The sequence below is a fragment of the Schistocerca cancellata genome, chromosome 1 (genome assembly GCF_023864275.1).
Source record: "Schistocerca cancellata isolate TAMUIC-IGC-003103 chromosome 1, iqSchCanc2.1, whole genome shotgun sequence".
NCBI lineage: Eukaryota > Metazoa > Arthropoda > Insecta > Orthoptera > Acrididae > Schistocerca > Schistocerca cancellata.
Window position 1 is genome coordinate 638,077,980 of NC_064626.1, and position 72,089 is coordinate 638,150,068.

Below are 72,089 nucleotides of genomic sequence, written 5' to 3' on the forward strand. Positions count from 1 at the left end.
TAGAAATGTGTAGAACTAGCTTATGAGAGTGGCTGGAATGCAATTCGTAGTATTTCTCCCGATTAATATAATATGAAAACCGGACTATCCACGTACGTAGAAGAATGCTAACTAAGTGATAATACAATGATAAAGAATGCTGACTGTACGCCATTGGACTATTGGCAATGCACACATTGAATCAAAACGAAACTACAGAATATTTGTCTCAGTTATACCCGAACTGAGAACGTAAATCATTCAGGATGCTCAAAAATACTCAAATGTAACAACAGCTGACAAGATATCATGAAAGTTACTCAAATATGAAAAGGTCGAAAAAATCAGCCAAACCAGTTGCACACCGAAAATTTATTTAGGTTTCGATATTTATAAAAATAACTTCTTCAGGAGGAGTGGGCCTTGTTCTGCTAGAGATACTTTTATAAATATCGAAATCATCGTCAGAAGGAGTGGTCCGTATTCTGAAGAAGATATTCTTATAAATCTCGAAGTCTAGGTCAAGAGCTAAATAAACTTTTGGTTTGCAACTGGTTGGCTAATTTTTTCGACCTCTTCATATTTATGCAACTGCTGAATCACAGCCATGTTTCAGATTTTTACTGAAATATTTTACTGGTTAGTGACATGCATTACAATTGGTTAGGGGCCATGAATATGTTGTGCTTTGTATTATTCACTTTTACTGGTTAATTCAAAAGTTATAAAGACGAAGTCAGACAGTTGAATTAGTTAGTGAAACATTTACTGATAATGTAACACATAAATTTTCATTTGTTGCTTGTAACCATTATTTTAAAATAGATCGAGTTTAATCTGTGAGTACTAAATTAACTACTCCATTTTTAATATGGGGAAAATCTTATAATACACACGATTTATATTCGTCTTCCATAGAATGAGATTTTCACTCTGCAGCGCAGTGTACGCTGATATGAAACTTTCTGGCAGAATAAAATTGTGTGCCGGACCGAGACTCGAACTCGGAACCTTTGCCATTCGCAGGCAAGTGCTCTACCATCCGAGCTACCCAAGGAGGACTCACGCCCCGCCCTCACAGATTTCTGTGAAGGAGAGCTTCTGTGAAGTTTGGAAGGTAGGAGACGAGGTAATGGCAGAAGTAAAGCTGTGAGGTCGGGGCGTGAGTCGTGCTTGGGTATCTCAGATGGTAGAGTACTTGCCCGCGAAAGGCAAACGTCCCGAGTTCGAGTCTCTGTCTGTCACAAAGTTATAATCTGCCATGAAGTTTCATATCTTTCGTAGACTTAACTGACTCCCAGCTAAACGTTCATTCTAAGGTATTCAAATGACTACAAGAAATTACTGTGCCGCAATTACTGATAGCTAGTTATAGTGTGATTATTGTTATAAAATTTTCAAGGACAATGATCAGCCAAAAGCAAAATGTCTTAATGAGTTTCACTTTGTGTTCATTTTGGTAAAGTATAAGCGTACAGATCTAAATTGGCAGAAGTATTAATCTGCGTTTCCTGCCGTGTTCATTGTCAACATAGAATTACACTGCTGATGACACAACACAGTAACAGCCTTCCACAATGAGATCAATATTATCCAAACCGTCAACCACTATTTTCAGACCACATCGAAACTAGTTATCAGAACAAACAAGGAGCGATCTCTCTGCTATATACTCCATAACCACAGGTACACGTTAATCCTGGACCGATATGTCTGGCCGTCACGACAGCCAGTAGCACAGTTTCTTTAACAGCGAAGTGCTCCAGCGAGTTTCGTTCTCTCGCGTACGCCTGTTTTTATGACGGTTTCTTTGGAGTAAACTTTTTATTTCTATTCAGTTACAAATTTTGCCCTTGTGGAACTCTGTTTTGTAGAATATACACACAACTGTTTCAAAATATATAGATAATGTACCTTACATGAAGCGTTCTCAGTTCACAATACAGATAAATTTGTACTGAATTATGAAGCAAAGGCAAAAAGTTTGCACCTTAGTTTGATGTGGATAACAACTGAGACGTTAATGAAAATCTTGTTTTACATGTTAGCACGTTTTTTTACATTTTGTCCGTGAATTGCGTTCGAATGTAATTGCTAGAAGTCATAGGCGGGACAGTTTGTTACAGGCTAACACAATAAAGCTTTCATTAAGCCGAATATTGAACGTTCCATCGTGTGTTCTGTTAATTGCGTATCCACTGTGGTGCGCTTTGATGTGGATGTGTATTTATCACAGTTGATGGACGTAGTTATCACTGAACCGGAGACTTCGAACTGATGTGACCACAATAAACGAGAGCTGCCGAAGTCGTGGGAAGTAAATACGCCACATAACACACAAAATTTTATTTGATAATACTATTGGGCAGCAATTGCATGAATACTAAATAAGTGGTCACCATTACTTAACAGTAGACGCTATAAATTTTATACAACAAACAATGTTTGTTAACTAAACATGTTTACAAATTTCAGCACCACAATACCGATTAAATTAAATTAAATTTTACATTTAAGGGATTGCATACAACGTAACGTTCCATCACGATCGTTTTGTGAACGCATTTGGTTCGTGTTACTTTTTTATAGTCATCGCTCGCCCGATTTCTTTGACGTTGGTCGATTCTTCAGTCTCGCTCTAATGTATTACTTCTGAGTAAGTGCTATTATTAATTGGAGGTATGAATTAAACAACGCCTTCAGTCACAACTTTTTCATGTTTTATTAATTACACGACGCATTTCGGATCCTGTGGGTCCATCATTAGGTGTACTTAATCTTAATACATCCAGAGCTGTTGTACCACTTTCCTCACTTGTAAGTCAACGTTTCACACCAGACCACTAATACACTTTGTCGTCATGTAGCAAATTTTATGCGAATTCCTAAGCATTTTTTATATTTTAAGGCCTGTTTTCTTGTGAATCGATGTAAGCTTTTACACTAATAACACCCTGGACTCCGTGTTTCATGATCAGCAATTTGTACCAAATTTTTCTGTAGACGATTTCTATGTACCATACGTTTCTCCTGTTGAAAACAGTAGATTTTGGATGTTGCATTTTCCGCTGCATACTGATTGTCAGACATGAGATCTACTGTTATTTTACTTCCATATGTGTATTTTCAATTTATCTCGTTATCCTAACTCATACAAGCAGAAGCACGCTAGCTTCTGCGTCCCCTAGTGAAATACACTGCTCGGAAAAAAAGGAAACAAAGGAAGACGTGTAACTTTCTTTGAAACCTCGCAATAGTTTCCCACTGCGACGCTAATTTTGTAATTGGGCTCAAAGGTGCCTAAAATCTTTTTTTTGCAAAAGTGCAAGAGCGTGGCTCCCTGTGCTTCAGATAACACAATGTTGACAGATACTAAGTAAGGCCGCAGCTCATAACATCATGTGAGGTGTAACGTGAGTTTATGACGTCAGTTTGAGATCAAATTTCACCACAATTCTGCTAAACACCACCATGTATCATGAATGTGTCACACTATGGGAAGTGGTCAACTCCACCCACCCCCCTCACTTACCAAAACGTCCCCTTAGAAAAATTTATGAATGATTGTGCTGGTAAACCCCTTTCGTCATTTGATTTTAAAATAGCTGAGCAAAACTGAACGTGCTGAGACATTTCTCTCTTGACTTATTCTGATCATCAATAAACTGACACACAATATTTTTAGCGCAACGTGATCTGACTTTCAAAAATCCCTACAAAAGAATGGCCCTGACTAACAATAACCTATACCTTTCATGAATCACTTACCGAACAAAAATCTTCATTACTCGAACTACTGCTATACAGCAAGCGCCACTACTACCAGCTAAATAAAAGATTCTAACTACTGAAGGAACTAACTACTGATAGGCATAGTTAGCAAATGAAAGATTTTGATAAAGAACAAACAATGTATCTACCTTATTAGTGTTCAAAAGTCATTCAGTTCATGACGCCCAGTCTTACAAATTTACTGTCTCTGATAGACACACGTCCAGATCGTCCGCTCTCAAAACTCCGCCATCTCTCTCCCCACATCCATCACTGCTAGCGGCTCACCTCCAACTGCGCAACGCTACGCGCTGTTAACAGCCAACTGCCCAACACTACAATAGCGAATTCCAACAATACTAACCAGCCACAGACCGCACACAGCACAGTCAGTGATTTTCGTAAAGAGCGCTACGTGACGTTACCAACATAAAAACCTAAACAACCTACTTACAAAATTTCATTTATTCTTTTGACCTCTGACACACCGCCGCTCAGAATCGACAGGATAAGCATTCAGGAATTGGCATGAGGGGAATCAGTTAAACCTCCCATTCACTTGGGGCGTTGATTCAAACATATTTTGCAGTTGAAGTCGACAGCTCGCCGTCCTATGAATAATAGGACAATGTTCGACACTGCTATGAACCCTCCCCTCCCCCCCCTCCCTCTTGGACGATTCAACTCTGCTCTGAAGATACCCACTGAATGTGACCTGACTCTTCTAGAGTATAATGCGACCGCAATCTTTGCTCTAGTATACAATTTGAAGCCATGGGAAACCTTTCAAACCTTTCGACGAAATTTGAACATGATCCGAAGCAACAAGGAGTTATGTGCTCTTTCAGCCTTTTTATTTCGCTGCCTCCTGTGGCGCAACAAGAAGCTGTACATGAACAGAACGACGAAGGGTTCTCTAAGCCCCTCCTTCACCACCACCCCCCACTCCTCCCTTCACCACCCAAGGTCAGTGGCAGTCTTGGTGCTACCCGTACACATTTGTTGAGCACGTTAAAATTTACCTCCCAGGGACTTCGACACTCATTCAGCGAATTGCAGCGTTGCGGCTGCTCTAGCGCCTGAGGACAGTCTGCCGCACCTAAAGGGCAGAGAAGGTCGTCTTGTCACTCAGTGCACCGCGGACTGTCGTTTTCGACCGTAAAATGTGTGGAAATCAACACCCCAAGGGAAGGAGTGGTGCTAGTGATGTACTTTATCCGGCCTCCTGACAGCTTTTTGCGAGGAATCTTAGCGACGTAGTGTCTTAGTGACGGCGTTTCCTAGCAACAGTGTGTCTGAAATGTACTAAAATAAGGCGTAAAATGTGTAAAACAGGGATTCAGACGACCTTTCGATCATGTGGCATATCTACGATGGTGTAGCCCTGAATAGCGGGAAAATTTGGTGCCAATGTGATATCATTAACCAACCTTATAGGTCATATGAACGTCTAAGCTGTGGTTTTTCCGTTTTCGCATGTGTTGACACCACTGTCTTAAGCGCGCCGAGCCCGAGAATGAGGGTACCGGGAGCCACGCTCTTGCAGTATTACAGAGGAATGTTTTGGGTACCTTCGAGTCAAGTTTAGAACTTACGCGCTGCAGTGGAAGACTTGGAAATTGTCGATAATACTCGCAACCTTGGTCCACGGTCAACGAAAATCAGCAACAGATTCTTCGATTTCTTCTAGTTCAGTGCAACGCCCGATATACGCTACATATCACTTAGCTTGTTTCAATGACACGAGCACTGTACTTACTTTAGTAACGTACACGGCTAAAAAAACTCTACCTTACAAATTCCAACGAAGCCGTGCTAAATCCCCTGATAAAGTTGTGAAGTGAAAACGTTCGCGTGTTCCACACTATGCTTGAACGTGGGAAAATTATCCCTTTACCCCCACCCCTCACCCCTCTCCTCCTCACCCAATGGTTCCTTACTCTTGCAAGAAGCTATTTAAGAGATTATATCCGAGGTCCCGTACAGTTCGGAACAATTTTGCCGTTGATCTACTGGCTAGTCTCAACAATACGACACTCTTCTGCGCCAGAACTCTCAGACGACTGACTACTATTTCTACTATTTGTATAAAAGAGATAAGTTCGTCCATAGTTCCCACGTTCATTCTCTGTTAAAACCGCATCGGACTGTGAGTGATTCCTCAACAAAATTTAGAGAAAGCAAAGGTGAGTACTATCCGCTAGATATCCATTGGCTCCACACATGTGCCTCTAAGTGGCTAACCGCTACCTAAAACTGCCCCAGAGCAAGCATCAACGGTTCAGATGCGTATTCGTTCTTGTAAACACTGGGTTTTAGGAAGCAACGCCACTGTGAAACACGGCGATACGTGTATCTGCTTGGAGAGCCTTTTTTAATTGGCGGATCTAAGATGTAATAGAATACTGTAGATATGATTAAAATAGGTCTGTGCAGCGACATTACTTTTCGACTATCGTCTCTAAATCGTCGAGTTCATCCATGCTGTTAGGCGTATATCATAGTAAATACTGTATTTACCAAATCATTCGTTCCCAGGATTTATTGTCTACTTGTACAGCATTATCATTTTGTGCTTGCAAATTTTTCACGTTCATAAACTAATTTGGATATTGGTAGTAGACATGACTTGGATAAAAATTAGTGGCAGCATTGCTGTAAAATGAAGAATTCGCGTCATTATGGCGAGCACGATGTCTGCAAATGATAGCAGGTCAGTTGAAGTAGTGCAGTGAGCAGCGAGGGCTGTGTTTGAGCCAGTTGCTGTGTGTACTTTCTGAAAGTCTGGGAGGCTACTTCAAGCGTCCTAGCGCTGAGGCCAGACTGGTGCAATTTCTTGCGACATCACCTTCGTCCCTCATTTAGATGAAAGTGATGCCACTGCATCTCATCATCCTTCATGATAATGCAAGGTGCAACACGGCGAACCCCGTGCAGGAGATCATGCATACAAGGGGGTGGAACATACTGTAACATCCACAGTATTCAACGATATTAGTCTGTACGACTATGACCTGTTGGCCCAACAGAACCTCTTCGGTGCACGCTGTACAACACAAGAGAAGACATCATCCGTGCTATATGGTCGTTCTTGAGAGACATCGAGAGAGATGGACGTGCTGACGCTGTACGACGCCTTCCATGTGTGTGAGGGAAGGTAATCGAGAGAGCATGTAATACAGTGAACGTCTGTCAATAAAGACTGGTACGAATTATAATAGTATTTCCATTACTTTTTATGAGACCCACGGACTTAATGAAAAAATAGGCTAACAAAGAAAATGAACCGTTGAAAACAGTGACTACTAGGGTATAAAGGAAGCTTATTTTAAAATGAAAATGGAAAAATGTCGAATTTTAGTCACACGGTAACACATTAGACACCCTGCGCGGAATCCGTGGTCACACAGAAGTGACCACCTTTGTACATAGGTATGATGATCCTGAATGTAAATGTAAAGTCACACACTCTATGGAGAAGAGCTGTTCTATAATCAGGTTACCTCTTACACATCTGTCATATACAATAGCACCCAAAAAAATAAAAGAAATCATGTGCCATGTTAGTGATGATGTTTAGGTACTTCCCTATCACCCCATTTTTCACAACAAAGAGTATATCTTAGAAAAATAAGCTTTACGCTTCGGCAGAAACATAGGCTTGGGCCTGTAAAACGGCAGAGTAAGAATGCTACAAATTTGTAGGCAGATCTCTCACCCCCACCCCCAAACGCAACCCCACCCTAAGGAGGTGTGGATTGCTTGGAGGGGGAAGTGGCTGTTTGCCAAGCTGGAAACCCGAGTCGGCGGCTAATGTCTTGCAAGGTGGCTGGCCGCCCAGTGGGGGTGCTGGCCCGGAAGGCGCGCAGCCTGTTTGCCGGGCGGTGGCTGGCGGAGGCGGAGGCGGAGGCGGAAGGTTTTGGGGCAGGGGATTGGGGCGGAAGGAGGGCCGACACCCTGATGGATGCTGCCGCACCGCAAACACTGTGCTCCCTGCCACGCCCCCTGGCCGCCAAATGACTCTCTCGCTTCAGATATCCAGGTAGCGTTATAGCGTGATCGCGGTTACAGTCTCAAAATTAATCTAACAATAAAATAAGCGGTACAGACATGAATTTTAAGTAAAATTTAAGAAGGAATGAAAAACCATAATCAGGGTTTCCAGGGGACTCGTGATGCAAGCTGCGTGTCTCACCACTGAGTTTACTCAAAGTGGATCAAGTGGAATAGCTCACTGTCAAACAGAAGCACATGCTGGTAGGGTTATTCCAAAAGGACGTCTTTTCTAAGTAATTTAAACTGTAGCATTAGTGTCATTTGTTCTCACGTTTTTGTTAGGTCATTTTCTTGTTGTTTGTCTGTTTAGTACAAATTTTGCAACTTATGAGCTAGGGATTTAGTATGTAAACATATCTCAGAACGGGATGACAAGGTAATATAACAAACTTTCTTGTCTATCTGTTTGGTACGGTTGAAGCTTGGCGTGAAAAAGGTTGGTTACGCCTGACATCTAGGCTGCTGTACACTAATAGCATAGTGTGCAGTTTGTATCAGAATGTGTTTCAGGGAGTACATGTGCGGTTGGGTATATCTGAGCAGTGAGAGGGGAAGGAGAATGAATGTGAGAGGTACGAGGGTAAGGTGGTCGGAGACAGGGAGAAACAGATATGCACACAGAAATGGGAGGAGGAAATGGACATAGAGAGGGAGCAGAAAATGGATATAGAGAGTGGGAGGATGTATTTCCTAGCAGATACGCAATGCACAGCAGAACTGAATAATACTATGGTTACTTTGAGAGATCCCCACATACGGGATTACAGAAAACTGCCACCTTCAGTAAACAAATTGAGGAAATCCGCAAATTCTTGTCGACGATCGGCGATAAGGGTGTTAGAAGCAGTTAACGATACGAGAGAAAGAGAACGATAGCTTGTAGACAAAAGGGTTTCTAAACGCGTTATGCAAGTTGCTTACCGCGGAACTGCAGTAGAACTGATAGCCTGGCACTAAAAGTTTTAAACTGATTGCATCCGACAGAAAGGTTAGGGCTCGTTAACGCTGTTGGTGATTAAATTGGAAAACATACACAGCAACTGGTGAAAAACTTGTGAGACGTCTGAAAAACTGTATTAAAAGTGAAATAACACCTACATTACAAAATAAAAATAATTACTCGGGCAATGCGACATTGCATCTTCCCACTTGTAGGTTTTAGCTATGCGATAGCTGACAGATTAAAAGTAGGATTTCTGGGAATATCCATATCCTTTCACCAGTTTTGACGCTTTCTTACTTCTGATTATTCTCCCATCTAAAATAATTTGTATTCCAAAAGATGAAGAATTTACAGTAATTGTAGATAGCTATTCCACAGTCATCTCGAAATCACATTTCAAGAGTGTCACATATTCACTAGAGAATCGTTGGCCAAAGTGTACTTTTACAAAACTGGAAATAAGTTACAAATAAAAGTGTACATTTCATCTAATAAGTCTCTCTCTGTCTCTGCCAACAATGGAACATATCAATTGTGCGTCGTAAATAGCGAAATCTTATTTGTTGTGGGTATGCAATGATTAAATTATTAGAGGGTGGAAAGCTTAGTACAGGGAGTTGCGAGTTCTGGCAGTAACAGTGGCCCTAAGCTGGCTGCACGTCGAGTTGAGCTGGGCTTGGATGACACAAGTAGATTGTCTCATGCTGCGTCCGCTCTGAGTCAGAGTTCATCAGTTGTATTGTGTGGTAAGCAGTGCTGTGCCAATATCTCTGCCATCGATAGCCGTATGCTTTCAGTGGGTGAGAGTTCTGACCAGGGCAACAGACGTACAGCTTTCGTATTGAGGTTCTACCTGACCACAACGTTATTGCTGGTCTCTCGTGGCCGTTATTGGAAACACGTGATGACATCACAGTAAACAAGTAAGGTGGTAACTAGAGAAAACTCTTCGCATTGTGAATGACTTCAAGACAGTTATGCAAATACTATCGAGAGATTTATGATATTGGCGTGAAATATCACTATAGCACGATAATCCGACCGAAAGAGCCCTCACTCCCAAGTGCAAGAATATTGTGTCGACTAGTTTGCCAGTCCCAACTGGCAACATCGATCTTGCGTTGCGTTGCTGAAAAATAGCGTCACGGAGACCTCGAAAGAAGGGGACATGGAAAAAAGGGGACACCTCATATACGTAGTTTAAGCTCTAAATTGTCGGCTATGCGAAGCAAAGGTGATCGTACAGTGTACACAGTGCCTTTCTATACCAACACTTAGTTTATGGTTAAATACTCCATTAAAAAAATGCAGTGGAGGAACATTCGTTCTCGTCGGAGCAACCAAACACAAATCTGTCGATATAGTAATAATAGCAATTTACCAAACACTAAAACCGTGTGGGCTTAAAATTTGGACTCCACTAATAATTGTTTGGATATTTAAGATAGTTCTCATTCATTGTTCAGTCTCAGTTGCACACTTTTCTAATTAACTTATATGTTTCGATCACTCTGGACCATCTTGAGATCAAAGAAACTGCATCCGTAAACAGTCTTATGTACGCACAGCAGCATATATATCAGAATAGACCGATATGTTCCCTGAATGGACAAGATGGTTTCCTGATGCAATTACTTAGATCTGAAGATGATCCTGAGTGATCGAAACATGTGATCGAATTAAAAAAATGTTTGCAACTGACAGGCAACAACAACTGAGAATTGTCTCAAATATATAGTCGAATACAGTTGCTGAATTCTGCAAAGACGTTTATGCCGACTGCAGTAGCAATAATTGTTTGTTTTAGGACTGACATACATAGAAGCCCTTATTCTGGTTTTTAAAGAGTATTTGACCCCCTTTTGTTTCAGGATATGTCTAGTTTTTGTAGAATAAATTACCAAGTAATGAAATATCTCAATTACAGAACTTGAGTTTCTTGAAAAAAAAATAAAAGATTGACACCTACTGTATATGAATATTCTCTTATTTTTGTGGCTTTTAAGTCATTTTGTAAAATGAAATAGTTGTGAAATTTGTACTTTTGCAAAAGTTGCCACTCCCGCGTCTTTAAATAAGCTCTGTGTACAATTCATTTGTTGTCGAACATTTACAGACGATAGTCAATGTGTAATTTAATATTTCACCTGCCATTCTGCTGAAGTGTGAACGTCAACCAATATATTATTGTTCTCTAAAATATCTAGTTATTTTCCTATTTTGAAATTAATTCTAAATAGCTGTGTCTGATGTTAATTTATTGCGATCGATTTCAAAACTCTGATGGCTACACTATCAGGCGCATATCTACTACGACTATCAAACTGCTGCGCACTGACAAAGGGTAAACCACACCTCCACCGACACAATTTCGGGCTTTTTCAGAGATACCTTCCGAGTATCTTGGTATAAGGTCCCGTGGTCTCCAATGGCCCGTTTCAGAGCAGTTGAATTAAATTCTTCATTTGTGTGGCCATGTTTAATTTCATTCCCTCATTAACCTTTGTATCTCTATTGTACTGAAAATACCTGCATAACGCTGCAAGGCCGACGTTATGCTCCGTGTGTATTGTTTGGAAACAGTTGTTCCATACACTCTTGGTAATTGTCATGTGGAGAGGGCTTCCCGTCGAGTAGACAGGTCACCTAGTGCATGTCTTTTTAGCTCAAGTCATTTCCGTAACTTGCGTGTCGATGAGGATGATATGATGATGAAGACAACACAGCACTCAGTCCCCAAGCGGAAAAAATCTACCACCCAGCCGGCAATCTAACCAGTACACCCCGCATAGTATTCTGCCGCACTCACCACATTTTTTCCTTTTTCTGTTATTGCCTTCTTTTCGTTATTTTTCATTGTAAAACGTAAACTTTGATGGCCTGAATTGTCACGATTAATAAAATATTCGGGGCTCTTATGCAGTGGTATAAGGAATGTCACTTCAAAACCCCAGGTTTCGTCCCCATCTGCGGAGGACATTTCCAAGTGGGATCTTAGCTTTTTTGAATGTCCGATTCACAACCTGGCTCGCTACTGACTACAGCAAAATTCCGCTTCCGCGAGCTTCCGCGCAGTGGCGAGACGTCACAAGTCGAATACGCGAACGCAACTGGCCGTTTTCAACTGCCGTTTTCCGCCGTTACTACCATCCCATCCATGGTTGAAGACTGTACACACCTTCTTCAGCATCGGAATCCTAATTTCATTCAGTTTCACGACCTCCTCCCTATTAAAATTCCTGGGGCGTCTCACAATCTCTATGACCTCTCTGTATAGCTTTTCGAGGCTGTCATTACTTGAGTCCGATCAAAATGAAAGTGGCGGTCTTCTGGCTGCAAAGTATGTTCCGCAACAGCTGATCTGTCAATCTCCCCTCTCCTGCAATTGACTTTCTGACAGTTCTTTCTGCAATACTCACGTACACCTCCCCACAACTACACGCAATCCTATAAATTACAGCTTTTTCCAGCTCTTGGAGAGAATCATTGACCGAATTTAGATGATTTTTATCTTCCGCGTGGATGCGTAAATTAGCGCGATGTTCCGCTTTCTCATGATTTTTCCTATGCTGTCAGTCACATCCTTTATGAATGGCAGAAAACTTTCGATTTCACTTGCGCTAGAGCTTGATTATGTTTTCCTCGATGTGGTCTTAAGGCTCTTTTCATCTTAGCGAACGAATAAGCACTCTTGAGAAATGCAGTAGTGAGATGTTTCAGTTCTGCGTCAAGCATGTCTGGTTCACAGATTTTCCTAGCTCTATCCGCTAACATTTTTGTGACACCTTGACTTGTTGCGGGTGGTGGTGGTGGTTAGAATTTTCTTAGTACACTAGTAGTCAAGAAATATGATGGTAGCTTGGGCCACACAGTTTACCGAAAACCCACTCACAAAGACCGATACCTACACCGGGATTCGTGCCGCCACCACCACCTGCGACAAAAGCAACGAGTCATAAAAGCGTTAGTGGATAGAGCGAGAAAAATCTGTGAACCAGAGCTGGTTGACAGAGAATTAAAACCTCTCACCATTGCATTGGTCAAGAATGGTTATTCTTTCGCTGAGGAGAAAAGAGCATGGAAAACATAGTGATGCTCAAGCGCCGGTGAAATCTAAAGATTTCCTGCCATTCATTAAGGACGTGACTGACCGCCTAGGAAAAATCTTGAGGAAGCGTGACATTGCAGTAACTTACACATCCACGCAGAAGATACAAGATCATCTAAAATAGGTCAATGATGCTCGCCAACCGCTGCAAAAAGCTGTAATTTATAGGATTCCGTGTAGTTGTGGGGAGATATACGTGGGTAATACAAAAAGGAACTGTCAAAAGGCGATGAAATATTTGAACAATAGTAACATCTCTATCCTGTCGAGTAGATGCAGTGCAGTAACATAGTTTGCTGTATATTGAAATACAATTTATGTGTTCCCGGCAGAGGTTCGATTCTCCCTCGGGCATGAGTTTGTGTGTTTGTCTTTAGGATAATTTAGGTTAAGCAGTGTGTAAGCTTAGGGACTGATGACCTTAGCAGTTACGTCCATTAAGATTTCACACAAATTTTTTTTGAAAAATTTATTGCAGTGACTGATGGAACGATCGCCCTCAAAGAAGCCTCCTCGGCTCAGTTTCAATGTAAGGGATGGCTATATGACCTTGCCCCTCCTCTTGTGTGCACCCTTCCTTCCTTCCCTCCCTCCCTCCCCCCGTCCCCCCCCCCCCCCGAATTTCCGCATTTAGATTCTCCAACCGTCAACGCCGAGTGTTATCCCATGATCCCATATCAAAATATGCAACCTTTTCTAAATATTTCCGCATTGTGTAACTCTAGCAGTATGTGGGTACCAGCCCAGTATTCAGACGGGCTGATGTGGGGAAATGTCTGAAAAACCCCTTCCAGACTGGCAGACACACTGGCCCTCGTCAATCCGACCCGGGACTGATGCGCCTCGCCGAATCCCAGAAGCGGCGTGTTAACGCACACGGCTATCCGAGTGGGTCATTTGAACATGTATATGTTTCTGGAAATACGTTTATAGGACTTTTCTGTTCTAATTTCTGCTGTGATATGCGACATTCCTCTTTATACATCATTTATTAGCCCATTCGGCAACAAGGAGTTTATGTTTGAAAACACTAAAGTTCTAAGTTGTATATATGCAGACTGAAACGATGAACTAAAATTTACCAAGGGCAGGATTCGAAACAATGTTTCCTGCTCACTTGGCAGATGCGCTAACCACTACGCCACTGCGGCACAGTAGCTCTGCACAGCTGTGAGGACTACCCTAGGACGCCACCCTCCCGACTCCAAACTCCCATTCACGCTTCGGCCCACTTTATATTCCCCCCTCAGGTCGAACAACAGTGCAGACGCTCTCCAATTGTGTTGGAATAGCACTTCATCGTCGAACAAAACCGGGAATCCTCCATAAAACCTAAGCATAGAAGCTTTAATCAAATAAAACTATAGTTTCGTTTGATTACTTCAAAGTACTCGTTTGCGCTTGCACGAGAAACGCCATAAAGCTACAGTAGAACTTGTTCTATTCCTTGTGCGAATTACATAGCAAAGGGAACACAAGGATAGCTGATGTTGTATAAAACAATCAAAGAAAGTGTACCGAAGTAATTATTTGCGGGCCCCACCGACCCAGGCGAGACAAACAGGAGCACGGCAGCACGATTAAATTGTCGCGGTTCGTTTGAGGGTTCTATCTGGCCGGCGGGCGCGGCTTTCCCCGTGAGATGAATAAGCTGCGGTGCGGAAGCGATAGTCATTTGATTAGCGTTTACCTTTGTTTTCCTTCTGTGGGGAGGGGAGGAGGTGGGGGGGACTGCGCAAACGCAGTTACTCCCGGGGCAGCAGTTGTCGCAGGAAAGAAACCTTCCTTAATTGGGCACTAACTTGTTAATTACTCGGCCAGCGTTCGCGTCTAATAAGAGAGCGACGCGAAAGACGTTAATGTTATTACAGCTGCCTCCAATTACTGCCAGAAGTGTAAACATCACGACTTTTGTCGTCTCCCGTCTGGCCGCAGAGTTTTTCCCGACAGCACAGAAGAGAGCGAAATGGAACAGACGCCTCTCGAGCGGCGATAACGTAATTAAAGCGGCTTCCGCTTTTTTCACTATCCGGAAGTGTCACCTTCAGTTATGGGGCGTGTAATTAAAATGTTTGTAATAATGCGTTTCGAATGCGAAAATAGTAACGAGTATAACAGCTTTCGTGAGAGTGTGACCCGTACTGCGATTTTTAAAAGCGTTTACGGATGCTATAGGCACAGTTAATTGGAGTAATTGCATGTCTCCATTTGACGAAAGTCGTACTCTTCTCTCTCATATGTCTTTCATGAGTTGACTAAGCCAGATGTAAATTTCTCAAGATAATATCTCAACGTATTCTGGCCTTTTCAAGGACTACGAGCAACGATGCTTACAGATATTTGCATAATGTAACGCCTTCACGGTTGGGCGAAGTGTGCCCTTGTTAGAGGTCACAAACGAGTTCTGCATACTCGCTTTAGACTCGCCAGCGAGTCCTGCGACGTAATCTCTGAACTCATCGTGTCCGTCTACCTGCCCCCTTGTCACTTGCCTCTGTTGTCGGGTGCAAGTGGACTAGACACACTCAGAAAGAAGATCCAGTACAAGAGCTCGCAAGTGGCATTTGCTCTGCATGTGCAACCCTTTTCAAAGAAATTTCCGCCATTGAAATGTAAATTGCTATTCATTTATTTCACACAATCATGAATTCGGCTTTATAGCCTTTCTCAAGAGCAAGCTGGAATGACACAAAATGTCCGACCTGCCTAAATGTCAGAAGTAAGGTACATATCATTATAATGATTTATTAATTAGCAGTGGATATTATTCTGTGACATGATGATCTCTCCATTGGAAAAAAAAATTACGTAATAGTCCCCCATCCGGGTCCCAAGGAGGGGGACTCCCAAGGGGGAGGGACCAGGAGAAAAATATTGAATAACCGACGAAAGGATAACGTTCTACTAGTCGGGGCGTGGAATGTTAGAAGCTTGAACGTGATAGGAAAACTAGACAATCTGAATAGGCAATGCAAAGGCTCAATCTAGATACAGTAAGACTCAGTGAAGTAAAAAGGAAAGAAAACAAGAATATCTGGTCAGATGAGTATAGGGTGATATGAACACCAGCAGAAAATAGTATAACGGAAGTAGGATTCGATAAGAATAGGACTGTAGGGTGGAGAGTGTGTTACTGTGAACAGTTCAGTGAAAGGGTTGTTGTTATCAGAATCGACAGCAAACCATTACCGTCAACCATAGTCTAAGCATACACGCCGACGCCGCAAGCTGAAGATGAAGAGATAGAGAAAGTGTATGACGATAGCGAAAGGGTCATACACTACGTAAAGTAGGATTAAAATCTACTAGTCATGGGGAATTGGAATGCAGATGTACCGGAAAGACTAGAGTAAAAGGTTACAGGAGAATATGTGCTTGAGACAAGGAATGAGATAGGAGAAAGTATAATTGGCTTTTGTAATATTTTTCAGCTACTAATACCGATTACTCTGTTCAAGAATCACAAGAGAATTAGGTCCACTTGGAAAAGACCGGGTGATACGAGAAGATTTCAGTTAGATTACTTCATATTCAGGCAGAGATTACGAAATCAGATACCGCATTTTAAGGCTTACCAAGAAGTAGATATAGACTCAGATCACAATTTAATAGTGATGAAAAGTAGGTTGAAGTTTAAGAGATTAGTAAGGAAGAATCAATATGCCAACAAGTGGGATACGGAAGTATTAACGAATGGCGATACACGCTTGAATTTCCCTAAGGCTTTACATATAGCAATAAGGAGTAGCTCAGTACGCAGTACAGTTGAAGAGGAGTGGACATCTTTAAAAATGTCAATCACAGAACTGGGGAAGAAAAACATAGCTGCAAAGAAGGTAACTGCGAATAAACCATGGGTAACAGAAGAAACACTTCAGTTAACCCATGGAGAGAAAGAAGTACAAAAATGTTGAATAAAATTCAGTAATACAGAAAGAGAAGTCGCTCAGGACTGAAATAAATACCAAGTGCAGGGAAGCTAGGACGAAATAGCTGCATGAAAAATGTGAAGAAATCGGAAAAGAAATGATTGTCGCATCAGTTCAGATGGACCGGAGGAGCCAGTTGATTCCATGTAAACATACTCCACACCATTATGGAGCAACCACCAACTTGCACAGTGCCTCGGGTCCATAGATTCGTGGGGTCCGCGCCACACCCGAAGCCTACCTTCAGCTCTTACCAACTGAAATCGGGACTCAGCGGGCCAAACCGCAGTTTTCCAGTGATCTAGGGTATAATCGATATTGTCCGAGCCTAGGACAGTCGCTGCGGGCGATTAAGTGCTGTTTAGATCACTGCATCCGCGTGGCGAATCCACGTGAACAGCGCTCGTATACATCACTCACCATGCACGCACAATCGGAAACACGTGGCTAGTAGTTCACTTTGTGTCACGCGGCGCTGTCACTGAGTGACGGTAAACAGTGTCAAGGCCTCGCCATGTGGGTAAGGAAACAGACTACCTATACAATTCCACACAACGTAGCAGCACTAATGGCTCGAAAAGCGTTCAAATGCATTTAGAATTGTAATTAGTCAATGATTTTCCATGTTTTCTATGGAGAAGCTGTGCGCTGTATGCTGGAGATTCACCAAGTGCTACCACAGTATCATGGAAATGAAAGAGATAACGGAATATTGAATATTATTAAAGGTCATTACTTCAATAATGGGTCGCTCTATCTATGTGAAATAATAGCTGATCAATTAAAGCTTGCTTTCAGTCAGCTACTAAAATGGCACTGACATCTAGACATATTTTGATAAGAAGTAATTAAAAATATTTACGTTGAGAGCTTGACAACAAACCATAATTAACTAAAAAATTTCAAACTAGCTTCCCATTGGCTTTCATGAATAAATCAAGCAAGTGAACTAAGAGGGCGCGTTACATTTGATAGTATTCGAATAAGTAGGTCATTCAAACAAATTTATTCGCCAATAAATTAATTACAGGATGACTTTTTCAACAGTGTACAAACTCTAGGGATTGATCATTGAGACGATACAAAACAAAAATTCTCGAATGACCTTATGCCCGGAAATGCATGGTTTCCATGCTAGAGATTATTTACTCAATCATACATTGTGACAGTGTGTGCAGAAAATGGTTTCCATGTGCCTCAACGCATGCGTGTACGCGCCGTAGCAAGTTCTGTCTCACACGTTCGTTTCGGTGAGGCTGCGTCCCAACAGTGTCAAAGGCAGCATGAACACGCTGCTCCAGTGCCTCCACATCCGGAATGGACTCTGAAAACACGATACTTTTGAGGTGGCCTCGTATCAATAAATCACACGGGTTGACATCCCGTGAATGAGCAGTCAATGCAGCTGGTCCCCTTCGTCCGATCCACCGACCAGGGAAGACACGATTGAGATACGTCCTTCTTCCAGCGTGGGAGGCAAAGTCAGCCGCAAGAAACACTGATACTTCCGGCCTGTTAGGTGATGCGGCAGGAAGACTGGTCCCAAAATACGGTGAACAATTATCCTGCCCCACACATTACGGCTGCACCTTTGCTGATGATTCGCTGTCACCATACCACGGGGATTCTGCATACTATCCCACACATGACAGTTACGAAAGTGGAAGATACCACTCCGCGAATAGGGGCCTCATCTGTGGATACGATGGAAGAGACAAATCCCGAAATCGTGGTTGTCTGGTGATGAAATCGATGACAAAACTGCTCCAGATATGGAAAGTCTGTCGCTAATAAGCCCATAAGCCCTGCACACGCTGTAATTGGTAAGGGTAGTAACAATTGTCATGCAGAATGTTCCACATGGTCGTCTGACTTACCCCATACTGGCGGGCCAACCTGCTACAGACACGGTGATCGCCTTCCACCATGTTAATCACATTTGCGTCCAAGTCTGGTATTCGAACACTTCGGTTACGTATTTCGTGATTTGCTGCTTCCTGAAACGACGCCGTTCCAGACAAACGGCGAAACACTGAAACACTGATTCAAACACTGAATTCTGTGGTTGTTGCCGACGAGGATAGATCTCCTGACACAATCTTGCTGACCGCCGCCCGTTGCCAGTTGCCTTCGCGAAAGTAGACATCATCTTGGCAAGCTCTCGACTCGAACATGGAACCATTGTGTACATCGCTGTATGACGTCCACTACAAGGTGAGTCAGCCAGAGAGGTGAATGAGACACAACATTACCAATTACTATGGCTGGAGAGGGCATGACTTATGAACAATATGAACAGTACCATCCAGTGGGAGGAAACCAAGCATGCTGTAACTGTGGCTGCAAGGTACAGCGCTTATTAGACCGCAGTCCCTTTAATAATGTTTGATTGAATAAATTATCTCTAGCATGGAAACCATACATTTTCGGACGTAAGTTCATTAGACCTTTTTTGTTCCATATCGTCTCATCGATCAGTCCCTAGAGTTCGTACACCGGTGGAAAAATCACCCTGTGTAAATTAAACAACGAATAATAAATAATTTCACTTTAACTTATTTGTTTACTTCCTGTAAAAAATTAGTATTAATTGTTCCCTTAGATCAGTCCAGTTTTTGTTTTATAAATAAATTATTAATGGTTTGTCCAGAAAAGTGTGTTTGTGGCTCAATGGCTTAAGTTCTAGACTACAAAACTTAGACTTACGGTGCAGTCCTTGGTTGATCCTACGATTTCCTCTGTTATTATCGCTTCTTTCATCTATAAGAATGGCATTAATAGAAAGTTATGATGCACCGTATTTCGGCGTGTGTGGTGAAATGCAGGTCCCCGTCTGGTTGGCTGTATCTGTTCAGAGGTGGGAGGAAGTCGAGAGCCTGCTACCATGCCTAGCAAAGCGCTGCACTGCTGAAACCATCCTTCAAGCTGACAAGTGCTTTACTTGACTTACAGTGTAACAAACGAAACATCAAAGTGCTTATAGGCGGACGGTCTAAGCAGTTTGGACTATAGCGCACTAGGCAGTAGCAATGTTATGTAGCTAATTTAGTCAGAGAGCTGACGGTCAGTTGGGACCGATCAGCCCGAGTGAGATGGACGTGGATTAAGTTATACCTTTTTTCTCACAACAAACGTACTTTACTATACTTATAAAAATTATTTTTCTGTCGTTTTACTTGCTTTATGGGCTGATGATGATATACTCACTTACATAGATGATGGAGCATGCGGAAAACATATTGACTTGTCTATTTTTAAGAATCAGCTTTGCATTAAAATCTCGTTAGTAAAAACTTACAAATATCAGGGAAAATCCCCATACCAAACAAGGCAGTTCCGATGGTGGGCATCATTGTCGGAGACGAAAGATTCGGTATATCTGTAAATTTAATATGTCATTATGATGGAAGGAGTTTAAAAAAGAAATAATTGAACCCTTAATAACCGGCTGTCTCGTACTAGGCGGTTAACAGTACACACTGTGGCAAATAAATGGAGAACGGAGAATATTTCATCATCCAATAGATTTTAGAAATGAATTTGCTACTACCGAAATGAATGTATGCTGTGTTTTACAAAATAACCTGCCAGAAGGAGATGACTATAAATTTGGGGACATATTGTACGTCCCTCCAGAACTGGAAATTGTCCTAAGTATTACAAGCCGTTGAATGCCATCACGAAATTTGTTTCAGGTTGGAAGGAAGGTCTGGCTACGTCGACGATTGCATGGACACTGAACGCAGCTACGTAAGGTCTCTACGAGACAACCTGCTGACAATTGGCAGAGCGGAGCTAACTGGTTGTCGCAGCAACCCAGTATGTGGGCTGCAATGCACGTTATTTTTATTGGCTGCCAAAGACAAACCGCCTACTGTGTTACACCCTTACTTAACTAACAACTCGACTTCTTTCATCTGTCTCTGCACCTGCCAATACTTCTCCCTTCCAATTGCTAACATGGCGCAAGAACTCTACGTAAGAAGCCAAGGACGAGAATGCAGCTGACAAAAATTCTCAATCTTCAACAACCTTCTTGGATTGATAACACTATCGGGTATGCCTCTCTCCTGTACTTGTAGTGCCATAAAATGAGTGATCCAAGTAGTAACTCAGTGGTTCCTAACGATTAACATCACCAGAATTTTATACTAAAGTCTCCTAAGACTTTTATGGAATGCTGCTCGACGTTCAGTCATCTAAAGTGCTTTAGAATAAACTGTGAGTGAAAATACCGAATAGTTTTTTCACCTGACATTCGTCTATGCAACTGTGTAGAACTTTGATATTCAAAAATTTCGGAAGCGACACTATATTTGAGTATACAAACGAGTTCACAATACTGCAGTTTACTTGCAACTTGGGCATCGTGAAAATGTCAAGACACGATTGTAAGAGGGTTTTTCAGATTTCTGTTCCAACTGCAATTATTGCAGCAAAGTCTTACCCATGATGTAAAAACAAGTAGTCGACCTTTTTAGCTGATCATGACCAAAGGAGGCTTACAACAAACTTCAAACATATAATAGCCAAAGAAAATGTCAAAGAAATCAGGTCACGAGTCTCGCATGACATTATGCTCCAAAAAGATTTTATTAGGAATGCGATTTGAGAAGTGAAATTAAAGTGGAAGCACAACGGACTCTTTGCCAAAAACTACAGCGGAAATTATGATTTCAGAATTTTTGCTGAAGGTGGTTATGATCTGAAAGTCAAACACCGAAGTCATGATTAAAGGCGAATTCAAGAATGTGTTGCATGTGTAGATTGGTAAATCTCCGTAAATCAAAGAAGCGTCTGATGAGGTGTATGAAAAAATAACTTCTTCTGAAAACTGATTTAAAAGAAGCAAATTTCATTCCTGTTGCTTGAGGCTTTCCCGATGGACATGTTGTATATATGGTTCTCGGACGAGACAAAGGACCCATTGTGGCTAATCTTTTCACGGAAGACTTCGAGGAGAGAGCACTCCAGTCGTCGGATTTGAAACCTACGTATTTTTGGCGATATGTGGACGACACTTTTGTTATCTGGCCTCAGGGCACTGCATTGCTAAATGTATTTCTTGGGCATCTTAACTCGCTTCATCCCAACATCAAGTTCACTATGGAGACGGAGAAAAACGGCGAACTTCCATTCCTGGACGAGTTGGTAGAGAGAAAAGAAGATGGCACATTAGGTCACGCAGTGTACTGTAAACCAACTCACGCGGACTTATACTTACAGGCCACAAGCTGTCACCATCCTTCGCAACGAAGTGGCATACTTAGGACGTTGTTTCACAGAGCATGAGCCATATTAGACTCAGCCAGCTTATTCAAAGACCTACTCCATCTGCGTACCACTTTCCAACAAAATGGATACTCCGAACGGGAGATTCGCCGTGCCTTACACCCGAAGCGGGTTTCCAAACATGATGAACTGGAAGAAGGCGAAGAACAAAGGGGAATGGTCATCTTGCCATACATCGGCGGTGTCTCTTCAAAAGTAGGAAGATTATTGAAGAGGCATAAAGTTAAAAGTGTGTTTCGTCTGCCGGCAAACTTCAGAGCTCTCTTTGGTTCATCTCAAGACAGCCTTGGCCTAAGAAGTCCCGGTGTTTAAGATATTCCTTGTAGTTGCGGCATGTCGGACATCGGTCAAACTCATCGCACTGTAGAAGAGAGATGTACTGAACACCGACGCTACACTCGTCTGGAGCAACCAGAGAAGTCTGCAGTGGACAAGCATTGTCTCAGTACAGGTCATTCTATGAATTATCAACACACCAAAATTCTCGCATCGACGAGTTCGTACTGGGACAGTGTTACTAAGGAAGCTGTGGAAATACGTAGCTCAACGAATCTTGTAAACAGAGACATGGGCTTTCAGCTCAGAACAGCTTGGAATCCAGCAGTGGCCTTATTGAAGTCGCATCGAACAGAGAGGAGTACTATTGGTCATACGACGGATGACGATTCGCCAGCAACATAAATATTCTGTTGACAATGGGAGGATAGTCACGCGCCTACACAGTCGCGCATTTTTGCTTGCTGGGGCGGCCTATGGTAACGCAGAGCAACAGCAGCTGCTTCCTCGCATATGCAGAAGTCTTTGGTTCTTCATCCTGTAGGTGGCGTTGCTGTCCTTCCAGTTATCGGTTGATATCGTCGCTATTGGCCACCGAATTTGGTGCCTCCACCCATGCGCACTTCCTGCCTGAAGCTGGCATAAATAAGGGGCTCAGGTCCTGCCTTAGCATTCGAGGGTTGGATTCCCTCACTTCCTGATCGACAACTCACACTGGGCTACACTCAAGGTGTATCTTCAACGTGGAAGAGCCAAAACTGTGACTGTCGCGTTGTCGCCCATCTGCACGCCGTCACTTCTGCTAGCCATCCAATCCTCACCACCACCGCCGACTCCGCTTCCTGGAACTCGCCGCCACCTCCGCCTGACAGTGCTCGCCACCGCCACCACCGCCGCCTCCCGATGCTCGCCGCCGCCTTCCAGTGATCGCCGCCTTCGCATCCTACTGGTGCCCACCAATGCCGGCGCCGCCTACCAGTGCTAACCGCCACCACCGCCTGCCGGAGCTCGCCGCCGCCGCCGCCGCCGCCGCCGCCACCGCCGCCTCCTGGTGTCGCCGCCACCGCCGCCTTACAGTGCTGCCTGCGGGGGCTCGCCGCCACCACCGCCTCCTGGTATTCGCCAACGCCACCGCCACCCAGTGCTCACTGCTGAGGCCACCTGCCGGTGCTCATGGCCGACGCCGCCTGCTGGTGCTCCCCACCGCCGCTGCAGCTTGCTGATGCTCACCGCCGCTGCCGCCGCCTGCCGTTGCTCGCCGCCACTGCCGCCTCACGATGCTTGCCGCCGCCGCCGCCTGCCAGTGCTCGCCACCTCCGCCGCCACCTGCCAGTGCTGCCTGCCGCGGCCGCTAGCAGAAGCTCACGGCCGCCGCCACCTGCCGGTAATCGCCAACGCTGCCGCCGACACCTCCCGGTGCTCTCCATCACCACCGACGCCTTCTGGTGTTCGCCGCCGCCGCCGCCGCCGCCTCCCGGTGCTCGCCGTCGCCGCCGCCTGCCGGTGCTCACCGCCTCCGCCGCCTGCTGGTGCGCGCCGCCACTGCCGCCTCCCCGTGCTCACAGCCGACGCCGCCTGCCTATGCTCGCAACCCCCACCGCCACCTACCGGTGGTCGCCGCCACCCCCGCCTCAAGGTGATCGGCACCGCCGCCGCTGAATGCAAGTGCTTGCCGCCGCAGCCACCGCCTGCCGGCGCTCGCCGCCACCGCCGCCTCTTGGTGCTCACTGACGCCGCCGCCACCCCGTGCTCGCCGCCGCCGCCACCTGCCGGTTCTCGCTGCCGCATCTGCTTGCAGGGCTCACGGCCGCCGCCGCCTGCCACTGTCGCCACCGCCAATCGTCGGTGCTCGCCGCCACGGCCGACTGCCGGTGCTCGTCGCCACCACTGCCTGCTGGTGCTCGCCGCCACCATGTCTCTCGGTGCTCCCTGCTACTGCTGCCGCCACCAACGTCTCCCGGTGTTCGCCGCTGCCCAGTGGTCGTCGCAGCCCTCTGTTTTTGTTTCTTTTGTACTTCGGTGACTCCTGTCGCCCATGTGTACTGCCTGCAATGATGGGCACGCCCGCTACCAACATCATCTACACCTCCCCTTCACCTGCCCCCACTGTAACATCATGGAGTGCTTCCTCTGGGAGTAACCCATCTCTTCCACTTCCCCTATTCACGGTCTCCTCCCATTCTATCTCCTCCTCATCGATGTATCCCCACCTGTATGTCACTCCTTGCCCTGCTGCTGCTCCTGCTCCTGCCCCTGCCCACCTCCCATTCCTGTCGCACACCAAGATGACTTTCTGCCCTCCCCATCCTTCCCCCTGCATCTTCCCCTGCTTCCCTGCCTGAGTTACCACCCACCACACCACAGTCGCCACCACAGAACAGCCCACCCTCTCACCCAGTGCTACTGCCTCACAGGAGGGATCTGCCTCCCACCACCTCCCCATCCATCCAGACCCTCATCCCTCCTTCCAGGCAACACCCGCCAAAACTTTTTCCAAATGGCTCAGTGGTGACCTCTCCTCTACTCCATCAACCAAAAAGCCACTGCCAGCCCCACTACCCTCTGACCCCGCCATGGATACCACCCCACCTCCCTCCTCTACAGCCCCCTCCGTGAATACCTTTGTCCTAGCCAACACCAATCCAGAATTCCTAGATACCCACACCCTCACCCTTGGAATCTGAAAGTATGTCCCCAGTGCACCAACCACCCAACTAATCCCTCACAAAGACACTGTTCTGATCTAGTCCCCCTCTCCCTCTTTCCATACTGATCTCCTCTGGCACCTTAACCAACTTTGGGCGCCATACCTTACATCCTTCTCTCCTCGTCAGCCCAAACCACTTATCGTCCGCCGACCCTCACCACCTTTATCACAAAAGTAATCCCTGTGGTCACGGAGGCTGAGGCGTTGGCAGAACTGAAGGCTCACACTGAACTGGAAATCCGCTCGGCCTGCCATATTTACAACTTCTCTGTCCAGACTTTCCTCATGCATATATTTATGGACTCACACTGACTGGGCTACACTCAAGGTGTATCTCTAACGTGGAAGAGCCCAGACTGTGACTGTCGTGTTGTCGCCCATCTGCACGCCGTCACTTCTGCTCACCATCTGATCCTCGCCACCGCCGGGGGCTCCGATTGCTGGTGCTCGCTGCCACCGCCGCCTGACTGTGCTCGCCTTTGCCACCACCGCCACCTCCCGATGCCCGCCGCCGCCTACTGGTGCTCACCGCCACCGCCGCCTTCAGGTGCTCGCCGCCGCCGCCGCCTCCCGCTACTCGCTGCCGCGATGCCCAGTTCTCGCCGCTACCGCCGTCTGCCGGTGCTCACCCTCTACGCCGCCTGCTGGTGTGCGCCGCCACCGCTGCCTCCCTGTGTTCACCGCCGCAGCTGCCTGCCGGTGCTCAGTACCACCGCCTCCTGTCGGTGCTCGCCGCCTTCGCCGCCGTCGCCTCCTAGTGCATGCCGCTGCCGCCGCCTTCCAGAGTTCACTGCCGCCGCTGCCTACCGGGGCTCGCCGCCACTGCTGCCCCTCCGTGCTCGCCGCCGCCGCTGCCACCCAGTGCTCACTGCTGATGCCACCTGCCGGAGTTCACGGCCGAAGCCGCCTGTCGGTGCTCCCCACTCCGCCGCAGCTTGCTGATGCTAGCCACCAACGCCCCTGCCTGCTCGTGCTCGCCATCGCCGCCGACTGCCGGTGATCACCAACGCTGCGCCCGCCGCCGCCGCTGCCGCCCGCTGGTGTTCGATGCAGAAGCCGCCTCCCGTTGCAAGCCACTGCCGCCACTGCCTCCCGGTGCACCCGCACACCACAGTCGCCACCACAGAACAGCCTACCCTCTCACCCAGTGCTACTGCCTCACAGGAGGGATCTACCTCCCACCACCTCCCCATCCATCGAGACCCTCATCCCTCCGTCCAGGCAACACCCGCCAAAACGTCTTCCAAACGGCTCAGTGGCGACCTCTCTTCTACTCCATCATCCTAAAAGGCACTGAATGCCCCACTGCCCTCTGACCCCGCCATGGATACCACCCCACCTCCCTCCTCTCCAGCCCACTCCCTGTATACCTTTGTCCTAGCCAACCCCGATCCGAAATTCCTGGATACCCACATCCTCACCCTTGGAATCTAGAAGTACATCCCCAGGAAACCAACCACCCAACTTCTCCCTCACAGAGTCTCTGTTCTGATCTAGTCACCCTCTCCCTCTTTCCATACTGAACTTCTCTGGCACCTTACGCACCTTTGGGCCCCATGCCTTACATACTTCTCTCCTCGTCAGCCCAAACCCCTTGTCGTCCACTGACCCTCACCACCGTTATCACAAAAGTAAGCCCTGTGGTCACAGAGGCTGAGATTTTGGCGGAACTGAAGGCCCACACCAAACTGAAAATCCGCTCGGCCTGCCGTATTTACAACTTCTCTGGCCTTACTTTCCTCATGCATATATTTATGGACTCACACTGACTGGGCTACACTAAAGGTGTATCTTCAACGTGGAAGAACCCAGCCTGTGACTGTCGTGTTGTCGCCCATCGGCACGCCGTCACTTCTGCTCGCCATCCGATCCTCGCCACTGCCGCTGGCTCCACTTACTTGTGCTCGCCGCCACCGCCGCCTGCCAGTGCTCGCCACTGCCACCACCGCCGCCTCCCGATGCTCGCCGCCGGCTTCCAGGGCTCCCCGCTGTTGCAGCCTACTGGTGCTCACCGTTGCCAGCGCCGCCTACTAGTGCTCACCGCCGCGGCCGCCTTCAGGTGCACGCCGCCACCACCGCCTTCCAGTGCTCACTGCCACGGCTGCCTGCCGGTGCTCACGGCTGCGGCCGCATGCAGGTGGTCATGGCTTCCGCCGCCTCCCGGTGATCGCCACCACCGCCGTCGCTGCCTACCAGTGTTCGCCACCGCCGCCGATGCCTCCCGGATCTCGCCGCCCCACCGCCTTCCGGTTCTCTCCACCGCCGCCCCTGCCGGTGCTCACCGCCACTGCCGCCGCCACCGCCGCCTCCTGGTGTCGCCGCCGCCGCCGCTGCACGGTGCTCGATGCAGTCGCCACCTGCCGGTGCTCACCGCCGCCGCCGCCGCCGCCTCCTGGTGTCTCCACAGCCGCTGCCTTCCAGTGCTCACCGCCACCGCTGCCTGCTGGGGCTCGCCACCACCGCTGCCTCCCGGTACTCGCCGCTACCACCGACTCCCGTTGCTCACTGCTGAGGCTACCTGCCGGTGCTCATGGCCGACGCCGCCTGCCGGTGCTCCCCTCCGCCGCCGCAGCTTGCTGATTCTCGCCACCGCCAGCAGTCGGTGCTCGTAGCCACCGCCGCCTCACGGTGCTCGCCGCCGCCGCCAGCTGCCATTGCTCGCCAGCGCTGCCGCCACCTGCCGCTGCTGGCTGCAGCGGCCGCTAGCCGATGCTCACGGCCGCCGCCGCCTGCCGGTAATCGGCAACGCTGCCGCTGACATCTCCTGGTGCTCGCCACCACCGCTGCCGCCTGCTGGTGCTCGCCACCGCCGCCGCCTGCCGGTGATCGCCGCTGTCGCTACCGCCCGCCGGTGCTCGATGCCGCCGCCGCCTCCCATTTCATGCCACCGCAGCAAACGCAAAGGCAGGACGTTAAACTCCCATCAAGGTAGGACGTTAAACTCCCCCAACCCGAGGCGAAAGCGAAGGGTGCATGGCACAGGGGGAGCTGTGTCTGAGGGACAATCCATCTGTCCCTCCTTATTTTCCGCAGGCCACAATACCAGCTGGTGCTCTGCATGCCGGCGACCTCGTTTGTCGGCGTGGAACCTCGGCGCGAGTCGGCAAGTGCGCTTCGTCGCGCCCGTGGGTAACCGGGGCGTGTTCTGCCAAACCCAGGGGGTGGTGACATCGCCTGGGCCAGGTTAGCTGGGTCCAGACCGTCGAACGACTGGGCGACCGGCCCGCCACCTGAGTAGGAGCGGGTCCCCTGGCCTGTAGGTGGGAGCTCGGGCTAGTAGAAGGCGAAGGACGAGAAGTGCATCCGCTTCTCTGGAGTGCGGGGTGCACTTGCCGATGAACACTGGGAGAAATCGACGATGACGAGGCCACTGAAGGAGACCAGGACACTGGCAACGGTGTACTGAACTCGACGGCTTAGGGATGCCCTTGACCTAGGGACGAGGTTGGTGGGCGAGCTGCATTCTAGTCCCCCCCCCCCCCCATGCCAGAGGAGCCGGTCCGGGGTAAGAGACGGGCTTCCAACCCTTTTTTATTTCGCTTGTCAATCATGGCCGAACCTGAGACAAGCGAATCGTGTGCTTCTGCGAGAGCTTCGATGCTTTCTGCTCCCGATCCATCGGGGCAAACGGAGAATATTGACGAGAGTGTGACTGAGAGACACAACAGAATTACACAGCTGTTGGAGTCCAATGTAAAAAATGGAAAGATTAGTCAAACCGCCATCTTGGCCATAAAGAATGAACTTGCCTCCTGGGCCATTGCTCATGCAAGGCTTGAGGGGCGAGTGGTGGAGTTGCAAAGAGAAAATTTTACTCTCAGAAGACAGCCAGCTAGGACTTGGGCAGGTGTGGTAGCTCAGGCTGCCCCAAGTCCCAAACAACTAGAGAGACCATAGCCAAAGTGGCACAAAAGCCGGACACGGCGGTCTTTTTAAGACCCCTGCCCGGCCAAGATATAAAAAAAGGTTCAAGAAATTTTCACGACTGTAGTCAACCCAGTTAAGGATAAAATAAAAGTGAATAAAGTAAAGGCAACTAAAAACGTAGTAATTTGTGGACATAGCGACTGAAGATGATAAAAATAAGATCCTAAATAATCAAAACTTGTGTAAGGCGGTTAGGTGCGAACCCCCAAAGAAAAGGAATCCGCTCGTAATCCTGTATGATGTGCCGGTTACGATGGATAATAATGAATTATGTAACACGATTAGGAATCAAAATTTCGATAACATGACTGATGAACAATTTAAAAATGATTTCAAATTAAAATTCAAGACAGGACCTAGGGACAAGCAGACAGTACATCATGTAGCAGAAGTAACAGGATCTATGTGGAAAAAGCTTACGTCAATGGGAAGGATATACATTGGGTTTCATGCTATCAACGTTAGGGACTACTTGGTGGTGCCTCGCTGCCACAATTGTGGAGATCTAGATCACATCCACAAATACTGTGACAGGAAGCCGGCTTGCTCCAGATGTGGAGCGGAAGATCACATAAGAAAAAATTGTACAAAATCAGGTATCTGCATTCCATGTACAAAAAGAGGCAAGAAGACCTGCACTGCCTCAGGTAGGAATTGCCCAACTTACAGGATGTTGGAGCAGAGACTAATTTCAAGAATAGATTATGGCTGAAATTGGAGCTGTGAGCAGGATGCCAAAAAGGAAGTCTCCGGGGAAGAGGCGTAGGGACGCGGCTAGGGCTGCCAAATTTAGGCAATTCTTAACCTTCGTTGAAGGAAGTAAAATAGAACGAACAAGCATGGTAGATGTGTCCGTCCAGACGGATCTGTTTGAACGGGAAGTTACCGCTCTCCCCTCCCTCCGGAACATGAGACCGCCAGAAGATCGGGCACCCATAGTTAGGCGTCCTGCAATAGCGGGCAAAATTAAAAATAGCTCCACATCCGAAGGACCAGTCCAAGTCAACACGATTAGTAGCACAATAGTAACACCTACCTGTGACCAACCGCCAGTTAGACGTCTAGAGGTAGATCCCATCAGGATCTATCCCAATCTAGAACATGCTCTACAACTTTCACGTCTGGAGGAGCCGGCTGTCTTGACCACAGCTTTGAGGCATATAGTGCGGGTGGGACTAAAGTACGGACGTAAAGTCACCTTCTCGGCCGTGGAGGCTGTCGATAGGATACAGTTAAAGACAATGGATCTCCCCACTGACTTTGGCGCCCTGCGTGACCTTGTTCAAAAGGTTTTTCAAAGGAGGAATGAAAAATTCGACCTAAACGAAATTTACAAGCAGGCTGTCCTAGCCAACGGAAGGATAGCTTTTGACTGGAGGAAGACCTTTCCAGAGCAATACGTACATACGTATTTCCCATGACAATTAAGATAGAAATAGGACAACTCATCGCACATAATAGTCGATTAGTCATGCAGGAGCTACGAAGGGTGGTGGAGGAGACGAGTCTCGACGTACTCTGTCTACAGGAGCCATACTCTCTTGCGGGGAACATAGCTTTCGCTAGTGTTAACTGGCAAATAATATCATTTGGGAACGATCCTAAAACCACCACTATAGTCTTAAATAAAGCTATACGAGTCACAGTGCTCGCCCATTTCTCGAATGAGCACTGCATCGTAACTGAATTCCAGACTCCAGTTGGGGTCATTCACTTAGTCAATATGTACTACCAATATGGCGAGGACATCGAGGCATATCTAGACCAACTCTCAAGAATTACAACAGCACTAAGAGGCAGAAAGATAGTGGTGGTGGCAGATGCCAATGCGAAGTCCCCCCTGTGGTACAGTGGCACCCGGGACGGCAGAGGGGAGAAGATGGAGGAAACAATAATGTCTTTACAGTACTTGGTCGCAAACAGAGCCGGGAATCCCCCCACCTACACAGGCGGAGGAGGAGAAGGAACTAACATAGATATAACTTTAGTGTCACCTAATTTTGCTGGTCATCTGAATAATTGGAAAGTAAGAGACCAGGTAACAACAATTGACCATAACTTAATAACTTTCGAGCTTACAGATAGGGAATGCCACTGGGACATAGGGTGGGAATTTCAATTAAACTATAATAAAACTGATTGGGAGCGCCTTGCAGGAGAGTTTGTTCCCCCAACATGGCCAGAGGTTGACGAAGACGTCGACAGGCATGCTGTAGAACTGGTTAGTGCCATCACGAGAGCGGTAAAGGCTGCAGTACCAACCAGGAGGAGGGCTGTCGCGGCCTCTCCCGCACCATGGTCAGCTGAACTAGGGCAGATGCGTCAGTCGGTCAGGAGGGCAAGGAGGTACTACCAGCGAAGTGTCGTCTGGGAAGAAAAACAGAGATGGCTGGGAATTTATAGGAATGCCAAGGAGGAGTTCCAGAAGGAGCTCAAAAGGGTTAGGCTAGCAAGCTGGGAAAAGTATGTTCAAAGCCAATTGGCTATAGATCCCTGGGGTATTCCATATAAAATAGTCAGAGAAAAAATTAGGTCACCTATGGTACTATCAACCATCCGGGATGGGAATCGGATGACAGGGACGTGGCAGGAAACTGCTGAAGTCCTTCTCCGGTCCCTACTTCCGGATGACATGGAAAATGAGGACACGGAAGAACAAGGCCTAATTAGGCAAGCTCAACTAGAAGAGTACCAAAACAACACCTTGGTGTACCCTTTTTCGGAGAATGAGGTGGCGGAGCACATTAAAGCACTTAAGAGAGGAAAGGCCCCAGGACCAGACGGCATTATCGCGGAGGTGGTGCAATACCTTGCTCCTCAACTAGTAGCACCTCTATCGAGAATCTACAACGAGGCCCTAAGCCTCAAAAAGTTTCCTACCATCTGGAAACAAGCAAACGTTGTAATAACTAAAAAGGGACAGGATAAGGATCCAAAAGAGGTTAAGTCCTACAGACCCATTTGTCTGTTGGATCTGTTGGGAAAATTGCTGGAGAGGCTGCTGGCTGACAGGCTGATGGCACACCGAGTGCTTTGTGGAATGAGCAGCAGGCAGTTTGGCTTTAGGCCGGGGCGTTCTGCGTCTGACGCAATTGCCATGGCGGCTGAGGTCTGCGGGTCGTCCACACATAAGTACATAGTTGGCATCATGGTGGACATCAGTGGCTCCTTTGACAACCTGTGGTGGCCTTCGCTTTTCTCTCGCTTGCGAGAGAAGGAGTGCCCAGGGCCGCTATATGGCTGTCTTAGGAGCTATTGCGTGGACAGGGAGGTCTGGCTATCATCCCCTAGCGGAAGAGTGGGCAAGAAGATAACAAAGGGGTGTCCACAGGGCTCTGTCCTGGGGCCACTCTTTTGGGATATCAATATGGAGCCTCTCCTTGAGACCTTGGAGAGCTGTGCAGATGTGCTAGAGGTGATAGCTTACGCTGATGACCTCCTCCTGCTGGTTGGCGGTCGGAGCCGAGAGGAACTGGAACCGAAGACAGACAGAACTATGACACTACTCTCACAATGGTGCCAAAGAACTAAACAAAAAATTGCACCTAACAAATCCACTTATCTACTCTTAAAGGGCCAATTGGTCAGGAACCCAACAGTTAGGATGGATGGCACGCAAGTCATTTGTCGTCGAGAAGCTCGATACTTAGGGGTAATATTAGATGAAAAATGGAGTTTTGCCAGACATATCGAGGCAACTACACATAGGGCATTAGAAGTGTTAAATATCCTCATCAACATCGGCCATAGACGATTTCATCTTCCACCAAATCTCATTAAATTGTACCATAACACCATTCTAGTTTCCATCGTGGGCTACGGGTCCGGGGTCTGGGCCCGCAGGCTCACGAGGGTCGTTCCTGCCGTGGCCGTGCGGAGAGTGCAGCGAAACATGATACTTCGATCAGTGGGGGCATATAGAACGACGCCTGGGGGAGCATTATTAATACTCATGGGTCTATGCCCCCTTGATGTAAAAATCAGGGAGCAGGCTGCATGGTATTGGGTAAAAAAGGGGAAATTGAAAAAACTATGGATATAATGGGGGTCAGAGTGGGGGACAAAATTACAATTAAAAGAAGGGGAATGGAACTTTGGTAGGAAATTTGGGACGGGGAAGAGACCGGAAGAAGAACGCACCAACTACTACCAAATGTTCAGGAAAGGCTACAGATGAAACACTTCCAACCAAGTAAGGGACTGCTGCACTTCCTCACTGGGCATGGCCCGTACCCGGCATATCTTTGCCGATTCGGGAAAAGGGCGACACCGTCGTGTGACTGTGGTGCCGAACTGGGCACACCGGATCATGTGGTCTATGAGTGTCCGCTTTTCGACGACGTTGCAATGGACTTACGAAATTCATTACCTAATACAGACACTTTTCATCTCATTAGGGACGCTACCACCTTCACTATTATTAATAAACTGGCTGGCGAGGTATCTGCCAAGATCCTAAGAGAATACAGAAGGGAGATAGAGTAGATAGGATCCAAATTTTCTCGACATAACGCATCATCCCATTCCGCCAGGGTGCGTACTGGCCGACCGTCAATGACGATCGGGATCCGACGCATCCAGGATCAGGGGGAGGGTGCGACCATACCGGCTAGGACTAAAGCACACCGATTATGACTCATATTAATTATTACTATAATTGTAGAAGTAGATTGTAGGAAATGTTTTTTCTTAGACCTGCAGCGATTGTTGGAAGGCCAGCCTAGTGCCAGGGGCACGCCCACTGGGGTTAGCTCGGTGGGCATGGCCACAAAATAGTAGGTTTATAGTACATTCTGGCACACCTGTAACGCTGCAGGAAGTAGTTATTAGTAGGAAAGTAGAGTATAGTTGATAGTGTGATTGCCTAATAGTTTTCCACATAGATACCTATAGATAATGTAAAAACTCGTAGATTGAACTAACTTCCTGTAGTTAATACTAATAGTAAAATATAATAGATAAAGAATTTGCTGCTAAATGTAAATTGTAGCTAAGTTCGACCCACTAATGATTTCAGGTGGTGGGTTAATTATGTATGACATTGGGTTAATAAATAAAGATTTTTTTTAAAAAAAAAAACGCCTCCCGGTGCTCGCCGCCGCCACCGGCTCCTGGTGCTCGCCGCCACCGCCGCCTGCGGTGCTCATCGCCTCAGCTGGCTGCTGGTGCGTGCCGCCACCGTCGCCTCCCCGTGCTCACCGCCGCAACCGCCTGCCGGTGTGCAGTATCGCCGCTGCTTGTCAGTGGTCGCTGTCGCCGCCACCGCCGCCTCACGGTGCTCGACACAGTAAGCGCCTGCTGGTGCTCGCCGCCTTTGCCGCCTCCACTTCCTAGTGCACGCCGCCGCCTTCCAGAGCTCACTACCGCCGCTGCTTGACGGGGCTAGCCGCCACCGCCGCCTCCCGGTGCTCGCCGCCGCCTCTGCCTCCCAGTGTTCACTACTGAGGCCACCTGCCAGTGCTCACGGCCGACGCCACCTGCCGGTGCTCCCCAATCCGCCGCAGCTTGCTAACGTTCGCGGAAACCGCTGCCGCCTGCAGGTGCTCGCCAACGCCGACGCCTCCCCGTGCTCGCAACAGCCACCGCCACCTGCTGGTGATCGCCGCCGCCCCCTCCTCAACGTGATCGCCACTGCCGCCGCTGAATGCACGTGCTTGCCACAGCCGCTGCCTCCCAGTGCTCGCTCCAGCCACCGCTTGCTGGTGCTCTCCACCACCACGGACGCCGCCTCTCGATGCTCGCCGCTGCGGCCGCCTGCCGGTGCTTGCCACCCTCACCACCACTTGCTGATGCTTGCTGCCCCTGACGACGCCTGCCGGTGCTCGCCAGCCGCCGCTGCCTGTTGGTGCTCACTGCTGCAGCCGACTGCCAGTGCTCAGGGCCACTACCGCCTGTCGGTGCTCGGTACCGCCGCCGCCGCCACCACCTGCCAGTGTTCTCCATTCTACCGCCTGCCAGTGCTCGCCACCGCCGCCACTGCGTGCCAGTGCTTGCTGCGCGGCCGCCTGCTGGTGCTCACTGCCGCCGCCGGCTCACAGTGCTCACCACCGCCGCTGTCTCCAGGTGCTTGCTGTCACGACCACCTGCCGGTGCTCAGGGCCGCCACTGCCTGCTGGTGCTCGGTACCGCCTTCGCTGCCGCCTGCCAGTGCTTGCGTCCGCCGCCACCGCCAGCCGGTGCTCGCCGTCACCGCCGCCCCATGGTGGTCGCCGCCGCCTCCGCCGCCACCTCCCCGTGCTCGCCGCCGCCGCCACCTGCCGGTTCTCGCTGCCGCCTCCGCTTGCCGGTGCTCACAGCCGCCGCCGCCTGCTGGTGCTCGCCACCACCGCCACCTTCTGGTGCTCGTCTCTGCCGCCACCGCATGCTGGTGCTTGCCGCCGCCGACGCTTGCTGCTGCTCGCCGCCGCCGCCGACCGCCGGTGCTCATCACCACCATGGCCTGCCAGTGCTCGCCGCCACCGTCTCTTTCGGTGTTCCCTCCTACTGCTGCCGCCACCAACGTCTCCTGGTTTTCGCCACTGCCCAGTGGTTGTAGCCGCACTCTGTTTTAGTTCCTTTTCTACTTCGGCGACTCCTGTCGCCCATGTGCACTGCCTGCAATGATGGACACCCCCGGTACCAACATCATCTTCACCTCCCCGTCACCTGCCCCCACACTGTAACATCATGGAGTGCTTCCTCTGGAAGTAACCCATTTAATCCACTTCCCCTATTTACGGTCTCCTCTCCTTCTGTCTCCTCCCCACCTGTATGTCACATCTTCCCCTGCTGCTGCTCCTGCTCCTGCCCTTGCCCCCTCCCATTCCAGTTACACACCGAGATCACTTTCCCCCCTCCCCACCCTTCCCCCAGTATCTACCCCTGATTCCCTGCCTGAGTTACCACCCGCCACGCCACAGTTGACACCACAGAGCAGCCTAACCTCTCACCCAGTGCTACTGCCTCACAGGAGGGATCTGCCTCCTACCCCCTCCCCATCCATCCAGACTCTCATCCCTCCTTCTAGGCAACACCCACGAAAACTTCTTCCAAACGGCTCAGTGGCGACCTCTCCTCTACTCCATCATCCAAAAAGTCACTGCCTGCCCCACTACCCTCTGACCCCACCATGGATACCACCCCACCTCCCTCCTCTACAGCCCCCTCCGTGAATACCTTTGTCCTAGCCAACACCAATCCAGAATTCCTAGATACCCACACCCTCACCCTTGGAATCTGGAAGTACTTCCCCAGTGCACCAACCACCCAACTTCTCCCTCACAGAGTCTCTGTTCTGATCTAGTACCCCCCTCTCTCTCTCTTTCCATACCGAACTCATCTGGCGCCTTACCCTCCTTTGGGCCCCATGCCTTACATCCTTCTCTCCTCGTCAGCCCAAACCCCCTTGTCATCCGCCAACCCTCACCACCGTTATCGCAAATGTCAGCCCTGTGGTCACGGAGGCTGAGGTGTTGGCGGAACTGAAGGCCCACACCCAACTGGAAATCCGCTCAGCCTGCCGTATTTACAACTTCTCTGGCCCTACTTTCCTCATGCATGTATTTATGGACTCACACTGACTGGGCTACACTCAAGCTGTATCTAAACGTGGAAGAGCCCAGACTGTGGCTGTCGGGTTGTCGCCCATCGGCACACTGTCACTTCTGCTTGCCATCCGATCCTCGTCACTGCCGCCGGCTCTGATTGCTGGTACTCGCCGCCACCGCCGTCTGCCAGTGTTCGGCACCACCACCACCGCCGCCTCCCGATGCTCGCCGCCGCCTTCTGGTGCTCGCTGCCGTTGCAGCTTACCAATGCAAGCGCCGCCTACCGGTTCTCACAGACGCCGCCGCCGTCAGGTGCTCACCGCCGCCGCCGCCTCCCAGTTCTCGCTGCCCCGGCGGCCTGCCAGTGCTCATGGCCGCGGCCGCCTGCTGGTGGTCATGGCCGCCGCCGCCTGCCGGTGCTCATGGTCGCGGCCGCCTGCTTGTGTTCATGTGCGCCGCTGCCTGCCGGTGCTCGCCACTGCCACCGCCGCCGCCTCCTGGTGTCGCCGCCGCCGCCTTCCAGTGCTCACCACCGCTGCTGCCTGCTGGGGCTCGCCGTCAACACCGCCTCCCGGTACTCCCCGCCGCCACCGCCTCCCAGTGCTCGCTGCTGAGGCCACCTACCGGTGCTCACGGTCGACGCCGCCTGCCGGTGCTCCCCAGCGCCGCCACAGCTTGCTGATGCTCCCCGCCGCCACCGCCGCCGCCGCCTGCCGGTGCTCGAAGCCACCGCCGCCTCACGGCGCTTTCCACCGCCGCCGCCTGCCAGTGCTCGCCACGGCCACCGCCACCTGCCGGTGCTGGCTGCCGCGGCCGCTAGCCGATGCTCACAAACGCCGCCGGCGGGTAAACGCCAACGCAGCCGCCGACACCTCCTGGTGCTCTCCACCACCGCCGCCGCCTGCTGGTGCTAACTACCGCCGCCGCCTGCCGGTGCTCGCCGCTGCCGCCACCGCCCGTCGGTGCTCGATGCCACCGCCGCCTCCCATTTCACGCCACCGCTGCAACCACCTCCCGGTGCTCGCCGCCTCCGTCGCCTCCCATTGCTCACTGCTGAGGCCACCTGCCGTTGCTCACGGCCGACGCCGCCTGCCGTTGTTCCCCACTCCGCCGCAGCTTGCTGATGCTCGCCGCCACTGCCGTCGCCTGGTGGTGCTCGCCACCGCCGCCGCCTGCCGGTGCTCGCCAACGCCGCCGCCTGCTGCTGCTCGCCGCCGCCGCCGCCGCCCGCCGGTGCTCATTTCCCCCGCCACCTCCCGTTACACGCCACTGCCGCCACCGCGTTCCAGAGCACGCAGCCGCCGCTGCCGCTGCCTCCCAGTGCTCGCCACCGCCGCCGCCTGCCGGTGCTCACCACCTCTGCCGCCTGCTGGTGCGCGCCACCACCCCCGCCTCCCCGTGTTGCTGCCGCGGCCACGTGCCGGTGCTGACAGCCGACGCCGCCTGCCGGTGCTCACAACCGCCACCGCCACCTGCCGGAGCTTGCCACCGCCGCCGCCTCAAGATGATCGCCACGGCCGCCGCTGAATGCCAGTGCTTGCCAGCGCCGTCGCCTCCCAGTGCTCGCTGCAGCTGCCGCTTGTTGGTGCTCACCACCACCGCCGACGCCGCCTCTCGGTGCTCGCCGCTGCCGCTGCCTGCCGGTGCTCGCCACCGCCACCGCCACTTGCTGGTAATCGCTGACCCTGCTACCGCCTGCCGGTGCTCGCCAGCCGCCGCTTCCTGATGGTGCTCGCTGCTGCAGCTCAGGGCTGCCAGTGCTCAGGGCCATCACCGCCAGTTGGTGCTCGGTACCGCCGCCGCCGCCGCCACCACCTGCGAGTGCTCTCCTATGCCAGCACCTGCTGGTGCTCGCCACCGCCGCCACAGCCTGCCAATGCTCGCTGCCGCGGCCGCCTGCTGGTGCTCACTGTCGCCGTCGCCTTCCAGTGCTCACCACCGCCGCTGCCTCCAGGTGCCCAGTGCCGCGGCCGCCTGCCGGTGCTCAGGGCCGCCACCGCCTGCTGCTGCTCGGTACCGCCTGCGCCGCCGCCTGCCAGTGCTTGATGCCGCTGCCACCGCCAGCCGATGCTCGCCGCCCGCCAGCAGCGCCTCATGGTGCTGAATGCCGGTGCTAGCCGCAGCCGCCGCCTCACAGTGCTCGCTGCAGCCGCCGCTTGCTGGCGCTCACCACCACTACGGACGCCGCCTCTCGATTATCGCCGCTGCAGCCGCCTGCCAGTGCTCGCCACCCTCACCGCCACTTGCTGATGCTTGCTGCCTCTGCTGCCGCCTGCCGGTGCTCACTGCCGCCGCCGCCTTCCAGTGCTCACCACCGCCGCTGCCTCCAGGTGCTTGCTGCCACGACCGCCTGCCGGTGCTCAGGGCCTGCCTGCTGGTGCTCGGTACCGCTTGCGCCGTCGCCTGCCAGTGCTTGCAGCCACCGCAACCGCCAGCCGGTTCTTGCCGCCACCGCCACCCCATGGTGGTCGCCGCTGCCTCCGCCGCCACCTCCCCGTGCTCGCCGCCGCCGCCACCTGCCGGTTCTCGCTGCCGCGGCCGCTTGCTGGTGCTCACGGCCGCCGCCGCATGCTGGTGGTTGCCACCGCCGCCACCTTCTGGTGTTCGTCACTTCCGCCACCGACTGCTGGTGCTCTCCGCCGCCGACGCTTGCTGCTGCTCGCCGCCGCCGCCTACCGCCGGTGCTCATCGCCACCATGGCCTGCCAGTGCTCGTCGCCACCGTCTCTTTCGGTGCTCCCTCCTACTGCTGCCGCCACCAATGTCTCCCGGTTTTCGCCACTGCCCAGTGGCCGTAGCCGCCCTCTGTTTTAGTTCCTTTTCTACTTCGGCGACTCCTGTCGCCCATGTGCACTGCCTGGACACCTCCCCTTCACCTGCCCCCACTGTAAAATTATGGAGTGCTTCCTCTGGAAGTAACCCATTTAATCCACTTCCCCTATTCACGGTCTCCTCCCCTTCTATCTCCTCCTTATCGATGTATCCCCACCTGTATGTCACTCCTTCCCTTGCTGCTTCTCCTGCTCCTGCCCCTGGCCCCCTCCCATTCCTGTCACCAACCGAGATCATTTTCTCCCCTCCCCATCCTTACCCCTGCATCTACCCCTGCTTCCCTGCCCGAGTTACCACCCGCCGCGCCACTGTTGCCACCACAGAGCAGCCTACCCTCTCACCCAGTGCTACTGCCTCATAGGAGGGATCTGCCTCCCACCACCTCCCCATCCATCCAGACTCTCATCCCTCCTTCTAGGCAACACCCGCGAAAACTTCTTCCAAACGGCTCAGTGGTGACCTCTCCTCTACTCCATCATCCAAAAAGCCACTGCCTGCCCCACTACACTCTAACCCCACCATGGATACCACCCCACCTCCCTCCTCTCCAGACCCCTCCCTGTATACGTTTGTCCTAGCCAACCCCAATCCGAAATTCGTGGATACCCACACCGTCACCCTTGAATCTGGAAGTACCTCCCCAGTGCACCAACCACCCAACTTATCCATCACAGAGTCTCTGTTCTCATCTAGTCCCCTTCTCCCCCTTTCCATACTGATCTCCTCTGGCGCCTTACCCACCTTTGGGCCCCATGCCTTACATCCTTCTCTCCTCGTCAGCCCAAACCCCCTTGTCAATCGCCAACCCTCACCACCGTTATCGCAAATGTCAGCCCTGTGTTCACAGAGGCTGAGGAGTTTGCGGGACTGAAGGCCCACACCGATCTGGAAATCCGCTTGGCCTGCCGTATTTACAACTTCTCTGGTCCTACTTTCCTCATGCATATACTTATGGAGTCCACCTCCTCCATTGACCACCTCCTCATGCAGGGATCCCTGATTTCCAAATGTTGCAACCCTGTTGACCCATCCCATTCCCCTCCTGAGTCCTACCTCTGCCAGTGCTGTCACCTGTACAATTACCACCTCACCCAAAATTGCAAGAAACCCTCCACCTGCCCTTAACCTTACCAATTTTCTTTCCCTCCAACTTAACTCCTGTCGCTCCGCTATCTCTGTTTCCCTTGATCTCCAGAACGCCTATGACCACGTCTGGCATCCTGTGCTCCTCTTCAAATTCCAAACCTATGCTCTGCCCATCAGCTTCGCCCATCTCGTTGTTTCCTTCCTTGCCCATCGTCCCTCCAATGTGACTATCCACAATTCCAACTACTGTACTTCCTATCCATCTGCCAGAATTCTGTCCTTTCCCCTCTCCTCTATCTCCTGTACACAGCTGATATGGGCAAACCTCCCCCACCTGTTCCCCTTCTCTAGTTTGCTCATGACACTCCCTTCCTAGGCTTTTATCCTACCTCCAACGATCCCAACGTACAATCCAAACCCACCTTTACCAATTCACTGCTTGGTGCAGCCCCTCCAAGACCCAGGCGATCATCATAGGCCACACCACCCGCTCCTTCCATCTCCATGATTTCTACCTCACCATTTATGGCTGTCCTATCCACCTCACTCCTACCCTCAAACACCTTGGCCTCACCCTCAGCCGCCACCTCACCTGTACTCCCCATCTCCTTACCATCTGTTACGGTCGCAGGTTCAAATCCTGCCTCGGGCATAGATGTATGAGCTGTCCTTAGGTTAGTTAGGTTTAATTTGTTCTAGGTTCTAGGGGACTGATGACCTCAGATGTTAAGTTCCATAGTGCTCAGACCCGTTTCAGCCATCCTTACCATCAAAAACAAAACTCAGAACTGACTCCACCTCCTGAAACTCCTGTCCGGCTGGACGTGGGTTCTGCATCCTTCCACCATCCTTCACAGCTACAAATCCTTGGTCCGTCCTACCATCTGTTATTCCATTGTAGCTTGGATTTCCGCCCTCCCCGATTCAATAAAGCCCCCCAAATCTTCGAACGCCATGTGCTCCGCTTTTGCCTTCTGCATACGCCTTCCATCCCCCAAGCGGATCCTCTATGACCTCATCCCCTTCCCCCACCTTTTCCTTTTCCTCGAACACATCCGCACACTATATATTGTCTGCTGCATTCATCCCCCTCACCCCCTGGTGTCTGCCTTCCTCTCCACCCACAACCCATTGCTGCGCCTTTACAGTTGTGTCCCACCTTCTCTCCATCTGCACACTCTCCACCTCCTTTCCCAATGCAACTTCCACCATCTACCCCTCCTGGATGATGAGCTTTGCCCTGACATCTACCCTTCCTACCAACTCTAACCCCATCTTCCCCCTGCCTACTCCTCAGGGCTCCCTCTCCTCACCCTCCATTCTCCTGAGCAGCTTTCCCCTCCTACTCCCCCTCCCTCTCTTGTGCTCCACTTCAGTGTCTCTGCACTCCCTCCTGCCTTGTCTTCCCTCTTCATCTCCTGCCCCACGTGCCTCCTGCCTCTTAGTGTACCCACTTATGCCCCCACTCTCTTCATCTCGCCGCCTCCCCTGCTGCCCCTTCTCCCTCGGCAGGTCCCACTGGCAGTTTTATTCTTCATTGTGTGTGCTCCATGTGGGTTTTACGTGTGTTGTTCTGGAGTGTTTTTAATACTGTGGCCGACTTTTAACCTGCACGTGTGCATTCAGTGTCTTCTTGTGTTTTAAGAATCGCCAACTGTGTTTTTTTAACTTTCTGGTGACTTTTTTAATTGTCCCCCATGAACGTCTCCACGTCAATGTATTTTTACCTCCATTTTCTCCCCTTACTCTGTTTTATGTTCTCCTTTTTTATGGCCTTATATATGTAACATTTTGTACTAGTTGTCATGTCACTCGGCTGAAGAGCGGCGAATTGTGCCGCTGACAGCCCTCCCCTCTCCATATGGGGCAGGGAAATGAAATCACAACAAAGGAAAAAAATCTGCCTTAGCAGTGTGTTCGTCGCACCTGAAGATGTCGGCCAGTTGCGCTGATGAAATATTGTGGAGTTTTCACTATGTCATCCGATGTCTCGCCCGAGAAGTTAGTAAATAGCATGTCGAATAATATTTTTCGGTCACGAATAAGAAATAGTAATGTATATGTTTATCCGTTATTCGCCATTCGCGTAAATTTCGCCAAAGTCTCGTGCTAAGTGAAGCACTTCGCGCATGCACATATTTTTAAAGTCTCAGTCTGTGTGGACGTGTGTAGGCATGTGAAACCCTCGTGGCTCACTCGTCTGTGCCTGCCGCGTGTATATGCGCTCATGCAGTTGTCCGTGATGACTGGGTGTTGTGTGATGTCCTTAGGTTAGTTAGGTTTAAGTAGTTCTAAGTTCTAGGGGACTGATGACCATACATGTTAAGTCCCATAGTGCTCAGAGCCATTTGAACCATTTGAGCCACGCAGTTGTCTTTGGCGTCGCTAATCCTCGCCACATCGCAATTCCATGACTTTTAGTCATCTCAGTGTACTACTGCACGTAATCGATATTAAGTATGACCCTGAAGACTTCTGCCATCACCCTGTCACATAAATTCATGGGAACTGTGGTAAGGCACACAATATTGTTTCCTCGCTTAAACAAATTTTCACATGTATGAGATTAGCGACAACGTTTGAGCGCATTTGCTTTCATAAACATATTCATGATCTTTATTTACTCACACCTTCGCAGATTCGTGCAAATCGTCTCTGGAATGCATTTTCCTGGCATGAACACCACATAAATAAATACAATTGTTTTGGGATTTATCACTGTTTACTTGCACGTACTCTAAACTTGCCGTTATTTCGAATCAGACGTTTCGGATAGAGTTGCCACTTCTTGAGTCATCGTGGAACTATGAACTGATATAAATAAAGCACATCGCTTACTGTGGTTTACATACAAGCAAACACTGTCTATAAATCTGGCAGAAAACCCAATGATATTCTCGTCTTGCGTAAAGTATTCCAGAGGCAGGTTCAATCAACACCTTCATTATGCCATAAAAATTGTGATTTTACTGAAGATAGTGTGACTACAGCAGAGTTGCTAACCCCAGTTTTCTGTAATTCCTTCACCAAGGAAGACAAAGCAAATTTTCTAAACTTCGCAGCAGGAGCAACCATAAACGGCGGTAACACAAAAGAAGGTATACCTGGTGTGCGTAAAGAAGTAGCGTAAATCGCACAATAAACACAAGGCCTCTGTACCAGTTAGATTATCTTTAGGCAATGCTGATGCAATACCTCCGTATGGTTCGCTGGTTGACAGATCCGTACCTAAAGACTAGAAAGTTTCACAAGTAGCACCAGAACTCAAGATACGAAATAGGAGTAATCTGCCGAATTACAGACTCATTCAACTAAAGTCGATTTGCAATAGGATTCTTGAATATATCCTGTCTACGAACATCATTAATTACCTCGAACAAAACGACTTACTGACAAACAGGATACACAGATTCAGAAATAATCGTTCTTAACGCAAACAGCACGTTATTCTCACGAAGTAATGAGTACTATCAACAAGGAAGAAATTGATACCGTATTTATAGACTTCCAGAAAGCTTTTGACAGTGTTCCTCATAAGCAACTTCTAAGCTAGTTGCGTGCCTATGCAATATCTTCTCAGTTGTGCGAATGGATTCGCGATTTCCTACCAAAAAGGTCACAGTTCGTAGAAACTGACAATATATCGTGGAGTAAAATAGAAGTGAAAGCTACATTATGGATAAAGGAATGTAAGGTGGAAGGCTGCGGACCATGTATCATTATGTGTCATTTCCTGTTACAAAGTGTTTTTTTTTCTCTTTTTTCGAGTCTCCCGTCTTCCAACTGGTTTGAAGAGGTCCGCCACGAATTCCACTCCTCTAACAACCTCTTCATCTCAGAGTAGCACTTCCAACCTAGATCCTCAGTTATCTGCTGGGTGTATTACAGTCTCTGTCTTTTCAGGCTACATATGCTGTGGACTCACGTTATGTGTCATTAAGGATACAGGTTATTTTTCTTGCTCAATATTATGTATAAATCAATATCTTTCATTCACTGTTTATAATGTACATGTTTTACAGATTTTTTGTTGATCTCAGGTAATGCAGCACACTTTCTAAACAGATTAGAAGTAGTTTGAATATTTTTAAACATGCTTAGGGTTATTAAAAAGTTACAAAGAAATTGATGCAATTACTTTTTCCAAAATGCTTCCTCAGATTGATATACCATTTAATTCAAGGTTACAGATTTGAAAGAGACTAAATTTTTACCAGATATGTATGACGCAATGGCTGAATTACTGGACCTACTTAATTTTTTTCGCCAATAAAAATGTAATTCTTCTTTAATTTAGTTGCTTCTGCAGTAAAGCTTGGGTCTATTACAACAGTATGGGTAATTACAAGTTACAGAAAAAGAATTAGAGCTATGCCTACAAACTTTAATAAGTATTTGTACCTGAATTCTGATAAATTCAACTTGTGAATGAGGATATGAGTCCAATTACACTGTGCCTCAGAACATTCCTAAAGCATAGGCTTCAACCTGCAGCATTTCTTCATCTTCAAGCTTCTTATTAGCTTTCCTTTAGCACTTTTCACTTCTTTGGTAACTTGAATAGCGAATCTTTCAGCTTTATGCACCTGTTGTCTTTTACATGCAAGCAATTGCTCTTCCATATTACAGCCACATTTTATGACTAAATTTCTCAGGACTTCGAACCTTCCTATCACTCCACCATTGAAACATATCACTGCATCTAGTACAGCAACTTTTAATGTATTTATTCCTACAAAAATATTCTTGGGTAATCTTTCCCATATTCAATGGTTGAAACTTTAATTTGTATTCTGAATGCCCTCATGAAGACATTTACGAAACAAAACAAGGTCATTCAGATCTTTAAAAATTGGTTTTATTTCATTCATAACTGGCTCGAAAGAGAACGCTTATGATGATATGTTTTAGCACTTTCTTTTGCTTTCTGCTCAACACACCAAGAATCAGCTCTTTTCGTGCAAAGTCTGTGAACAGAGTGGCCATCTGTGGACAACTTATGAAGGTAGGTGGCCCATACAGCTTTTCTCATTGCTACAATCATTAAGAGGTGCATTTCGTCTAATGGTCAGTCCATAATAACTCTGAAGAAGGTCTATTTCAGTTTCTGTGAATCTGTCTCGGCCAGACAGAGGTTTTCCATCATATAGTAACTTTCGTAGCTTCCTCAATCTAGCACCCATCCTCTTTCACACATGTCCATAACAATCCAGTTTCGTTATTAAGATATCACCATAAACATTGAACTCCTTAATTTTATTGAAAGCTTTAGAGTCCCCATCGCCTAGGTACTTCGTATATCTAACGTTATAAACGGGCACCGAACTTTGAAATATTTTTAGAGCTCCATCACACTCCATACCTCCAATGTAACCATAATAATTCTTAGAACACTGATGTTCAAAATGTCCTTCACTGTTACCATGGCAGGTGTGGCAGTACTTCAACAAGCACTCAACATCAACATTTTTTCAATTCTCCAGAGAAGTAGCACTTACAACACCATTCAAGGAACGATGTCCTCGACTTTGCCATGTCCCATCAAGTGCAACAACAATGTCCCTGGTTCCACTAAAATTTACAGTTTCTTCTGCCGCACGTTTCGTATGTCCTTTAGACACAACTTTCAAGGCACCTAAAAGTATTTTTATGTACTTGCTGAACCTACTGGGAGGAGGAGGAAGGTCCATCAAACCACAAAACGTTTTGGCAGCCTTCTTTCCTTTTTCTATTGCACACATAGCATACACTAACTTCAAATTCACAACATATGAATTATGCAAAATGTTCTATGTCACTTTTGAGGTACATTTATTGTGGGATCTACACATAACAAGTAATTTTGAATCTAAACCCTTCCAGCTGCTTTGTTGTTCAGTTATTTCCAGACAGCCTACACTATCACATTGTTTACATTTCGCCGCTTACTTTATAAAAGAAGATAAGATGCCCACATCAATGACGACAAATCCACTACAAACAGCGTCATTGTTAACACAAAAACCTGAATCACCAGGAGGCATGCCATGTGAGAGTTTCTTCCCTGAAGAACTGATACATAGGTTACTTTCAACAATGTAGCTTGCTTTGTTTGTGAATTGGTTACCACAGGATTTCCTTTTATTGGATTTTTTATGCTTGACATAGTTACTATTTATTGCACACTAAGGGATGTGTACTTCCCCAAATATGTGTAGCACTTGGCAACAAACATTCAGTAACATATGAACAAACTGCTTCAGCGAAGTAAAAGTAAACACTTGCAAAGATAATCACTTACAGGACCTAGAAACTATCACTGTTACCAACATAAACAATGTATCATAGGTATAATCACTGTAAACAGAAAATTCACAGTTCTTTTCGAAATAATACTTGTTTCTGCAACAGAAATAAAGAGGACGTGCCAGCATACACGACTGAAATTGTAAAATTTGGTATGTATAGGTCATCTTACAGTTGAAATCCTACAATGTATATATTAATGCGACTAGGAAAGACTATAGATTTTAATAATGGTATAAAAAATTTCTGTTTTTCCACCATTTATAAGTACCCTGCATTCTTAATGCAGTTGTTTCCATAGCCTTCTGCAACTTCATACCGTTGATCATTGCTGATTCGTTCGCAATTAGGGACCGTTTTTCCTCTTCAAGGCCGAGAGAGTGCCCTGACCCTCTGTCTGCTCTTCCTCCCTATTTGACAAGGCCATTGGCAGAATGAGGGTGACTCCTTACCCAGAAGTCATCAGCTGCCAATGCTGATCAGCTGAAATTGAGATTTAAGTGGTGACGTTTTCCGAAATGATGACCGATGCCGTTTCGATTACGAATCAATGACGCTACCCCTAGACCGCAGGTTATCCAGTTGCAACCGTATTGTCATAATACCTTATTGACATAAATACCTCTGAAACAGGTAGGTCATTGGCAATCACAATTTCAGATAATTACAACACAGATTCATCAGGATATCACATCTAAGTAATAGAAAATAAAAATAGATATTCCTTGATTAATAAGAGTTTCAGCTGACCTATATTAGGGAATAGCTCTTAATTTCATTAAAAAGAAACAGGCAGGCCTTAAATAATAACACATTCATTTAAGTAAATATACCAAATGGGAGCAGGCAGGCCCTTAATGATGACAGCTTCAGTTAAGAAAGATTATCAAATAGATAACAGACAGGCCTACAACAATAACAAAGTCAGTTAAGTGAAATTATCAGACAGAAAAATGTCAGACCATCTTTATTAACAGCTCCAGTTAAATGAAATCACCAAGCAGAAAACGGGCAGACCTTCTTTAATAGAAGCTACCATGAAGTAAAATTACCAAATAGAAAAAAAGGCAAGGCTTCAATTGATAACAGTTCCAGTTAAGAAAAATTACCAAATGCAAAACAGGCAGGCCATCAATAATAGGAACTGAAGTTAAGTAAAATCACCAAATACTCGTAGTAAATAGGCAGACCTTCTTTGATAGCAGCTATATTTAAGTAAAATTATGAAAATAGAAAACAGGCAGGCCTTCTGTAATAACTGCTTCATTTAAGAAAACTTCTTTAATAACAACTTCAGTTAAGCAAAATTACCAAATAGTAAACAGGCTGGCCTTCTTTGATAATAGCTTCAGTTAAGTAGGATAACGAAATTAGAGAACAGGCTTACCTTCTTTAAAAACAACTTCAGTTACGTAAAATTAACAAACATAAAGCAGGCAGTGTTCCAATGATAACAGCTTCAGTTTAGTAAAATTACCATGGAGGATACAGGCAGGCCTTCTTTAATAACACCTTCAGCTAAGGAAAATTACCAAAGAGCAAGGAGCTAGGCCTCCACGAATTACTGCTTCATTTATGTAACCAAGTGTTTGAATCGTCTCGTCAAAGGAATGCACCAGAAGACTTATACGCAAGGAGCACAAGACTACATCAAATAGGAAGGCCCAGGAAAGTTACAATGGGAGGCTGGCCTCCCAATACCCTTTCTGTTGATTACAGACCACAGAAAGAAATATTAACACAGCAAAGTTAATTACGTGAAAGCAACAAATAACTAGCCAAACAGTATACCCGCCGCACTGCAAACGTTGTGTAACGCCCAAAAGATAACTAGGCTAACCCAATTACAAAGCCTCAGAAATTACAAATTCGGAAAGACAGACACCTCCTAAGGTAATATAATCAGAAGAATAATGACATCTGCAGTGCCTGAAGGTATCTCGAAGGCGGCAGCCGGTTCCTATTACAAGGCACTTACCTGTTGTTAGAAGATGTTTGGAAGTGAGGTCGGCTAAAAACCAACCACTTAGGTACTGCATGACAAATGGAGGGACTGGCCACAGCATACAAGACACACGGTATCGCTCCGGCTCAAGATACACCATCGGCTCACGCAGTTTAAGATATCCAACTAACAAACAACCAACGCCAGTATCATCTCATGAAAAGCAAACAACAGCCACAATTCAAGGAACCAACAGGTGGTGAATTCGATCAGCTAAGACATCACAATTTTCGCACTGGAACTATAGATAGCAATACGAAAATAACAATTAAGATCTCAAAATCCGAAACTTAAATGAAGCTTGCCGGTTCCAAAGGAGGTCCAGAAATCAGCACAGCGAAACTGGCTTCAACTCGCTGATCGATGTTGCCACGTCCCACAGCTGGCTGGGCAGGCTATGCATGAAGACGGCACTCGAAATCAGCCACAGATCAAATCGGCCTACAAATATGCCCAGCAACCACTCACTGGATTCCGTGCCCAAGACGCTTGCAGAAGTGCTCGCCTTGGTCACTGAACTGCCCTATCACACAGTCCTCCTCTCTCCTCACCACTCCCTAACTCGCCACGCCACAACCCCCCCCCCCCGCAACAACCTCGAGCAAAGATCTTAGTGGCCTCAAACCAGACGTACATCGCACGACAGATCGAGTTGTTGGCTCCTGGAATTCGAAAGGTGACGTCAGCAAATCCACTACGGCACAATCAGTCCCCGCAGCTCTTTAACCATTAAAGTCCGGTCCAGCCGACAGCAGAAGGAGGGGAAGAGTCATTAACGGTCTTACATTAAGATGCACCCTGGAGACCTTACCAGTGGTGAGATGCCCGACAAGCTAGTTAAAGGAACCCAGAATTTTGATGATATAGCATGTGCCTATGAAGCGAGGGGTGAACTTCCCGAGCTTGGCACAACTCGTCACTCGACTGGCACAGTTCTTCCTAGAAACCTCATCTCCCACCTAGCCTTGAATGGGCCTCTATCCCTCTTATACCGTCGTGCCTTTCGGGGGTGATTTAACCTAACGTTATTCCTGGCACATTCCCAGTTTTACCTAAGATCTTAAGGAGTAACGGACGAAGACACAGTTCTTCACGAAAACATATCATTTCTTGCCCTGAAAGCGGCGTCTATTTCTATTATACCTATATAATGTTATTCCTTGCACGTTCCCAGTTTACCCTAATATCTTCAGGAGTAACAGTCGAAAGCACAGCTATTCACGAAAACTTTATCTCCTTCCTTGCCCTCAAAGGGGCGTCTGTTCCTACTACACTACTGGCCATTAACATTTCTAGACCAAGAAGAAATGCAGATGATAAACGGTAAAACGCCTGGTAGAATTTTGCACAGAGCACAACTTAATCATAGATAACACTTGATTCAAGAATCATAAAAGAAAGTTGTGTACATGGAAGAAGCCTGGAGATACTGACAGGTTCCTGATAGATTATATAATGGTAAGACAGAGATTTAGGAACCAGGTTTTAAATTGTAAGACATTTCCAGGGGCAGATGTGGAATCTGGCCACAATCTATTGGTTATGAACTGTAGATGAAAACTGAAGAAACTGCAAAAAGGTTGGAAATTTAAGGAGATGGGACCTGGATAAACTGACTAAACTAGAGGTTGCACAGAGATTCAAGGATAGCATAAGGGAACAATTGACAGGAATGGGGGAAAGAAATACAGTAGAAGAAGAATGAGTAGCTTTGAGAGATGAAGTAGTAAAGGCAGCAGAGGATCAAGTAGGTAAAAAGACATGGGCTAGTAGAAATCCTTGGGTAACAGAAGAAATATTGAATTTAATAGACGAAAAAAGAAAATCTAAAAATTCAGTAAATGAAGGAGTCAAAGAGGAATATAAACATCTCAAAAATGAGATCGACAGGAAGTGCAAAATGGCTAAGCAGGCATTGCTAGAGGACAAATATAAGGATGTAGAGGCTTATCTCACTAGGGGTAAGATAGATAGAGAATCACTTGTATGAATATCAAGAGCCACAAGGAAACCCAGTTCTAAGCAAAGAAGGGAAAGCAGAAAGGTGGAAGGAGTATATAGTTGGTCTACACAAGGGCGATGTACTTGAGCACAATATTATGGAAATGAAAGAGGATGAAGATGAAGACGAAATGGAAGATACGATACTGCGTGAAAAGTTTGACAGAGCACTGAAAGACTTGAGTCGAAACAAGGCCCCGGGAGTAGACAACATTCCATTAGAACTATTGACGGCCTTGGGAGAGCCAGACCTGACAAAACTCTACCATCTGGGGAGCAAGATGAATGAGACAGGTGAAATACCCTCTGACTAAGAAGAATATAATAATTCCAATCCCAAAGAAAGCAGGTGCTGACAGATGTGAAAATTACGAAAAATCAGTTTAATAAGTAACGGCTGCAAAATACTAACACGAATTCTTTACAGACGAATGGAAAAATTTGTAGAAGCCGACCTCGGGGAAGATCAGTTTGGATTCCGTAGACTTAGAGAAAGCGTTTGACAATGTTGACTGGAAGGTAGCAGGGGTAAAATGCAGGGAGCGAATGGCTATTTACAGTTTGTACAGAAACCAGATGGTAGTTATAAGAGTCGAGGGACACGAAAGGGAAGCAGTGGTTGCGAAGGGAGTGAGACAGGTTTGTAGCCTCTCCCTGATGTTATTCAATCTGTATATTGAAAAAGCAGTGAATGAAATAAAAGAAAAATTAGGAGTAGGTATTAAATTCCATGGAGAAGAAATAAAAACTTTGAGGTTCGCCGATGACATTGTAATTCTGTCAGAGACAGCAAAGGACTTAGAAGAGCAGTTGAACGGAATGGATAGTGTCTTGAAAGGAGAATATAAGATGAACATAAAAAAATCAAATCTAGGATAATGGAATGTAGTCGAATTAAGTCAAGTGATGCTGAGGGAATTGTATTAGGAAATGAGACACTTAAAGTAGTAAAGGAGTTTTGCTATTTGGGAGGCAAAATAAGTGATGATGGTTGAAGTAGAGAGGATATAAAATGTAGACTGGCAATGGGAAGGAAAGCGTTTCTGAAGAAGAGAAATTTGTTAACATCGATTATAGATTTAAGTGTTAGGAAGTTGTTTCTAAAAGTATTTGTATCGAGCGTAGCCATGTATGGAAGTGAATCATGGACGATAACTAGTTAGGACAAGAAACGAATAGAAGCTTTCGCAATGTGGTGCTACAGAAGAATGCTGAAGATTAGATGGGTAGATCATATAACTAATGAGGAGGTATTGAATAGGATTGGGGAAAACTTGACTAGAAGAAGGGATCGGTTGGTAGGTCATGTTCTGAGGCATCAAGGGATCACCAATTTAGTATTAGAGGGCAGCGTGGAGTGTAAAAATCGTAGAGGGAGACCAAGCGATGAATACTCTAAGCAAATTCAAAAGTTTGTAGGTTGCAGTTGATACTGGGAGATGAAGAACCTTGCACAGGATAGAGTACCATGGAGAGCTGCATCAAACCAGTCTCAGGACTGAACACCACAACAACAACAAAGGGGTATCCATTGGACAAATATATTATACTACAACTGACATGTGATTACATATTCACCCAATTTCGGTGCATAGATGCTGAGAAATAAGTACCCAGAACAACCACCTCTGTGCCGTAATAACGGCCCTGATACGCCTGGGCATTGAGTCAGAGCTTGGGTGGCGTGTACAGGTACAGCTGCCCATGCAGCTTCAACACGATACCACAGTTCATCAAGAGCAGTGACTGGTGTATTGTAACGAGACAGTTGCTCGGCCACCATTGACCAGACGTTTTCAATTGGGGAGAGATCTGGAGAATGTGCTGGCCAGGGCAGCAGTAGAACATTTTCAGTATCCAAAAAGGCCCTTACAGGACCTGCAACATGCGGTCTTGCAGTATCCTGTCGAAATATGTGGTTTCGCAGGGATCGAATGAAGGGTAGAGCCGCGGGTCGTAACACATCTGAAATGTAACGTTCACTGTTCCAAGTGCCGTCAATGCGAGCAAGAGATGACCGAGACGTGTAGCCAATGGCACCCCATACCATCACATGTCGCCAAACACTGAGGCAACCATTATGATGCTGTAAACAGAACCTGGATGTATCCGAAAAATGACGCTTTGTCATTCGTGCACCTAGGTTCATCGTTGAGTACACCATAGCAGGCGCTCCTGTCTGTGATGCACCGGCAAGGTTACCCGCAGCCATGGTCTTCATGCTGCTGCAAACGTCGTCGAACTGTTCGTGCAGATGGTTGTTGTCTTGCAAACGTCCCCATCTGTTGACTCAGGGATCAAAATGTGGCAGCACGATCCGTTACAGCCATGCGGATAAGATGCCTATCATCTCGACTGCTACTGATATAAGGCCGTTGGGATCCAGCACGGCGTTCTGTATTATCCTCCTGAACCCACCGATTCCATATTCTGCTAACAGTCATTGGATCTCGACCAACGCGAGCAACAATGTCGCGATCCGATAAACCACAATCGCGATAGGCTACAATCCGACCTTTATAAAAGTCGGAAACATGATGGTACGCTTTCCTCCTCCTTACATGAGGCATCACAACAACGTTTCACCAGGCAACGCCGGTCAACTGCTGCTAGTGTATGATAAATCGGTTGCAAACTTTCCTCGTGTCAGCACGTTGTAGTTGTCGCCACCGGCGCTAACCTTGTGTGAATGCGCTGAAAAGCAAATCATTTCCATATCACAGCATCTTCCTCCTGTCGGCTAAATTTCGCGTCCTTAGCACGTCATCTTCGTGGTGTAGCAATTTTAATGACCAGTAGTGTATATGGCCGTGACTGGCGGCGTTAGGGACTCTAAACCAGCTGAAGGTAGTGTTCAGATGAGCAATGGTAATGGCCGCCATGATCCAATGACTAGTGATTAAGCATAAAAACCTGGAAAACGCGGCAATGACACCGGAATAAACTGGTTGCCCTTCTTGGTGAGAAGAGGACATACATAATGGATAAATAATTTTTCCAAACATTTTTCGTCGCCTTTGGAATGTAACAATCACTATAGAGGACTGTTAGTGGGTTTAGCTACCTTACAGTGTTCCCTCTCTCCCACTAATCACCTGAAATCCTTATACAATGTGGGCCAAGTGAGATGATCATTAACGTTTTCCAAGGTTTTATGGAGGCCCAGATGTCCTCCCACTAGAGAACTATAAAAGTAATGGAAGACTGGAGGCACCAGCTTCAGAGGGAACAAAGTTTGAAGTCCCTGCCTTCGTTAATGCATTTATTTAGTATGCCTTTGAAACGTCCCCTTAGAAAAATTTATACAAGACTGTGCTTAAACTGACACACAATATTCTTAGCGCTACGCAGTCTGACTTTCAGAAATCCCTACAAACGAATGCCCCTGATTAACATTAACCTTTACCTTTCACAAATCACTTACCTCACAAAAATCTTCGTTACTCGAACTACTGCAATGCAGCGAGCGCCACTACTGCCGGCTAAATAAAAGATTCAAACTACAGAAGGCACTAACTACTGATAGGGATAGTTAGCAAATGAAAGATTTTAATAGGGAACAAACATTGTATTTACCTTAATAGTCATAATATATATAGCAGTTCATAATATCCAGTATAACAAATTTCAAAACTCCGCCATCTCTCTCCCCACATCCACCACTGCTGGCGGCTCACCTCCAACTGCGCAACGCTACGCGCTGTTCACATCCAGCTGCCGCTGCCCAACACTACAATGGCAGGCATCAATGCAAACTAGCCACAGACTGCACACAGCACAGCCAGTGATTTTCATATAGAGCGCTAAGTAACGTTGCCGATAAGAAAACATAAACAGCCTACTTACATAAAGAAAACATAAACAGCCTATTTACATAGCCCCCATGCTCCCCACAAAAAATTTAACAAATTGTTTCGGGCAGTGGCCAATAATGATTTGAAAAAATTTTTCATACTTACAATAACAAAGATATCAAATGCACACACTTATTTATACAATGTTGGTCAAAAGCTAAACTTTTCTCACAGTCCATAAAGACAGTCCAGATTGTTCATCACAGTAAAATTTCAGTGTTTTTTTGCAAAATCTGAGCAGTAAAAGACAATGCACACGGAAGTAGTGGATTTCCATGCAGTCTTGAAGAAGTAGTGTTGTCCTTCCAACTGAAAGACAGTGCTGACTCTTGACATGCTGATAGGTAATGGGCCACAACAGAGCAAACCCACAGCAGAGTCATTCAACGTTTTGAAGAATATTGGTAGGAAGGTCATCACAGAGCAGACCCACTGTAGTCCTAGTAGAGAGTATGGTATTGGTGGGCCACCAGAGTTGCAGACCCACTGCAGTCCTTGTAGAAATTGTGGACAGGCCCACTGTAGTCCTGGTAGAGCTTGCGGTATTGGTGGGTCATCAGAGATGCAGACCCACTGTAGTCCTTGTATAGATGGCCAGCAGCCATCTGTTGTGACTGTGTGGGTGCACAATCACCATCAAAGAGTCTTGCAGTTAATATAGCAAGTCCATAATCACCACTTGTGCACTCACAAAGTTTTTGGAATTGTCCTTAGAACCAGCAATGCTGTTATCCAGTCCCTTGCCGAATTATTAACACACGTGCAAACACTAACAGTCCCAATTTCTCACATATTGTCCGCATACTATGACCAACAGAAAAGTGTGCAGTGAAATGTAACTAACAAGTTAATAATATGATGAACTGGTATTAATTACAATTTTATAACATAAGAATACAATTACAAAGGTACAAAACACATAATTAAAAACATAACAATACAGATAACGTTTGTAGTAATACAGGCTTTACAAAAGAATAGAAATAGACATATACATCAGTGTTACAGGAATTATGACATAAGTAAATACATAAAAGATCAGAATAACTTTTGAAACATTAACTTTACACATGAGCATTAAAACAAAACAGAATAAATAATGTCGAAGCATATTTACAAGGTAAATAACATATTATTAATGCCAATTATATTTGAGGATAACAGTATTCCTCATCATAGTGAACGTAGCTTAGTATTAGAAGAAGAAAAAATTATATGAAACTACACAGAGACAGGAAGAAAACAAATACACAAGGGTACACAAACACATAGTGGGATAACACAAAAGGAAAGGACAGGGTTTGTTCACAGTGTAACATTCGGTACTGCAGTCCTACCCAAAACTTCATTCCATAGATCTTTCGTCTTATTTCAACCTTAGCTTCCACCAAAAAAAATCCTATCCAAGCATGCTTTCTGTATTTTTCTCGTATAACCACTCAGTGCATTTCTTCAAATTCATCGCAACTCATTCTCTTATAGGCTACCCCCTCTTAAGCTAACTTAAATCTACTGAGCTCAGATGCTAAACTAAGAGCTCCACAGTGTTATCATGTTTTCAAGTTTGAGGGTGTCGTATTTACGATGCTTTCTACAAAGGAATGTCTACAGCGAGGTTAAGGGCCTCCCCTTTTTTTTCTGCCTGTGCCTCTGGAAAGGCCCTCACTAATGGCTTTTTTTTTCAGGTGTCTGACGCAGTTGGGTGCCCATGACGCATTACGTGCAGGTGGTCACTTAACTTTCTTACGGAAATATTTACGAAATTTTTCCGCTACAGTGACAGTCTCATATACAAAATTTCACGGGTCGAGAATTTGCGTTGAAAATGTGTAGAAACAAAATCTTATGAATATAACAGTGTCCAAAAAATTTTCGCTGGCATTGTGATACATTCATGCATTTACACACATTTCATAACTCTTAAAGTACGATTCTTGGTTTCCAACATCCTTTATCACAAGTCAGAGTCCCCAACCACTACTCATTATTCCTTATCTTATTACACATATACATATTCGTCGACACTTCTTCAATATTTCATCATAATAAATACGTAGCATAATAAACATTCCGCAACAGCACAATACACATCGTCGTAGTAATAATAACATCATAACACCTCAGTCAAATCTCAAAAACGTTGTAGCTTTCTGCAATAATTTAAAAACCTAAAAAAAATTCTCTGCTCATTTCAATAGCGTCATCTACCTCAAACGTACTTTAAAAATCATGATCTCATACCAAATACATCATTCAAAGCCCTCATAGTATCACAATGGTTCTGAAAAAATATAAAGAGTTCACAAAGTACAGACAAAATACAGTTTCATAAGTGTGAAGTTATCCAACTGTGTAATTGCATAAACATGTGTCACTGATGTAGTAAATAAAAAATGTTTGTTTCTCTGTTAAATAATCAGGCAGCTGAGTAATTCTGTGTTGGAGAAATAAAGTTGTATAAGCAAATACCATATTAGCTAGGGCTCCTTGTGCTTGCCACACACATGGTACACAAAGTAAGCGTGTACCCCCCTGAGGATTATTGTAATTATACCCTCAGGTGTTACAGATTACAGCAATGGAATGAAATGTATCACGGAAAACTTTCTTTGTAATTCAAAAATCTTTAAAAATAAATGTTTTAAGTACAAAATTAATCACTCAAATACGTGTCCTGTAGCGCTAAATGTGCGTCTTGCTGTAAGATTATCTCTGCGGAAGTGTCGTAGTTATCGTCCTCCGAAAGCTAAGTTCTGCAGAAGTCAATGTACTTACCTCATGATAAACAAAAGTGAAATGCTTTGGGTATAGATATCTTAGTTATTACGCTTATTGTTGTGATGAAGAAATTACTGTGCTGTAACGTATTGTTGTCCTACGGAAAAGGCTGTCTCCTTGTAGCTATAGCACAAAAGTTACTACTAAAACATGTTTTACTTTCCAGAATAATACAGAAAAACTGTGCAGATATAAAATAGATACACTGCAAGAGCAACATTGTAAATTGTCACTCATTAGTAATGTCGTGATATAATCTTGTAGCTGTCACATAAACTAACCACTGTGTCATCTGGTATCTCTCAGAAAGTACTTTAATTCAGAATGTATTTTCGAGTACACCAAAATGTTGCATTAAAATCTCATTAGCAGTACTGGTAAATGTTCTAAGTATGTGAGCCTTATAGTCGTTACGTAATCGTGCAACTGACAAGCAAGAATGTACACACACAATAACACTGTGTCGTCTGTTCACAATAACAATGCATTCGTAATTTCTGTTTAAATAAGTTCTCTTGGTTCTTGACTGGATATTTAAATTCAAACATTGTTGCATGGTAACAGTTTCTAAGTCTGACAATGCATACTAGAAATGTGAAGTGAAACGTTTTATGGCAAAGACAAAGTTAAAAAGCAGATTATCTTTCAATAAACGGTTTTACATGTGAAATGTGGTGAGAACCTTTACTCTTCCTAGTACGCAGAGTTTCAACTTCAACGCAATTATCATGTGGTATACGTCGGATTCTGTAAGGTCCATTGTAAACTAGAAAGAATTTGTGACTCAAGTGTTTCTTCTTATGTGACAATGAATGAGCTTTAATGAGAACTTTCTGACCAATATATAATTTCTTTGCATTTGCTTTACCGTGTAGTTTTCTCCTTTTGTTTGCTGCAGATTTTATATTTTTAAGAGCCAAATCAATTATGTCTTTGTGTCGAAGTTTACATGTATTCGGGAAAGGTACAAGCTCTCTGATTCTGTTCGGTGGTTCTTCATTCTTTAGTACTAGAGTAGGTGGTAAAGCAGTGGAATCATGAGGCATTTCATTCAGCACATTTTGAAATAAGTGTAAATATCTGTCCCAAAGCTGATGATTTCTGTGACAATAAAGTCTGCAAAGCTTATTGATTTCTTTCATAATCCGTTCAGACGGGTTACAATGTGGTGAGTACAATGAAATAAAAACAGGTTTGATTTTATGATTCCGAAGCATGCGTGACCAAACAGCAGATCTGAATTGCGGTCCGTTATCTGAAATGACTTTAGCAACGTGGCCAACTTCACGTAAGAAATTTTTAACAAAGGCGTTGGATACAGACCGTCCAGTGGCTTTACTAACGGAGTGAAAGAAACAAATTTTGAAGTAAGTTCAACAGCGACTAGAACGTACGAAAATCCATTCGATGTTCTGACAAGGGGTCCCAAGAGATCAACAGCAGCAAATTCTTTTAATTTAGAAGGAATAATAGGAAACAACGGAGCACGATGTGAGATAGTAGATGGTTCCGCCTTTTGACAAAGTTTACAAATAGACAAGACTCTTCGAAGTCTCTTTTCCATATTGTTAAAATAACAAGTCGTTCGAAGAATATGATAACATTTTCGTGGGCCAAAATGTGCATAGCTGAAATGAATGTACCAAATGAGCTTATTAACAAAATCGTCTGGAATGCAAAGTACCCATAGCTTGTCATCAACAGTGCAGCGTTTGAAGAGTATGTTGTTTCTAACCAGGTAATAATGCCGAATCTGAGTGTGTATCTTTTCATGCCATTTACTTTTGATGTCTTTCCAAATCGGATCTTTATCTTGTTCATGAGCAATTTCCTTTAAAGATGTGGTGATGAAGTTTTCAAAGGCGACTTTCTGAATGTAAAGAATACTGAAATTTTTCTCAAGGTTGCCTTCTGTGTTACTTTTCTCAAGCCCAGCCGGTGCACGTGAGAGCGCGTCCGCACCAATGTTCTCCTTGGCGGGAATGTAGACTATTCTGAAGCGGAATTCTTGCAGAAACAATGCCCAACGTTTTAACCTGTCATGATTTAATTTTGAAGACATAAGAAATTGTAATGCACGATGATCACTGTATACTTTTACGTGCTTACCAGAAAGAAAGAAACGGAATTTGTTAAATGCCCAAACGATAGCTAAAGCTTCTAATTCAGTAACGGAATAATTTTTTTTTTCAGATTTTGTTAGCACTCGGCTAGCAAAAGAATGGTTTTCTGAACAGTAGTGTCATTTTCTATGGCTTCTTGAAATAAGTGGGCACCAAGACCGACTTTAGAAGAATCCGTGCTAAGGCAGAAAGCTTGTGACAGATCTGGATGAGCTAGTATTGGCACGTGAAGTAACGCTTCTTTCAAAGAATTGAATTCCAGCTGTGCTTGTTCGTCCCAGTTCCAAATAGTATTTTTTCCAGTGAGAGAACAAAGTTTTGGTGTAACAAGAATTTGCATATTCAGAAAACGACGGTAAAAATTTACGAGACCTAGAAAACTGCGGACTTGTCTTTTGGTGCATGGAACTGGAATGGCTCTGATTGCTTCTAACTTTTCAGGATCCGGCTGAATGCCTTCAGAAGAAATAATATGTCCCAAAAACCTCACCTTTGACCTACCGAATTCATACTTTTCCAAGTTAACTGTAATTCCAGATTCTGCAAAAATACGTAACAAACTGTTGAGGATGCGATTCTGTTGTCCCCATGAAGCTTCTGCTATCAGAATATCGTCCTCATATAAGGTGATGTGACGTTTTAAGAACTCAGGTAATATGGAATTTAACCCGCGAATGAATGCTGCCGAAGAAATGTTCAAACCAAAAGGAATTTTCCGAAACTGATAACAAACGCCGAAACAAAGGAAAGCTGTGTATTTTCTACATTCTGGATGAAGTTCGATCTGATAGAAGCTGGATCTGAGATCAATGGAAGACAACACTTTTACACCATTAAAATTTTGAAGAAGTTCTTCCATCGTCTGCGGCCTGTCTGTTTCAGGAATAATGATAGTATTGATTTGTTTCGAATCTGAGACAAGCCTGATCGATTCATTTTTCTTCTCAACAACATGTAACGGATTGTTGTATGAGCTTACTGCAGGCTCAATAATGCCCTCGTCAAGCATAGATTGTAGTCCCTATAATGTCCTGGAATTACGTATGGTCTAACACAAAATTTAGTATGCTCACGAACACGAAATTGGTATTGAAATCCCTTGATTGTTCCTGTTTTGTGAGTAAATAGTGTGGAATGTGCTTGTAAAATATCAAAAAGGTCCTGCTTATCAGTGTCATTACAATTCTCAATTGTTTGAATTTTATTCTGAATTAACTCATTAGTTTCAAATATGCCGTCGATATCATCCCTGTCAGTACTTGCAGAGTGATTGTTAGTGTCTGGTTCCATAGAAAATTCCGAACTGTTGTCTAACAGAAGGTAAAGCCGATTAATTTCCTCATCATGGTTTGAGAGCCAGTCTTCAAATTTCAAAGCTAATGACTTACCTTCTTTCTCTAAACTTATTTCAGCATCGTGAAAGCTTAAGATTGCTTTGTATTCATTCAAAAAGTCTACTCCCAGTATAATTTCCGTCGACAATAATGGAACAATAAGAAAGTTCATAGAGAAGCTGTGGCTTTGACAAAAGAATTCTAAGTTGGTTTGTTGGCGTACATCTACACTTTTTCCAAAGATTGCAACTTGTAATTTAATCTTACGTAACGGAAGTGTGGGGCAATCGTTCGATTTGTTGCATTTGCTAAAAGCTGTTTCACTAATTACTGAAATGGGACTGCCAGAGTCAAGTACTGCCGTAAATTTTACGTCATTTACAGTAATGTGAATCACAGGATATGCAATGTTGTTATGTTCTACGTCGTGTTCCTGGAGTAAGATGTCCCTAATGTCTTCCACTTTTACGTAATTACTAGCTACGGCAGCTGTGTCGTCAGTTTCATAAGTACGTTTTGTGGCTCCCAGCGGTGTGGGTCATTGCCTATTGTCTCTTTGTTGGCGCGCGTCGTTATTGGGATTTGGAGACCTAACTTCTACAAATTTACCGTGACGAGAGGGTCCTGCTCTGGTTAAATCCCGCCAGTTCTGATGCAGTTCAGGTCTGTCGTTACGATCATATCGTCTGTCGTCATGTCGGTAGATTCCATAGTTTCTTTCTTGTCGGTCACGTGGTGGAGAATTTCTCCCTGAATCGTAACAGCGCGCTGGACCGTTGCGTCTAAAGTTATTCTGTCTCCCTTGATAATAATTATTTTGGTTCCCATATTGTCTGTTTCTCTGATTGTCTCTGTGATAGTCATTATGGTAGAGAGGTGATCTTTCCCTGTAATTATTACTACTCTGCCAACGGTTGTCATACGGGTGGTGTCTGTTTCGGTCACGATTTACATTGAAAGAATAGCCTTGTCGTATATTATTTCTGTCATCGCGGAATTGTTGTGCTCCTGTTTTCGCGTTGCGCGATTGTCAGTGTCAATTTCCAGTTCTTGTAACAGCCCCTGAAAAGCTGCAATGTCGTCTTTGCAACGTCCTGCTAAAATAATATGTCGTAAATGTTCAGGCAGTTTGATTAAGCAAATGCGGATGAGTTCTGAGGGACTGTATGGGTTTGAGAGGTACTGATTCTTGTGCAACATGTCTTCAAAATATTTCACAAGACTGGAAAATTCAGATTGTTCGAAATGTTTCATCATAATGATGCTATGTTTTACTCGGTCTTGTGTAGCTTGAGACCAATACGCTGAGAGGAAGGCATGATAAAATTCTCCTTCACTGTGACAATCGTGAATGACTGATCGCATTCTTACAGCTGGTTCATTCTCCCAGTAGCCACACATAAATTCTAACCTGTTCTCCAATGACCATTTGGGAGGAAAGCAATGAAAGAATTGATGGAGCCACACTTGTGGATGAATGTCGTTGGCAGAATTCTTAAACATTTTGAATTTACGTGTAGTAATGAACAGCTTATAGTCAAAATCATCGTGTCGGCGAGTAGCAAATCGGTCATTGTTACATCGTGTCGGCGGTTCCATCTCAAAATTCGGTGTACCTTGCCAATTTCTTTCATAATTTCCGAAGTGCCCTGAGTTATTATTTTGTGGCTGTTCTGTATTTCTATGTCCCTCTTCCCGTATTGGAGCGCGAGTGGCCTCTGAAATACGTAATTCTTGTATTACCTGTGTCAGCTGATCTTCTACTTCCCGGATTTCTTTTTGGTGTTGCGTATTAATTTGATTCTGATTTTGTTTGAATTTCCTAATTTGTTCACACTCTTCTGTGTCAGTGATGGCTACATGTCTTGAGTCATTCAGATCATCATCTACCTTTGCAGGTAAGTTAGTGAACTGATCCAATAGTTCGGCTACTTTCACCGATAGTGTACTTACTTCCTCAGTGTGTTTTTCTTAACCAAGTTTCAGAGTGTCCATTTGTGTTGAAATCGTATCTACTGTGTCCTTTAAGTTTTCTTGAGTTTTTGCTAGTTGTGTAACCCAATCGGTAGATGCAACTGAGTCAATTTTAGCTTGCAGGTGTCGTGATTTTCATGAACAATAGTTTGCAGTTCTTTTATGGTTGCTTCATGATTCTGTAATGCATTTTCATGACGCGAAAAAATAGGTTGGCAATGCTCACAAATTTTTGTTTTTACGTCATTACAGACTTTTTGACATTTCGATTCAATGTTATGTAACTCAGTAGTTAAATCTTCACGTGTTTGTTCAAGCGTGGTATGAAGATTTTGTTCCATTGCGTCTAACTGTTGCTGTGTTTGTCTCCGGTGCTGTTCCATTGTGTCTAACTTATGAAGCTTTTGCTGTGTTTGTCTCTGATTTTGTTCCATTGTGTCTAACTTTTGAAGATTTTGTTCCATTGTGTCTAACTTTTGAAGATTTTGTCCCATTTGTTGCATTAATTGTAATAACAATGCATTAGTGTGTGGAATCTGATCCTCTACGCTTTTCGGCAGTGCATTTGCACCAGCAACATTCACATTTTGATAAGCAGAAAATGTGTCTTGACTCATTTGAGAAAATGGTGAGAACCCAAAACCTGAGTCTACAGTATTTGCAATATTGTGTTCTGTCATTCCTAATTCCTGAGGCGAGCTGTTGCCGACCGATCGATCGATAATGCTTCCCTGTTTACTACCTGTTTCACTGTCTACACCATTATTGGACGCCCGCTCCATTTCCCTATGCACAGTTACCAAATTACTACTTTGAATATTAGTTAATTCATTACATGGTGGCGTTAACACACTGCTTTCGTCTTCACTGTGATTTCTCATTTTACTTTGGAGCCTAGTGTTACGTTTTTCACACGCCATTATTGTCACAATATTTCACACGACAACACAGAAAAACACAATTTGAAGAGCAAAAATAGGAGAACACATTAACATAGCACTGAAAATAATATCTAGTTAATTGCAAGCGTAGCTGCGAAATACTTGGTGCAAATCTACATGCATGCCACAACTGTTTTACTGTACATCAATGAAAGGCTGCAACTACAAAGGAGATTCTCTCTACAATTACGCGCAAGCAATAAACAATAGCTACACTAATTACACAAACTACAAGAAAAAAATCAGAAGATTCCAGTGAGGTATCCTAGGCTAAGGGTCGACATATGAAACTTCCCCTTAGAAAAATTTATACAAGACTGTGCTTAAACTGACACGCAATATTTTTAGCGCTACGGAGTCTGACTTTCAGAAATCCCTACAAAGGAATGGCCCTGATTAACATTAACCTGTACCTTTCACAAATCACTTACCTCACAAAAATCTTCGTTACTCGAACTACTGCAATGCAGTGAGCGCCACTACTGCCAGCTAAATAAAAGATTCAAACTACAGAAGGCACTAACTACTGATAGGGATAGTTAGCAAATGAAAGATTTTAATAGGGAACGAACAATGTATTTACCTTAATAGTCATAATATATATATAGCAGTTCATAATATCCAGTATAACAAATTTCAAAACTCCGCCATCTCTCTCCCCACATCCACTACTGCTGGCGGCTCACCTCCAACTGCGCAACGCTACGCGCTGTTCACATCCAGCTGCCGCTGCCCAACACTACAATGGCAGACAACAATGCAAACTAGCCACAGACTGCACACAGCACAGCCAGTGATTTTCATATAGAGCGCTACGTGACGTTGCCGATAAGAAAACATAAACAGCCTACTTACATAAAGAAAACATAAACAGCCTACTTACATAAAGAAAACATAAACAGCCTACTTACATAAAGAAAAAATAAACAGCCTATTTACATAAGCTCCAGAGGGAACAAATTTTGAAGTCCCTGCCTTCGTTAATGCATTTATTTAGTATGCCTTTTCTAACGAGGTCGCTAATCTCACCACCAGATAAGAGTTGCTTTCTTAACGGACCCCACAACGGTTCTTGATCCTGTTTGGTTTTACAGTCTACTGACAATTTGGGAACCTCAACTAAAACGGTACACACAACCGGGTGAGACTCACTAACGCCCTTATTCTCGACAGCCCCCCTTCTAGAAACTAGCGACTGAGGGCCTTGGCGATTTCGTTGTCAGACCGTTCACTGACCTTACAGAGAATCTTCACAACACAAACTACAGCAATGACAACAAGTAGCAACTACAGCCAGCGAATTAAAAAGCTTCTAACTACTATAGACCGTAACTACTAGGAGGCATATGGATAGCGAAAGAAAGAATTTGTTGAAGAGCAAACAATGTATTTAGAAAATTTTTCCTTATTCATGTTACATCCAGTTCCAAAAATTATATAGTTGTCAGTAACTCCACTGCCCAAACATTATCAACCAAACATCCGTCATCATACATTTTCTTGCGTATTTTCTTATAAATACTTCATTTTAATTTCACTTTACAATGCATTTCCTGCGAACATCGAGTCTCCAATAAAAATATCATGTCCATACACCTCCCTATCTACTCGCTAACTGCTAGTCCGTCCAACCACAGAATCTATTGTCGAGGGCACAGAGCGCTGTCAGCGATATTAACACAGTCTATAGGGCTGCCAACAGACAAGCAGGCTAGTTACATAGCCCTCTGCTCCCCTCAAACAATTTCACAAAGTATTTTGTTCAGTGGCCAAGACTAAGTAGCTAAATTTTTTATATTAACAATAACAAATTAGAGGAGATGCACACAAAGGTTAAGTAATACACTGTTGGTCAATAAAGTAAAAATTCGCGTCACAGTCCATAAAGCCATTACTAATAATTCAATGAAAGAGAAGCTTACACTAGTTTTAAACACCAAGGCTAAGCAGTAAATGAAAAGGCACAAGTAAGCAGTACACAACCGTGCAGTCTTCAACAAGTAGTGTTGTCCCCACGGAAACACAGTACTGGCTCTTGACATGAGGTTCTGAAATGGTATAGTAAGACTGGTAGTAGGCCTCAACAGGGCAGATCCACAGCAGTATCATCGAAGTCCTGAAGATAATTAATAGAATTGGTGGGCTTTCAGTAATATCCTTCATGCTCATACCCCCTTCACTTTCAAGCAAAACTACTTCATTTCCAACCAAAACTTCATTTAATCCTCAAAGACCTCTCTTACTTCAACACTAGTTTCCACCAAAATCCTAAGCAGGCTATGTGTATTTATATTTTCTACCAGTTCTTATACTTCCATATTTTTCTTAACTCATCATTGATTTCCAAGAAAATCCTATCTAAACTTGTTGTCACTATGCCTCACTGTAGCCTACTTATATCTGTTCATTTCCTCTTTCTAAATAATTGGTCCTCATTATACAGTACAATATTCTTTGGGCAGATCTTTTCCTTGTAGCTTCTCAATGCCTTTCTTCCCAACTCATCACAACTCCTTTTGTTATACAGGATACCCGCTCTTAAACTAACTTAAATCTACTGAGCTCAGATACATAAAGAATGAAGCAATGCAGAAGCACAGAAAATTTAACAGAAACAACAAGAACAAAAATGAAAAACTGGCAAAGCAAGCATCACCATATCTAAATTAGAAAAGCAAATGCAACATTACAACTAATGTAAGGCAATATGCAGCAAATAAGAGAAATAAATCAGTGGTAAAACTGGCTTAGCAGAGTAATAGAAAATAAAATCCATTAGGACACTGCCTGACAAATAGCAGCAACAAATACAATAACTTTTACCTTAATATGACGAAGCACAAGCAGAAAAAATATCACAGTAAAGACAGCAATGCAGATAAGGGTAACATATGTGTAAGCTTACAATAGCATGTGTGCATCTGTGATCATCAAAACTAAGCAAAGCGCCAGCACAAGGAGCAAGATCTATACTATCTTCCACGTGAAATGCAATGGTCCTATGTCATATTTTAACACTAAAGTGGTGCACCACAACAACTTATTCTACAAAAAAAAAAAATTATGAAGTTCTTGAAAAGAAAATTATTTATGCAATTCCTGTTACTAGACCCCTCTATTTCGTATTTTTCGTTCCTTTCTAATTGTTCTTATTTAAAAATGTGGATCATAAAATTATTATTTAATGCGCCTGTTAACAGAAAGTTTTCACATTAGCATATGTACTAACTTTTGTTTTGTAAAACCAATGCTGCAGAACAGCCACAAAACAAATAGTAAATGCAATAAGTAAATGTATACACAGCAAAACACAAAAACTTAATTCAATAGCAATGTGGCATTTCATAAGTCGGTATAAACTCTCTCAAATCTCTTAGAGATACACTTATCATAATCAGGTGTGTAGACATAGTAATATTTCTCATCAATTCATAAGCATTTCAGTAAGTAGCACAAAGTTCAACCTCCAGAGTGTAATCATAAGTTTACAAGTAGTAGTGTATGTCGTGTATGTTGTGTGTTCTGCAAAGAAATGTCAATAGCGAGGTCAATGGCCTCTCTTTTCTACAGCTATGCAAGTGCTTGCAGGAGGGCGGCGAGCTTCAAAGCGGCTGAAGCACCACCAGGAAAGTTAGAAGGCAACAAAACAAAGGGTATATTTCAAGGCGGCTAGCGGGCATGCAGTTTAAGTTATAATGACGGTCTCATACAAATAGAAAATTTCACAGGTTGGAAAACTACAGGACAAGTGTGTCGAAACGAAATCTCATCAACAACAGTGTCCAAAAATTTCTGTCGGCATTCTGGTACTGACATTCACATACATACTCACCTTTCATAACTCTTAAAGTACAGTTATTGGTTTCCAAGATTCTTTTCCACAAAAATAGATTCCCTAACCCCTACTCATTATTCATTGTCTCATTACACATACACATTTTCATCAATACTTCTTCAATATTTCATAATAATAATAATGTATCATAATTATATCCCTCATACAGCATCACATTATTGATCATAACTGTATCTCAACATTATAATTCACATCCTTGTCGTAATAATATCATCATAACACATCATCCTAATCTCAAAATAGTTGTAGCTTCCTTCAGTAACCTCAAAACCTCTACAAAATGCTCTCTACTCGTTTCAGTAGTGTCATTTATCTCAAACATAGTTCAAAAACCATGCTCCAATAAATATCACTCAGAGCTCTCGCTGTATCACTGTGGTTCCGAAAATATATGTGAACAGTTCACAAAATGCAGACAAAGTACCATTTCATAAATGCAAAGTAATCCATCTGTGTTATTACGAAGACATGTGTCAGTGACGTAGTAAAAATGTTCGTTTCTCTCTGTTAAATGACAAGATAGCTCTGTAATTCTGTATTAGAAAAACATGGTACTGACGTGTGAATCTGTAGAAGCAAATATCATACACTCCTGGAAATTGAAATAAGAACACCGTGAATTCATTGTCCCAGGAAGGGGAAACTTTATTGACACATTCCTGGGGTCAGATACATCACATGATCACACTGACAGAACCACAGGCACATAGACACAGACAACAGAGCATGCACAATGTCGGAACTAGTACAGTGTATATCCACCTTTCGCAGCAATGCAGGCTGCTATTCTCCCATGGAGACGATCGTAGAGATGCTGGATGTAGTCCTGTGGAACGGCTTGCCACGCCATTTCCACCTGGCGCCTCATTTGGACCAGCGTTCGTGCTGGACGTGCAGACCGCGTGAGACGACGCTTCACCCAGTCCCAAACATGCTCAATGGGGGACAGATCCGGAGATCTTGCTGGCCAGGGTAGTTGACTTACACCTTCTAGAGCACGTTGGGTGGCACGGGATACATGCGGACGTGCATTGTCCTGTTGGAACAGCAAGTTCCCTTGCCGGTCTAGGAATGGTAGAACGATGGGTTCGATGACGGTTTGGATGTACCGTGCACTATTCAGTGTCCCCTCGACGATCACCAGTGGTATACGGCCAATGTAGGAGATCGCTCCCCACACCATGATGCCGGGTGTTGGCCCTGTGTGCCTCGGTCGTATGCAGTCCTGATTGTGGCGCTCACCTGCACGGCGCCAAACACGCATACGACCATCATTGGTACCAAGGCAGAAGCGACTCTCATCACTGAAGACGACACGTCTCCATTCGTCCCTCCATTCACGCCTGTCGCGACACCACTGGAGGCGGGCTGCACGATGTTGGGACGTGAGCGGAAGACGGCCTAACGGTGTGCGGGAGCGTAGGCCAGCTTCATGGAGACGGTTGCGAATGGTCCTCGCCGATACCCCAGGAGCAACAGTGTCCCTAATTTGCTGGGAAGTGGCGGTGCGGTCCCCTACGGCACTGCGTAGGATCCTACGGTCTTGGCGTGCATCCGTGCGTCGCTGCGGTCCGGTCCCAGGTCGACGGGCACGTGCACCTTCCGCCGACCACTGGCGACAACATCGATGTACTGTGGAGACCTCACGCCCCACGTGTTGAGCAATTCGGCGGTACGTCCACCCGGCCTCCCGCATGCCCACTATACGCCCTCGCTCAAAGTCCGTCAACTGCACATACGGTTCACGTCCACGCTGTCGCGGCATGCTACCAGTGTAAAAGACTGCGATGGAGCTCCGTATGCCACGGCAAACTGGCTGACACTGACGGCGGCGGTGCACAAATGCTGCGCAGCTAGCGCCATTCGACGGCCAACACCGCGGTTCCTGGTGTGGCCGCTGTGCCGTGTGTGTGATCATTGCTTGTACAGCCCTCTCGCAGTGGCCGGAGCAAGTATGGTGGGTCTGACACACCGGTGTCAATGTGTTCTTTTTTCCATTTCCAGGAGTGTATTAGCTAGGGCTCCTTATGCTTGACAGACGCATGGTATACTTTAGGTATAACGTAATTATACTTTTGATCTTAAAGGTTAACACTGGAAAATGAAACGTATCACTGAAAACCTTCTCTGTATCATTGTAGTTCAAAAATATTTCAATTACAAAAAGTAATCACTCAAATGTCTGTCATGTATCACTAAACTGTACTTCTTGCTGTAAGAAAAATTTCTGTCATCGCTTAACGGTAGAAATGTGCCAAGTGTCGTACTTTCCAGAAGAACGTTAAAAAACTGTGCAGACTTAGGACAGATACAGCGTAAAAGCAAAAATGAAAACTGTGGCACTCATCAGTAACGTCATAACATACTCGTCTAGCTGTCAAACAAACCAAAAACTGTGTCGTCAGTGATGTCTCGGAAAGTGCTTTAGTTAAAAATGCCTTTTCAAGTATACCACAATTTTGCAGCAAAACCTCACTAGCAGTATATGTTCGAAGAATATGAGCATTACAGTCGTACAAATGACAAGCTAAAAGGTACTCACGATAAGACCGTGTCGCCTGTTCTTTATAAAAATGTACTTGTAAAATTACTGTCTTAATATGTTCCATAGGGTCTTGGCTGGATAGTTAACTTCAAAACGTCGTTGCGTGTTAACAGTTTCTAAATGTGACAAAGCTTAATAGTACGTTGAAGTGAAAAACTTTATAGCTAAAACTGAGTCATAAAGTAAATTATTTCTCAATAAACGGTTTTACTTGAGAAATGTGGTGTAAATCTTTACTTTTCTTAGTACGCAGAGTTTGAACTTCAATGCAATTATCATGCGGTATACGTTGGATCCTGCAAGGTCCATTGTAAAACCGAAAGAATTTGTGACTCAAATCTTACTTTTTATGTGACAATGGATTGTCTTTAATGAGAACTTCTTGATTAATGTGTAGTTTCTTTGCATTTGTCTTACCTTGTAATTTTCTCCTTTTGTGTGCAGCAGAATTTATATTTTTAAGAGCCAAATCAGTTTTGCCTTTATGTCGAAGTTTCGATGTACTCGAAAAAGATACAAGCTCACCGATTCTGTTCGGTGGTTCCGCATTCTTCAGTGCAAAAATAGGTGATAAAGTAGTGAAGTCATGAGGCATTTCATTCGGAACATTCTGAAATGGGTGCAAGTATCTGTCCCAATACTGATGCTTCTTGTGACAATAAACTTTGCAAAGCTTATTAATTTCATTCATAATGCGTTCAGACAAATTACAATGTGGAGAATACAATGAAATAAAAACAGGTTTGATATTACGATTCCTAAACAAGTGAGACCAAATAGCATATCAGAATTATGGTCTGTTATCTGAAATGACCTTGGCAACGTGCACAATTTCACGTAGGGAATTTTTAACAAAGGCGTAGGGTGCAGAACTTCCAATGGCTTCACGTAACTGTGTGAAAGAAACATATTATGAAATAAGTTCAATAGCGATGAAAATGTACGAAAATTCATTCAATATTTACAAGGGGTCGCGGAAGATCAATTGAAGCTAATTCTTTTGATCTATTAGGACTAACAGGAAAGAATGGAGTACGATGTGAGATGGTAGACGGTTTAGCTTTTTGACAAGGTTTGCAAATAGACAGAACTCTCGTAATTCTATTTTCCATTTTGTTAAAATTAACATGTCGTCCGACGTATATGATAACATTTTCATGGGCCAAAATGAGCGTAGGTGAAATGAATGGACTAGATGAGCTTATTAGCAAAATCGTGAGGAATACAAAATATCCATAACTTGTCATCAACAGTGCAACGCTTGAAGAGATTGTTTTATATAACCAGGTAACAATGAATGACTAATCTGCATGTATGTTTCTTCATGACATTTATTTTTAATATCTATCCAAATAGGATTCCTGTCTTGCTCATGAGCAATGTCCTTTAAAGATGCAGTGACGAAGTTTTCAAAAGCTACGTTTTGAATGTACAGAATACTGAACATTTTCTCAAGGTCATCTTATGTGTTGCTTTTCTCATGGCTGGTCAGTGCAAATGAAAGTGCGTCCGCAACAATGATTTCCGTGCCAGGAATTTAGACTATTGTGAAGCGGAGTTCTTGCATAAACTAAGTCCAACGTTTGAACCTGTAATTATTTAATTTTGAAAACATAATAGATTACAATGCTTGATGATCATTATAAACTTTTACAGGTTTGCCAGAAAGAAAGAAACAAAATTTGTCAAACGCCCTCGTCGAGCATAGATTGTATTTCCGTTCTAACAGGGTCCCTATGTGCCACAATTACGTATGGTCTGTCGCAAAATTTTGTATGCTCACTATTGCTTTAATTGTTCCTGTTTTGTGAGTAAAAACTGTGAAATGTGATTGTAAGTTGTCAAAAACGTCAGGATTATCAGTGTTACTACAGTTCTCAATTGTTTGAATTTTTTCATGAATTGAAACCTTAGTATCTAATACATCATCAATATAATGCCTCTTAGTAATTGAAAAGTGTA

At 45.6% G+C, this 72,089-nt stretch overlaps 1 protein-coding gene across 1 annotated transcript; it reads left to right on the forward strand.

The window, feature by feature from the left end:
• The first annotated feature begins 7,563 nt into the window (after positions 1-7,563).
• On the forward strand, positions 7,564-38,041 carry LOC126090872 (proline-rich protein 36-like). The gene is made up of 3 exons (XM_049907021.1): positions 7,564-7,666; positions 34,323-35,222; positions 37,038-38,041. The coding sequence occupies exons 1-3, from the start codon at positions 7,564-7,566 to the stop codon at positions 38,039-38,041; spliced, it is 2,007 nt and encodes a 668-aa protein (XP_049762978.1).
• The last annotated feature ends 34,048 nt before the right edge of the window (positions 38,042-72,089 follow it).

Coding starts and splice junctions, on each gene's coding strand:
- LOC126090872 (XM_049907021.1), top strand. CDS start 7,564: ATGTCTTGCAAGGTGGCTGGCCGCCCAGTGGGGGTGCTGGCCCGGAAG. Junction 7,667..34,322: donor GGCGGAGGCGGAGGCGGAAG/GTTTTGGGGCAG, acceptor TCCACTTCCTAG/TGCACGCCGCCGCCTTCCAG. Junction 35,223..37,037: donor GCCTCCGCCGCCACCTCCCC/GTGCTCGCCGCC, acceptor GCCGCCTTCCAG/TGCTCACCACCGCTGCTGCC.